Raw genomic sequence first — 56,406 nt, forward strand, 5'->3', positions numbered from 1 at the left:
ACTCTCCTTCTTGTTCACATAGAGTTTTGAGGGACAATGTTTGGAGGGGTGGGGATGTGGCTTGTACATCCTGATCATGTTATTTTATTTCCCCCCTAAGTTTTACCTTAAAACCTTTGATTTTTCAATTTATACAATCACAACTAAATAACAATACTTAACTGGGTTTTTAAGCAGAAAATGTGGTACTTATTTTAAGAATTTAAGGAAAGATTTAAGAAAATTGAGTTCAAAATAGGATTCTTAACCCTCTGGGGACTAATCCCTTTTTCACACAACAATAGGGGTCAGTTTTTGAACAAAAAATATATTTGTCAAAGCCTTTGCTTGACAGACATGTGTAATTGTTAAATAAAATGTGTAAAGAACAATGAAAAATTTAACGTTTTTCTTAGGAATGCTTAGAATTTTCTAAGCAATGCTTTCTCCTCGTCACTCTCCAGTAATTGTTCCAGAGCTTGTTCCACCGTAAATCTTTACTGCTTGCCATCATAAAAGTGCTAAAACAATAAATAATGTTATAATTGTATGTATATAAATATATATATTATAATTGTTCTGTCTCTCTCTCATATTTCTCTGATAATCCGCTCCGTAAGCCTCCGTTCGCTCTCTCTCCTTCTCTCTATTCAACGCTGTTTGCGTCATATCCCTAACTATATAGTACCACCCCTTGCAAGGCTACAGAGTCCTCTGATTTGCTAGATACGTCATGGTAACCTTCCTCTGATTGGATAAGAAAAATATTTCGCCATCGGCAATTTTTCCATTGGTTGTTGATTGCTGAATCTGCCAAACAACATCGATTGCATTGGCCCTTTACATAGTAGTATTGCGCAACAAGGAAGTGTGTATATTTACAAGCCGGGTAAGTTATCACTGTTTTCAGCGGAATCTGAGGAAGACGGTAAAAAAGACCGCACCTCTCTATCATTAATAGTTTTTAAGATATTTACACATTTGTAAAAGTACGCCATTTTGGGCGGTACCGCCCAATCCGTCCCCAGAGGGTTAAATGTGTATGAGAAATTTGGTTACTTCTTCAAATCATTTTATATATACAGGTGATTCTTCAAACTGTTTCATCTACTTCAAAACATTTATCAAGTCCTGGAATAAAGTTGGCCTTGATCAACTTGGTGTGGATTTTTGGTATGTTGTGTGATGGTTATGACGACGTGTGACGGTAATGACATGAGTAATAATATGAATTTTGAATAAGTTTTGGACGTACAAACACAACTAGTTAACTAGTAATCAATTAACTTTGAACTTATACAAATGTACTGTCAGGTGTGTTTGTGCTTTCAGTTCATTTGTGTTTTGGTTTTTCCCGTCTGCCTGCCGTCTGTGTTCCTAGTTAGTCTCCGCTGTTATTAATTTAGCACACACCTGTTCCCTGTTCTGTTAATTAGACTCCCTTGTGTAATTAAGCCTTGAGTTCTCACAGTTCTTTGTTCAAAGTTGTTGTCATTTATGTTGTATGTGTATTCTCTTGTGTTCCTGAATTTGTGTCTCAAGCGATCTTTAATAAAGACTTATTCTAGTATTTTCCTATCCGTGCGTACTGCTTACCACACCAGCCGTTACAGAACACCGAACCTCAAGCAAAGAATATAACATCATTAGCTGTACCATAAGAACATCATGGACTTACCTGCAGTCAGTTAGCTCTGCCTGAAGCAGGAACAACGATCCCTCAAGGACCACACGAGAGACTATTTAGATCTGGTGTGCCTTACAGGCACAAGTAACTAAGGCACGCCTGCCCAACGATGGTCCCCGAGGGACATTCACAGCATTTGTGGAGTGGGTGCTGGTGAGCTGCTCAGCTGAAGAGGGCATCACAAATCCCACTCCAGACCCAGAGCACAGCCAGTCTTCAGCCTTGGCCACTATGGACCAAATATTTGGCCCTACCTCTGCTGGCTCCCTTCAGTTCCTCTGCATCTCCTCTGTTTACTCCACTCTGCTGTGTGGATCCACCCCAGGTCTGGTCACCAGCGCGGCCTTGGCAAGCAGATCCCCTGTCTCCACCTCGAGCCCTTCACTCAATCGGTTGCGCCTCAGTCCTCTGGCACCCTGGCTCCACCTTGGCCCCTTGTCACCACGGCTCCGTCTTGGCCTCAAGAACCTCTGGTGTCGTCTCTCAGCTGAAGAGGGCATCACCAGCCCCAGTCCTGACCCAGAGTGCTGCCAGACTTCAGCCTTGTCCTATATGGACCAAAAGCCTGAGCCCACCGCAGACTGGGAGACCGAGCCTACCATGAAGACAGCTCCGGAGCTAAAAAAAACTGAGGCCCTCTTCATCCTGAAGCCCGAGCCCCACAGAAAGTCAGACCAGGTGGGAAAACCGGCAAGAACGTCCTGCGAGGAGGGTGTTTTAGTGGAGTAGCTTCAAGTCTCCTGTATCTCTGATGGTTTCACCCAGCCTCCCTCTCCAGCCTTCTCTACCCAAGACAGCCAGTTATTTGTCCCTACCTCCGCTGGCTCCCTTCAGTTCCTCTGCATCTCCTCTGTTTACTCCACTCTGCTGTGCGGATCCAGTCAGATCTGGTCACCAGCGCGGCCTTGGCAAGCAGATCCCCTGTCTCCACCTCAAGCCCTTCACTCAATCGGTTGCACCTCAGTCCTCTGGCACCATGGCTCCACCTTGGCCCCTTGTCACCACGGCTCCGTCTTGGCCTCAAGGACCTCTGGTGTCGTCTCTCAGCTGAAAAGGTCATCACCAGCCCCACTCCTGACCCAGAGTGCTGCCAGACTTCAGCCTTGTCCTATATGGACCAAAAGCCTGAGCCCACTGCAGACTGGGAGACCGAGCCTCCCATGAAGACAGCTCCGGAGCTGAAAACTGAGGCCCTCTTCACCCTGAAGCCCGAGCCCCACAGAAAGTCAGACCAGGTGGGTAAACCGGCAAGAACGTCCTGCGAGGAGGGTGTTTTAGTGGAGTAGCTTCAAGTCTCCTGTAACTCTGATGGTTTCACCCAGCCTCCCTCTCCAGCCTCCTCTACCCAAGACAGCCAGTTATTTGGCCCTACCTCCGCTGGCTCCCTTCAGTTCCTCTGCATCTCCTCTGTTTACTCCACTCTGCTGTGCGGATCCAGTCAGATCTGGTCACCAGCGCGGCCTTGGCAAGCAGATCCCCTGTCTCCACCTCGAGCCCTTCACTCAATCGGTTGCGCCTCAGTCCTCTGGCACCCTGGCTCCACCTTGGCCCCTTGTCACCACGGCTCCGTCTTGGCCTCAAGGACCTCTGGTGTTGTCTCTCAGCTGAAGAGGTCATCACCAGCCCCACTCCTGACCCAGAGTGCTGCCAGACTTCAGCCTTGTCCTATATGGACCAAAAGCCTGAGCCCACCGCAGACTGGGAGACCGAGCCTCCCATGAAGACAGCTCCGGAGCTTAAAACTGAGGCCCTCTTCATCCTGAAGCCCGAGCCCCACAGAAAGTCAGACCAGGTGGGTAAACCGGCAAGAACGTCCGGCGAGGAGGGTGTTTTAGTGGAGTAGCTTCAAGTCTCCTGTATCTCTGATGGTTTCACCCAGCCTCCCTCTCCAGCCTCCTCTACCCAAGACAGCCAGTTATTTGGCCCTACCTCCGCTGGCTCCCTTCAGTTCCTCTGCATCTCCTCTGTTTACTCCACTCTGCTGTGCGGATCCAGTCAGATCTGGTCACCAGTGCGGCCTTGGCAAGCAGATCCCCTGTCTCCACCTCGAGCCCTTCACTCAATCGGTTGCGCCTCAGTCCTCTGGCACCCTGGCTCCTCTTTGGCCCCTTGTCACCACGGCTCCGTCTTGGCCTCAAGGACCTCTGGTGACATCTCTCAGCTGAAGAGGTCATCACCAGCCCCACTCCTGACCCAGAGTGCTGCCAGACTTCAGCCTTGTCCTATATGGACCAAAAGCCTGAGCCCACCGCAGACTGGGAGACCGAGCCTCCCATGAAGACAGCTCCGGAGCTGAAAACTGAGGCCCTCTTCATCCTGAAGCCCGAGCCCCACAGAAAGTCAGACCAGGTGGGTAAACCGCCAAAAACGTCCTGCGAGGAGGGTATTTTAGTGGAGTAGCTTCAAGTCTCCTGTATCTCTGATGGTTTCACCCAGCCTCCCTCTCCAGCCTCCTCTACCCAAGACAGCCAGTTATTTGTCCCTACCTCCGCTGGCTCCCTTCAGTTCCTCTGCATCTCCTTTGTTTACTCCACTCTGCTGTGCGGATCCAGTCAGATTTGGTCACCAGCGTGGCCTTGGCAAGCAGATCCCCTGTCTCCACCTCGAGCCCTTCACTCCATCGGTTGCATCTCAGTCCTCTGGCACCCTGGCTCCACCTTGGTCCCTCGTCACCACGGCTCCGCCCTGGCCTCAAGGACCTCCGGTGTCGTCCAATCTCATCGTCTCCACCTGGGTCTCCATCTCTCCCGTCTCCGCCTCTGTCGGACGGTCGCCAGGTTTCACTCAGATGGTCTGTGAAAGCTCCACAATATGGATCATCGGTCTGTTCTCCACTGTGGTGTTTTTCTCTGCATGCAACTGTTCCCTGTTCTGTTAGCCTCCCTTGTGTATCCAAGCCTTGAGTTCTCACAGTTCCTTGTTCAGTGTTGGTTGCATTTATGTTGATGTGGTATGCGTATTCTCATGCGTTCCTAGATTTGTATCTCCAGCAATCTAAATTAAAAACTTATTCTAGTATTTTCCTGTTAGTGCGTACTGCTAACCACACCAGCTGTAACAATACGCTAAAATGTATGCATTTAATGTAAGCAACATTCAGATAAAAAAAATAATAATAACAATACGTAAAATGTAAAAACTATTTCTCATTGTCATGCATGGAAGAGATATGATTGCCTGTTACTTCTCATTTACAACCAAATATAATAATAACCAAATATATATATTTTGTGGGAAACTAAATAATATAAAACAATAATGGTTTATATACATTCTGAATGTATTGAGAAGTAACAGGTACAGTAACATTCTAAATAGAATTGAGAAGTTTTAAAAGTGCAATGTTAAGGAAAGCGCAAAATTATTATTATTTTTTATCAGATTTTAACCCTTTCTTATAAATGTATTATACAGGGAAGTTAAAAGGTCTGAAAAGAGGAGAGCACACACTAAAGTGTCAGGGTTCACAGAGGAAACAGACTGGATGGTAAGTTATTGTCGTTTATTTGTGCAGAGGAATACTCAGTCGGAGATAACAGGTGAGAATCAAATGATATGGAAACATAGAACAGGCTTAGCTGAAATGGTAATGTCCTTTTCTCTCTTGCAGGTGGTTTAGAAGCAGTCACACTGGAGATGGATGAGACGGAAGGATCGGGAATCTGGTAAGTAGCAGGTGAGTGGAAGGAGAGTCTGTGAGTCATGTAACGACGAGACCAGACAAGTGACTGCAGTGAAGGTGAGTGCTTTATAGTGCATGTGGGTGATGGGACACAGGTGACGGTGATCAGTAATCAGGTGATTGTGAACGGGGGAGTGTCCGACTGGGTGATTGGGAATGAGGGGGCGGTGATGGCGATCGTGACGTGGATGGAATCCTGACATAAAGCAACTTAAAATGACAAACAATAATTAAAACTAGAATGATGTTTTTTTTTCTTTAAAATGACTTGATACTTTAAAAAAAATAAGCATTTATTGGAGGATACTGATTTACACACACTGCTTATTTTGCCACAGTAAATAATTTGCCAAGTAAAATAAGATGAATGCATTTGTATCCAATAGCATTTGAACATCTGATCAAATATTGCAATCGCTTATAGCCTGCAGCACACATGCTAACATCTTCACCAGGTGGAAGTTCTGCTATATTATTTGCACTGAGCAGACACACTCAGCCTTGTGCTGAAATGTCCTCCCAGAGATTTATTGACCCAGAGGCCCTGTTCAGCACTAGAGGAACCCGGTAGGCAAGCCAAAGGAGGAGGTGGACACTTACAGTGCGATGAGGAGCACGAGGAACACAGCTGGTTCTGCTCATGAGCAAAGAATTTCCTAATATGTCTCATTTTTATCAAGCAGGCTCATCCATTAGGATGAAATATTACTATGCATCACTTCATGCTGAAAATATGGGTAACAGCTCATAATGGAGAGGCACAGCTAGAAGGTTAAAGATACATGTTAGTGAGTAACGAAGTAGCTGCCACTGTTCAGTTGTAAACAAAGCACAGATCAGCCTGGAAACATCTGGATAAAATCTAATGAATCACTGACACATAAAAAAAAAAAAAAAAAAGTTTAGGCACTCTTGTATAGGTGTAATGCCTTGTTTACAGTAATAGTGATTTTACTATAGGTGTTCCTTCAGCTAGATTATATATGATATTTTGGATTCTGCTCTGTTGGTCTCCATTACGGACTGATCTGTGTGCTGTTTGGATGACAAAAAAAAGTATGTGAATTTACACACTTCACATAATTACACGTACATCCTACTTTCTGTTTTGTATTTTGTATTGATGGTATCATCTAACTCTGTTTTGTTCTATGTTCTGCTTTAATAAAAAAAAAGAAAAAAATTATGACAAAAAAAATGAAACAGGTATTTTTTAGGATGGTCTGCTTCAGAGGTTTAGCAGCGGTGATCAATGTCAAATTTGAGATGGCCAATCAAATAAAAGACGGGCTTTACTGTTCACAAAAGCCAATAAGCAGGATTTTCAGCACGATGCTTCAGTTTTAACAGTGAGTCTTGTAAGTAGCTAAACATTTAATACTTGACAACTGTTTTATGTCAGAATTTTCCTTGGTATCTTTTCACAAATTAAATGTGTTGCCAATAAAAAAAGATGCTATTTTCTTTTACCAAGTAATAATTTTTTGCACCTGCTGATGGACACGCCCATATTGTTGCTCATGTTACCAGAAATTAGCAACTCTGAATGAAAATAGGTGTTCGACTTCATGCGGTGCTGCACAGACTGATTCCCAGACAGCAACACAGTGTCGGCTCAGATCCGGTCCACATCTGGTACATGTGAATTCAATGCGTTCCAGATGTGGGACGGATCTGGGCTGACACAATGTTGCTGTCCGGTTTAGCATCTGATTTGAAGCAGTGCATGCCGGATAGAAAATTTGTCCGACTTAGCTCATTCTGTGCAGTTTCTCCAGAGCGGCTGTTTCACGATTGGCCGGATTCACTGAAGACAAAGGCTAATGCTCAAAACTCTCTGTTTTTAGAACAGTAATAACAGTTTTCAGTTATATTGTATTGTGTCATGTTTATCAAAATAAAACTGACATAGACCCAACTTTGGTATTTAATTAGTATAGGCTATTGTTGAACTTTATTCTTGTCAAGTCATGTCATCTTCATTTATATAGCGCTTTTAACAATGTAGATTGTTCCAAAGCTGCTTTACAGTGATAATAGGACATCAAAGCAACAGAGATTGTTTTGGCTTTATGACAGCTCTAGAATAAAGTTATTCTCCAGCTAAAGTTTTAATTGATTCACTTCCGTCGCAACGATTAACTTAGGGGCAGCTAACACGACACCGTTTTAATAGAAAACTCTTAAGTTCACTCTACGTAAACTTTAAAACAGCGTCAGTGTGAACACCCCTTAACTCATTCGGAGGAAGCTGAGGTTTATGTTACTGGGGTTCTCTGTACAAGGTGGTGTGATGTCCATTCAAGCAGAAAAGACCCCCCAGTTAAGCTATTAACATACTGTGACCTCTGACCTCCCACCTCTGACCTGATAAAATGGAGTCTTAATGGAGGCCAGACGCCAGCGCAGGGCGACGGTTGTGGCCCACGGGAAGGACGAGTGTCTTTCGATTTCAAGCACCCACTGAAGAGGCCCAATGAAGAGGAGGAGGACAAGAGAGGAAGTTTATACAGCCGACTTCGGAGGGCCGCAGGAGCGTATCTATTTATAAAACTAGCATTGCCTTGCTAAAATTAATAAATACGCACAATTGAAGGCATCCTGTTATTTTGTGGCTAGGACTGAGGAAGTTATTTTGTGGTACACTGATAATTTTGGTTAGAACACCAGGCTATAAATACTGTCAGCACCGCTCCCTCCCAAACTCCAAATGAAAATCCGGTGTTTAGGAAAACAACTGCAGGGGGAGAAAAGGAAAAAAAGATGGAGGTGGAACATTTTTGAAGCAGGAGATTTGAAGGAAGACTCTTGTGTCTGAGCACAGCTTACAGAGCGTCCACAACCCCGGAGTCATTGTCACAGCTGATTGAAAAGGCAATTTTGGAAAACCAATATGGTCACAATGTAAATACTGTCAGTGAAATAGTTTCCAACATACAAGAACACAGTATCCAAAGCAGCAACAGGAAATAGGTCAGTTCACAGTGAACATGAAACTGCTACAGAATGTCACAAAATTCCATCAAATGAGACTATTTTTCATGTTTATTATACATACTTCTGGTCTTCTAATCGGTTTGTGACATGCTTGAATTTTGAATGTAATGTGTTGTGCTATTTTTGATAAACAAAGTCTTAGCTTTCACATTATGCCATTCTCTCATGAAATACAATAAACTTTAATTCAGTGTCTTTATTACACGTTACATTATAATACCAGTAAATTATGCATACTTACAAACAACTTACCCAAAACCAACCCCTAATCCTGGCCCTATAGAAGTACATGTTGTTAATTAATATTACTCAGTACGTAATGGTACACTGTAACAAGGACACGTTAAAATGACGAGTAACCAAACATTTTGAACTCAAATTGATAAAAATTACAGAGTGAAGTGATAATCTCTTCCTCTTTACTAGTTATAGCACAAAAAATATCATTTTCAATCACAGGAATTTAAAGGGTACCTATTATACCCCTTTTCACAAGATGTAAAATAAGTCGTCTCTGATGTCCCCAGAGTGTGTATGTGAAGATTTAGCTCAAAATACCCAACAGATCATTTTTACAGCATGTTTAAATGGTCACTTTCTGGGCTGAGAAACACACTCCGTTTTAGTGTGTATCCCTTTAAATGCAAATGAGCTGCTGCTGCCAGCCCAGGGGGCAGAGCCTCACGAGCTCCTGCTCAGTGTCAGGACAATCTCATCTCACGGAATGATAAATGGATAATATCAAAACATAAACTCTCAGTCGCGGTGTTCATTTCGACCCGGAGTCGGACAATAATGCCCACAGAGCCAGAGAATATATGCTGTATGAAGATAGAACAGGTATAGATTAGTTCAATTACGGTTCTAACTTATTTTTCATCTTGCTTTTATCCACTATTAATACAAGCCTGCTGTAGCAGACAGTGTCCGAATGATGGCCAAAAATTTACTGATGAGTTTAATGAAGTTTATTGTACATCACAAAAAAGATGAAGTGTTAGTACAGATCCATCCTCGAGTTACAACGAGAGTAAATGACGACTGCTATGTTCATTCTTACATCTTATAACAAAACACCTCAATCGCTTCAGAAGACATTCTTGTCTACAGCTGCTCTGGCGTCGAAACAATGGCGGACTGTGTACAGCTCACTCAGGGTGAGTCTACGCTAAAACTGCAGTGTCAGTCAACAGTCGTGGGAGGGGCTTGTCCAAAAGTACGTCACATTGCCCCGAATCTGAGAACAGCTTGTTCTGAGACAGTGCTTATGATTTATGGGGATTTAAAAAAAAAGCACTGGGTGGATTTTGATCATTATAGGGTGTACACACACACTGCCAACACACATTTATATACAAACACCATGTAAAAGTGAATTTTGCATAATAGGTGCCCTTTAAGGAAATCATTTGTTAATATATGCATATATTATGCATATACAGTACGTTAGTATTTTCACACACACAATATAATTTTAACCCAGTTATTTATATCATTTGCTGTAGTGTGTCAGTAGGAAATATTAGTTTACATTTCCAAATATTCCTTTTGCCATTAATTGTAATAATCCAGTGAGATTTTTGCATGCACAAGGAGCCAGTGCTCCACACTGAGATCTGATCTCACCATCATCTAGGATTACATAAAGAAACAGTAAAAACTGAGACAGACCAAATCCAGAAGAATTGCAGCAACGTCTCCAAGACGCTTGAAGAAACCTACATACCTGCAAAGTTACAGTACTGTGAAGAGTTTTAGGCACTTGTGTAAAAATGCTGTAATGTGAGAATGCTTTCAAAGATAATGTCATAAATTGATTTTATTGATCAATTAACTTCTATTCACTAAATCAAATCAATATTTGGTGTGAGTGACCACCATTTGCGTTTAAACTTGCACATAGTTTTTCAGGTAGATTTGGAGGTAAGTTTCTTTTCTTGGAGGTAAGTCACCATTTACATGAATATAGTGTATATTGTATCAGCCTGTTCTCACGTAAATGCGTCTCTATAGCACGCATTGTGTATTATCGTGCGATTTATACGCGGAAATGAGTTTTTACGTGCATATGATACGCAGTTTTCGCGTGCATTTGATACGCAGTTCATTTGCGTGTAATACACACGCACCCCACACCACTACTAAACCTACCCTAACCCACTCATGCGTATCCTATGCACGTAAAAACTAATTTTCGCGTATAAATTACACGATAAACACACTGCGTGCTATAGACACGCATTTAGTGTGATCGGGTTGATTGTATACACAGAACATATGGGAACAGTTCAAATTATAAAACATAATTATTATGTCATTAGAAAGCAGAGACTTCTCTTATTATTCAGTGCATAAAACTTACAAATGAGTGAGACTCAACCAAGCAACTGACCAAATGTTTTGGGGGGAAAAAACGAAATGTTTTGGGAGGCTTTGGGCAGCTTTGTCTGAGAGGCCATGCGATGTCAGCCTGCTTTGTTCTGACAGCAGGAGTGCAGGAGTGGCTGTTGAAAGGAGCTCTTTTTTTTCGGCGGGTTTGTTTGTTATTTGATGTAGCTCAGTCTACAGTCTTGTCAGTTGACCATAACTCAAGCGAACATTGCTGGGGCACTCCAGTCAATTATGTAGAGGCAGCAGACAGGGTAGTTAGTGTTGGATAGGTGGGAGAAACTTGGGGTCAAGCCCCAATCAACACTCCCCCCTACTGCTCTGTCAAGTGCCATTTTCTACTGACGCCAATGCCATAAAACTCCACCGAGGTTTAGGACACACAAAATGGCTTTTATGACTTAACAGAAATTGTTTTACAATAACCACTAACAAAACACTCAGCACTTAACATGATGAGATTCCCAGCTTCTGAGATGATCGGGCGCCAAATATAGATGAATATCAAAGGACGTTTTGGTAACTACTTTAATAACATTGAATGCATATTCATGTGCACAGAGTTCTTACCTAAAAAAAAGTCAAAGTAACCTTAACTTCCATGCCAGCCACCACTGTGTTATTCACTAAAATGTCAACATTAACATTAGGGCATAAACAGCTTCCTTTGGTTCCGGTGGTCTCTTCCATGTTGTCCCAGTGTCCTGGCCCCCAACAGAGAAGGCAGGCAACAGGGGCCACCGTGACCCCAGCCTGTTGCCGCGGGATATGAGCTGGAGCCAGCTTGGCTTGTATAAGGCTTGTTTATGGCCTCTGAGAGGCAGGATGTGCCGCCAGGGATTCCTGTTGGACCTGTCTCGTAGTTAATTTTACAGCCACTTTTTATTTACTGATAGTTACACTTGGGCCCTTGTCATTCATAAGGAAACATGCAGAGTTCGAGCTTACAACTGACACCCCCGACCACTCCGCTCCCACTGTCGTTCCTGTACTCCTTCAAATCCTCTTCCTCTGAAAAAAAAAAGCGGGGTTCACGATGCCAATGCAGCAAAATCGTTGCTTTCAATCAGCGTGCCGAGCCCAGGCAGTTATCCCTGTTCATCGGAGCAGATTGTTTATTCCTGTCGTAATATGTTTAAATCTGTGGAGGATGTTTTGATTTGCCAACAGGTCTGTTTTTCATTGGAGGTTCACTGGAGATCAGCTAACCACAACCCATCGCCCTGTAGATGGGAGGAAGCGACTGAACAGAGTCTGAGAAGTGTCCTTATTAACTGCCGCTGACAGACACAATGAAGACTATACTCCAGTTGTTTCACGTCCAACGTTTTTAATGAAGGATCCGGAAGCTGAGTAATGATTTAGATAATTGGTCTAATGGCAACATTTGAAATTGATCAAATTAAGAATTGGCTACAAAATAGCAAGTGTTTAACGTCCAGGCTATTTTCTTGAATCACTTCTTTTGAACAAACTTACTTTTCACCCCATCGCTCAAATTCCTGGGTCATTCCAAATGCTCGTACAGCTCACTCATCAATCCTCAGCTCTTCATATATATATATATATATATATTTTTTTACTTCATCGGAATGGTACAAAACTTGGTAAAGGTTTTGGCACTGGCTATGTGAACACACAAAAAAAATCATGGATATGATTCGAAAAGGTTAAATGGTCCAGAAAAAAAATAGTCACACTTGTGCTCCTCGCGGTCAAAAATTACCGCATTGGAAATGAATGGGAGACGAATTTCATCTAGTGAAATCTTTTGGTACTGTGGCCAAACAATTATTATTTTTTTTAAATATCATTCTCAAATTTGGAACACAGCTTGTTTAGGTTTATGGCTTTGATTTTCTTGCAGTTTTAGAGTAAAACGTGTTTTTGAACATTTCTGAAGATTTCATATAAAAATTTTAATAAAGATTTAACTTGAATAAATTGATTATAAATACTGCGTAAATATAATTTAGGACCCTAAAATTCCCTAAAAATACAAAATGTCAAATTAAAAACATTATCAAACTAAAATATAGTATATTGCTTTCATTGAAATAATAATAAAAAATCTGTCATTTTTGAAGAGCATCTTGTTTAGAAATTTTAGAGGATATTTTCACAATATAAGCTCCTGTGACAGCCACCATTAAGTTATTATATATCAACAAAGGCAGCAATTATAATGCATATCGACACTGACAGCTGTTTATTAAACGGATAAGTAAGAGGCGGTTCTTTGTTTATTTAGTTGTTGACTTGTAATAAAATTGCTCTTTTTAATAATAAATGCACTAACAGGTAAAAACACACACACATCATATGAACAATGTGGACTAAGCAAATGTATGAAATTAATACAAATCACTAATTATTGTGGAATTGTTTTTTATGCATTTTAAGCAACTTAAGTTGCATGTGTGAAGCTCATTTGTCTGATGCAAGCAAGCTCTTTCTCCAAAGTGGAAAAGCAGTTTCACGTGATGCTCTCATCTAGCCCAGGATTCACTGCTCCAGGAGCATGAACCGAACGGCCCTCATGTGACAGATAAGGGCAGGCAGGGTAAACAGAAGCTAAGATAACATGCTGATAGAGTGTTCCTGTACTTCCGGTGCTGCATATTTGCCATCTGATCAAGTGGGCAATGAGTTGTGTGAGTGTGTGGGAGTGTGGGGAAAGAAGACTAGCAGACTTGTGTCCATCTGTGCAAGGCTACTCACCTGATAAAGCACAGCACAAACACTGTCAGATTCCACGGTTGTGAGCCATAGGGAACCGAACTGAGAAAATACCAATCCAGTTCATGAATTCAGAAAATTCCTCTTTCTGTCATTCCAATTTCAAATTTCAATTCAAAATCTTGAGGCATGTGGCCAATTCAATTTCTATTGCTACTTATGATTTGATAGAGTGACACATTCTAAATCCTGAATTTAGAATTTAGATTTGTTGGTGTCTACCCTGTCAGATGCACACCAACAAAAGTCAAACTGGGGCATTCCCTTCCCTCTACCCCTTAACGCGTGTTCTGGACAGTAATGTTTCCACATCCAGCTTGGTCATCAATCACACTGAGAGCAACAGTGTGAACTGATCTCAGATCTGCTATTTCACCATCAAAGCTGTAATTATGTGCCTCAGGTTAAACTACGGACTACGATCCTGACACTCCACCTGAATAAGCAGCAATAAACATGACAGCAACCGGATGTGGGCCTCTAGGGCATGGATGAGGGGAAAGATGCAACGATGGTGAGAAAGAACAAGGAAGGGGGATGACCGCAAATAGTGGCCACATTCAAATTCAAAGGCCAAATTATTGTAGCAAAGGGACGAGGAGTGACCATACTCTCAAATCTGAGTTCAGTACATTTCCTTAAACCTTAAGCAGGACAAAGAAGAAGATAACTGCAAACAATGTTGGGAACAGCATTTTAGCATGCAACAAAGGCCCTATCCCAAATTACACACTTAATGTGCATTTGCATAACAATAATGCAGGGTGTCCTATTTGTCGTTTTAGGTTTTAGAAGGGTGCTATGCTCTCTTTTTCAGCAGACTTTACCCGACAGTCAAAGCAGCATTGTCATGAAAGTATGGACTCGGAGGAACATTGTAAGGACTCAGGGTTCCAGTTGGGACAGGGCCTAATGAAATTTCTTCAGTACGACAGTATGTATCTATATTTTCTGTATGCATGCAATACCCAGAAGATCATGCCAAAATCTGCACTGGAATACGGTATATATCACACTGTAATGCACTCAATCTGACAATCCATTCCAATTGTGACATTTTTCATATTTCTTTCTTGACTTATTACATAATCAAACTGCCCAAAGTAAAGATGCTTTTATTTAAAATGCAAAACAACATTTATTTTGGGGATGACAACTGCTAAATAAAATGTACAATGCAATTAGGTCATATAATGTGACATCAATGTAGTTTACTACTATTTAAAACGTTTATAATGTGTACCAGTTCACATTGCATTTTCAAAAAATAGGCACTGTACTGTATAAACTACACAACATGCAGTGAGCAGTAGGCGGTGGGCTAGGGTCAAGCAAGACATGTTCCTGGATCAACATGTTTAACATTCCTGTCTGAAAAGTGTAGTCCTAACCCTGTCCCAATACCCCTAAACCAAACCCTACCCATAACTTATCCTAAAATCAGAGGGAAATGATAGGTGAATAACACTGATGTAAAAGCACCTGAAGCCTAAACTTGACATGACCTGTAAACCTATCCCTTAAATCTGATTGGTTGATTTGAATGTTGTTCCAGGACCAATAAGGATGTTGACCCAGGAACATGTTGTACTTAGTGAAATCACATTCACTGGTGTGGTCAGTATTCTATTCTGACAAAACAAGCAAATCTACTGCAGTTCGCATGGCAGTATAAATACTCATATATGTTTGAAATCATATGGACTATTGTATAGTATCATCAGAGATGAATAAATGTGCACGAATATGTTTGGATTTTTGTTGGCAATTTTTAGACAGTTTCTTTTAAATAGCATATTGCGAGCATTGCTTTCAGGTAAAGGGGGGCTAGGGCTTAGTTTGGCCTTTAGAGCTACCAGCACCTCCATCACCAAGGTTCTCCACTTCTCTTCATCCTATCCAGCCTCAGCGGAGTGTGACAGTCAAAGCGTGAAGATGGAGTTCAAAACAACAAGAGTCAAGAAACTAGAGAGGACGCCTTTGTGTCCCACAGCTCTGAGCTGCTCCTGGGAGTTCTCAAAGACTTGTTTACCTGTGGAAAGGAGATTTTAAAGATTTTGGATGTCTTTGACGAAAATGTCGCATTAAAAAATAAGAATGCCAGTAGCGCAAAATTGAGCTGTCTGTAGTGTTTTATTGTAACAAAAATAAAATAAAAAGCACTTTCTCTGGTAACATATTTACTGAGCATATTTATTGTATGGCCATATGTAAAGACTTTTTTCTTTTCTTGTGTTCTTCTGTACTTCGGCAGTGTGTTCGCGATAGAGCCTTGAGGTCCTGCTGGAAGCACAGCTGAGTCGAATGGCAGGGTGGCGGATCAGTGTGGGAAATTGGGAATGTGCGGTATGCCAGATTAGAGGAAATCTGCTGGTCGTTCTGATGAGCACTGTTAGAGCTCTGCTTGGAGAGGAACAAGGAACACTGCATGAGCGACTTTCAAAATGCTTGAAAATGTATTTTGAAGTGGGTAACACAAAAAATTTGCCCTACTTAACCTGGTGTGCAGGTTACCACCATCCATTGTATGATTACTACTCTTTGTGTTGTTTGAATGGCCTGTTGTCCTTAGTACTCAACAAACTAATTCAAAAGCCCTTCTTTTATGTACAGTATTGCTGTTAAAATCCACCTCAGAAAGTTAATCATCACTATTCTGTCTTCATGCTGCCTACAGACTCATGGCACAGTGCACATGTAAGGCCGCTCCACACAAATAACACAAAGTCAACAGGAACTTCCAACAACACAGATGAGGCTGAAGGGGTTAAATGCCTCATTCATTCTTGCTCAAGGGAAAGAGAGAGAGAAGAAAAGGAGGGGTGGAGGGGAGGGAAAAAGACAAAGAAGCAGGCACAGCCCAGCCACCTGCCACATTCCCCGACAAGAATCAAGCCAGCGGAAGGAGCCATTTCTGCAGGAAGCCACGGCGGCTCAGGAGAGCCTCTTAAACCCATTACGGTGGCGAGAGCCAGCACGCTTGACTAGAGGATTTCAAAGCAGGAAGGAGCCTCAGCCGTGCCCACTCACTCCAAAGAGAGAGAGAGAGACTCTTAGAGAGGGCTGAACTGATTAAAGAACGAGTATAACCACCAGCATCAGACTTACACCTGACTCCACCGAGACTAAGTTCCACCAAACAAGTCAGCCAATCTTCTATGGTACTGGCCATATATCCGTCTTTCCGTGTTTTCACTGTTATCCAGTAGGGGGCGCTATCACGCATCTTCTGAAAGAATACTGAATCTCCTGATCAAAACACAGGCGAAAAAGAAGCAGAAACATGCGATAGCATATGTGAGCAGATGCATATGTAAAATAACAGGATCATCAACATTAAACAGCATATAAATCTAAATTTCCTAATGTTACTGAATGAAATGTCGACCCAGGACGAGCTATAGGACTGTGCAAGCTTTGGGGGTGTTGATGGACTCGATCTACTCCATCTATGTTTTGATCATCGCTCTGAATCCGATCCAGATGTAGTCTACCAAAACATGATTTTCTCAGCTTTTTGCTCAAAACGTTGCTTTTTTTTATGAAACTTACCCACATTCAAGTGTTGATAAAAAAAGGAATGCATGAAGCTAGAATAAAATGTTTTTGTTTTTCTTGTTTAAGAGCAAAGAGTCTGTTCTTTCTTTTGACATATTACATGTTGAGATATTCATACAACAAAATATTCTGGGAGCCATGAAACTTTTGTGAAAATGATTTTTTTTTTTTAATGCCGGTGGTGTCCAGCAACTTTTTAAAAAAAAGCTTGTGGGAAAATAAGTAATTTTAATTTTAATTTTGGGTTTAAAGTATTTTTTAAATAACTGCAAATTACCGTAATAGTGTGGTTCCCTTCGAGTGATAAACAAGATTGCCTACTGTATGTTATCTCAGTCTTTTTGCCAAACCCACTCAAATTAGGTGTTGGTCATCTCTCGGCAGATCACCAACTGCTAGGATTGTGAATCCTGCTAGTGCGTCTTCAATGAAAGGGAATCAGGGAATTCAATCAGTGAACCCCCAATGCTCACGCCCCAACAAAGGTGTCCTTTCAGGGATGTTACAAACATTGAGTCTTGCACTTGTCTTAATAGACTCTAAGCAGGAGTCATTCCATGAGAAGGTGGAAGGGAGAAAGAGAAGGAAAGAGAGAGACTCTCTTTTTTGGCAAGTGGCTAAAATGGAAGAGAAAAAAAAAACACAGGCAGAATGCTAGAATGAGCACTGCAACTGTAAATGGAATTGGAAGGAGTCCAACTCATGCATTTTTCAGTCTATTACTACAGCTGTTACACCCTGTTAACACTGTCAAGTTCAGGAGTCAACGTGTACATCCAACATGCTGGAGTAATAGTTCTTGTCTTATATCCCTACTAAAAATCTTAGCGTCAGAACAATTCCATGAATAATGAGGCTCAGTATGATGTTGCAATGGCAACTACTGACTATTGCCCACGCACTCCAAAGTGTCAAACACGCCAATCTACATGCTAGTATATCAGGAGCCCACTAGCCGTGCCTGCTAAAAATAGGACAACATAGCTAACACAAAGTCCTCCACCCTCTTTCATGTTTTCTGGACGTTGCCTTGTCACTGGCCTTTATTTACAATCATTACAGCCCATTTTAACTTGAGCTTAAAAGCTTAAGAGCATTACCTCTCCCATTCACAAACCCTCTTCCAAAATTAAGCATAAGAAGAAAGGCCTGCAGGTGTGAATGGTGTAATCATCCTTCATTTATGCCGAGGTCACTTTGAATTTGGTGCATCCATAAGCCTTAAGGGCACACCGCTCGACTTTAAGACCTTTAAGAAGGTCAAAGGAACAAAGACTATCCACGTCACATAGACTCCCTATCCCAAAACGCAGACTTCCAGAGCTGATGATATTTTAGCAAACTAGCTAACTACAATTACCACTACCTCTTTTTCCTTGCATCCCCCCTTTCTCTCCTCCTCCACTCCCCTGTTCTCCTACTCCGCCTCTAGCACCTGCGTCCCTCCAGAGGGGGAGGTTAAGAGAGGAAGCCCTGCAGGCGTCATACAGATGGTTCCCAAATTACACCTTCATTACCCCCCCCCCCCCCCCCACACACACACATACACCTCCTAACCCCATCTTCACTGCTCTCTCCACCCCTTCCGTTTGTCAGTACACCCCCCACAGCACCTCCTCCACCCCCAGCCGGCACACCTCACCGTGAGGAAAAGAGCCGTGTCTGCCCAGCAATTTACCCTTCCAGCAAAGAAGGGAATGTGGCCACCAGGTCAAGTGTTGAGTATTAGTAACGCATTTCAATCACTTTTGTCATTATGAATGTACCTCTAAAGCTGAGGAAATCTTATTTACAGTACCATTGCAGTACAATAATGATGCTGCCCTATTGGTTGACTTCTAAAGCAGCATCACAGGTATCCTTCGTGGAGAATTTAGAACACTCTAAAAACAACTTACAAGACTCCATTTCAATTAAGATGCCGCCAAAGAAAGTAACTTCCTATGGAGTCAGTAGGCAGCGAAGCAGCTTGACGAATTCAAGTTTCTTCCATGTGTTAACCCTTTATGGTACGGAGTTGCCATATTGCAAGAATTGATTTCAACTCATGTCCTTGTTATTCAGAAAAAAAATACAATATATTGCACTATTGGGATTAAAAGGTCAGGCCTCAGTAGCCAATGATGTGCTGTTTTTTCAAGTCAAATGACATTTGAATGTTCCTCCAAAACTCTCTAGAAGACCCATGTTGAAGTGCTCCAGAAATTTCTCTATTGACTTCATTTCTAAACATCTCTTCTCAACAGAGATTTTTATGCGGCATCTTTGGAAAGTGAATTAGATATTTTTATTCACAAATCAACTTTGTCTAGCATAGTCTTATTGTAAATTGAGAAAATATCAATGTTTCCATATGGCAACGCTGCACCACAGTGGAATTACAGTAATGCATTTCCCCATTGGTATTTTTTTTTTATAGATAGTAGCATCAGCAGTAATATGATTGATATTACTGTGATAATATGATTGTGAATTTTAGTGCATGTTCCAAGCTACCATATACAGTATTTACTTACGTTTTAAAAATACTTTTTAAAAAGACTTGTTATTTTGTTTTTGGAAAGTTTCTGGATGCCAAACAATAAAAAGCGGTTGAATTTGAATCCATATTATGCATATATGGTACAAAAGTGCCTATTTTTTCGTCCGTTTGTAAGCAATATTATAATACTTTTAAGAACCATTTTGAAGGTTAAATGATAGGGATCTACTTATTTTTGGTTTGCATGAGTTCCAAGTATATAAATATGTCAATTTCTAAAAGAAGCAAATTCACGTAATAAAAAATATTTGAAAAATATGCATAATGCACAATGGTATAGTTAGATTAAGTGTATTTAAAATGTTTATTTTGTCAGCAGTTAAAGAGTACACCAGCATATGTGACCTCATAACTGATAGATATGCAGAAAAAAAATTATTTCTTGTGTTTTTAAATAGCAATAATACATTTTTTGTGATATTGTGATTTTTAGATTAAAGTTAAGAATATACGATTATATGACTATAAGGTCAGGCTGTAATAGCCTTTTCACTGAGGCGGCACACTCCGCTATCACCTTAGTTTAATGTGCTGCTGTCATAATAACAAGCATGAATGACTACTTCCTACAATGCATTTTGACAGTTTAACCTAACAGAGTTACCATATCCATTTACAGACTTAACCCATTAGGCAGTTATCGGGATCCTTGTGTAATGGTTCATATAACAGGGTTATGTCCCCTACTGAGAATACTGTGCCCTTTGCCTTGAGCTGTCCTGCCAGATTAAGTTAACTACCAAATCCTACCAACAACTCTTTTATAAAAGTCTTACAAACTTCGCCACTGTTAAAGAGGAATGCAGAAACCCAAAAGATTCCCAGGGTCGGTCCCTTTGGCCGCTGAGAGGATGATACAGTCTCTGGTCAGGATGTCATTACAATGGAATGCATTCTGCAAGACCAAAAACAAGATCTATAGGTTCCACATGCGATTGCAGCTGGCGGCCAGTTTGCCGCAGAAGAGAGAGAATGCTAATGCTAAGTAAACAGCCCTCTGTGTTTCCCCGCTTGCTGTTTAGCAATTCCTGTGCTGGAATTGATATACTGATATTTAGATGTGTTCTGATATAAAGTTGCTCAATTCATCTTACATGTTTACGGATCGAGTAGAGGGCAGAGCAATCATTTTAATTTTGTGCAAACAGACGTCATCATTACCGTCAATCCAAGTAAAACGTACTTATCATTAATTAATTTGCTCTGAACACAAGCCTTGATTACTATATCTAGAAAGCATGTCATTTTTTTATGCTGACATTTGTCCAAGTTTTATCTAATCTACTAAGACTGTGATGCTTAAAAAAACTGCTTTGTTTACCCAAGCAGTCCAATCTATCTATCTATCTATCTATCTATCTATCTATCTATCTATCTATCTATCTATCTATCTATCTATCTATCTATCTATCTATCTATCTATCTATCTATCTGTCTATCTGTCTATCTATCTATCTGTTTGTCCATCCATCCATCCATCATCCATCCGTCCGTCATCCATCCATCCATCCATCCATCCATCCATCTATCCATCCATTCATCCGTCATCCATCCATCCATCCATCCATCCATCCATCCATCCATCCATCCATCCGTCATCCATCCATACATACATCCATACATACATCCATCCATACAAATGTTGGATCAGTGAGATTTTTTATGTTTTTAAAAGAAGTCTCTTCTGCTCACCAAGGCTGCATTTATTTGATTAAAACAACAACAAAAAAACAGTAATATTGTGAAATATTATTACAATTTAAACAGTTGTTTTCTATGTGAATATATAGTAAAGTGTCATTTATTCCTGTGATCAAAGCTGAATTTTTAGCATCATTAATCCAGTCTTCGGTGTCACATGATTATTCAGAATTTTGTTTGATGCTCAAGAAACATTTCTCACTATTATCAATGTTGAAAATAGTTATTTAAATTTGTATTTCAGGATTCTTTGATGAATAATAGAAAGTTCAAAAGAACAGCATTTATCTGATTTATCTGAAGCTTTTGTAACATTAAACACTACCGTTTAAAAGTTTGGGGTCAGTAAGAATTTTTTTTTTTAAATCAATACTTTTATTCATCAAGGATGAATTAAATTGATCAAAAGTTACAGTAAAGACATTTATAATGTAACAAATTTTCTATTCCAAATAAATGCTTTTCTTTTGAACTTTCTATTCATCAAAGAATCCTGAAAAAAAAATTGTACACAACTGTTTTCAACATTGACAGTAATAATGAATGTTTTTTGAGCATCACATCCACATATTAGAATGATTTCTGAATAATCATGTGACACTGAACACTGGAGTAATGATGCCGAAAATTCAACTTTTGATCACAGGAAATAAATTACATTTTAAAATATATCAAAATAGAAAACAGTCATTTTAAATTTTCGTAATATTTAACAATATTACTGTTTTTTTTTGTTTGTTTTTTTTATCAAATAAATGCAGCCTTGGTGAGCAGAAGAGACTTCTTTTAAAAACATTAAAAATCTTACAGATCCAACATTTTTGACTGGTAGTGTATATGTACTGTATGTGTATATATATATATTGCATCCTGTCTTGTAAAGAAATGGCCTGAATTGTATTTTCTGTGTGATATATTCTGGATGATGCATTGAAGACTCCTGCCTGGCCAGTGTGGAGGCAGGGAGACCCGACTAGAGATGGTTTAGTCAGGCAAGAATAAGTGATTCCATGGAGATCCCGCTCCTGGCAGAGAGGAACAGCAGCGGGGGAGTGTATGACTCACTGTCCATCCCGAGAAGATTCCACACAACAGCAAACAGTGATGCGGACACGATGAGTTGAGGGATATTAGTGTGGCTTTAAAAGCCCACTCAATAGCAGGACACCATTGCTGAGCACCAAACCTGTACTAAATACAACTGCTTCCTAAAAAACCTAGCTTTTTAAATTGTAAAATTGTAGTCCACTAATAATTATGACAATAAATTGTGACATAAATATTTGTAGTCACCTTCAGCTCATGCAGGTTCCTTGCATGAGCTTTGTTTGCTGGGCTCTGCTGTTTCTGAAGATCTAATAACTGAGCAGAAAGAGGCCTCTTCTCCCACCATGAACTCACCCTGATGACAAAAACACATTCTGTTTGGGAGGACAGTCAGAAAACACACACACCAGAGTGTTTCTGGACTGCACGAGAGGCAGCAATGGCATTCTAGCTTTACTCATTAGAGATTCCAGCTCAGCGTCTATTCTTTCTTCGTTTTCTTTCAACCACCTCTCGATTTCTTCATCTCAGTGGAATGGTATTCTGAAGCATTTGGTTGGATCATTCTAGGCCATAAGTCGTGCAGGCGGCTAATTATAGGCCACACTGTAGACCTGAGGGCCGGATGTGACAGTGTGTGTGTGTGTGTGTGTGTGTGTGAGAGTGAGAGAGAGAGAAAGAGAGAAATCATGCATGCGAGTATGTTGAACTGGGTTTGCAGCAGGGGATCCAACCTTAGCTCCTCCCACAGAGCACTGCAGCAGTGACTCATTCAGGATCAAGCAGAGACGGACAGGGTCTGAACACGCAAACGCATTTCTCCAGCCCAGCACACACACAACACACTCACATACACGCAGCTTCAGCTCCCCTGTATGTACTCAAATACACACAGTGTGAAATCATTCACAAAAATACTGACATAAAGGACGATAGAATGGAATAGAATAGAATGGAATGGAAATGAACAGATCAGAATAGAATAGAAACAAGCCAAACAGAATAGAGCAGAATAGAAATAGAGTAGGAGCAGAAAAGAATACAAGCATAATTGAATAAATCTCAGTTGAACATAATAGAGAATAGAACAGATTACTAATTTAACAGAACAGTAGCAGAATAGAATTGAATCAGAATAGCGTGGGAGCATAGCAAAAGAGTTTGAATGGAATAGAATCAATCTGTGTAGAACCTAATAGAATAGGAGCATAAGAGCAGATGAGTATGAGCAGAACCGAACAGATTAGAATATAAACAGAATACAACAGTAGAATACAAGAAGAAAAAGAATATAATTGAACAAAAACAGTAGAATTTAATAAGAACAGCAAAGAATAGAGTAGGAACAGAAAAGAATAGGAGCAGAATATAATAAATCTGAGATGAACATTATAGAGTAAATTAATAAAATAGAACAGATTACTAATATAAAAAACAGTAGCTGAATAGAATGGAAGCAGAATAGCATGGGAGCAGAGCAAAATAGAGTTTGCATGGAATAGAATCAATCTGTGTAGAACCTAATAGAATAGGAGCATAAGAGCAGAGCAGTATGAGAAGAACAGAACAGATTAGAATATAAACAGAATACAACAGAAGTAGAATACAAGAGAAATAGTACAGAAAAAGAATATAATCGAATAGAAACAGTATAATTTAATAAGAGCAGTACAGAATAAAGCTGAGTAGTATAGAATAGAAGCAGAATATGATAGGAGCCTAAAGAACATGTATGAGCAGAATAGAATAAATCGAATACAACAGGAGCAGGGCGTCTGCACACAATAGAAATAGAACAAGAATAGAACAGAATAGAAATGGATAGGAAGGAATAGAGTACAATGGAATAAAAACAGTACAGAATAGAGCTGATCAGAACAGAATAAGAGCCGGTCAGAATAGAACTGAGCAGAAAGTACAGTAGGAACCGAACTGAATAGAGTAAAACAGAACAGGAGCAAAGCAGAATAGGACTTCAGCAGCAAACTAAGGAGGAAAGCTTTTTAAATTGCATCTGACATCACAAATTTACAAGGTTTGTTCCTCATTACGCTGGAGACACGGTTCAGTTACGCTTCCATGTACAGTCCACTTAATATTTGTGTTATGGTGTCTGTAATTATAATACAATAATTATGAAACAATAGCTATTACATTCTCACTGTCTGTGATGAAGGACCATGCAGTAGTTAATAATGTATATCCAGCAGCACACACGCAGAGTAAAGCGAACACTCACTGTCACCTTCATGCATTCTGCCTACATGTGTGACAAAGAGCGAGATCAGCATGCAAACTCATTTAAGCTCTATTCAGAGCGGCTGCCAAGGAAGCCAGCAGTTTTTTCTCCACTTCCTTTTTTTCCCCCTCAATGAACAAGTGACGTGCTTCTGCCTCACTCCACCCAAACCCCCTCCCCACAGGGAACAGAGTGGCTCATTCATACGAGCACCCAGCCAATCGGCTGCCAGGAGGAAGCGGGGGTGGTCTGTGACGAATAGGTCACCTGTATTACATCACTGGGCTTCAGGAGCAGCGACCAGCGAGCGAGAAAATCAGAATGAAGAGCGAGCCCTCCCCACTCGCTCTTTCTCTCAATGTCTCCAGCATGAGTCAGAGGCAGTCTGATTCCCTTGATGCACTGCGGAAGGGTAGCATGACGTCTCCTCGCTCTTTCTCTGTGTGTGTGTGTGTGTGTTTGGGGGGTGTGTGATTGAATGAGTCCTCTGCAGCCAATCGCAGCATCCCTGCATCCCAGCATTCAGTATCTCTCCTCATTCATAAAAATATCAAATGTGGATGTAGATAGCTGGATAATAAGGCAGGCCTGCATTCCAGCATCTCAAAGACCCTGTAGGACACTTGCATCACTGCATGATTCGATGCCTCATAGAAGTGATTCCCATCTGGGGTATACTTTTTTAAAACATAATGTTTGTTAATGGGATAGCTCCCCAAAATATTAGAATGTCGTCATCCCTTACTCACCCTCATGTCGATTGCAAGCCTGTATAGACTTAAATGCATTCTTCTGTGGAACACAAAATAAAATATTTTTAAAAATGTCAATGCGATTAAAATCACTGGGATCCAATTTTGTTTTGGACTCCAGTGACTTTCATTGTTTGGACAAAACGGTTGAAATATTCTTCAAAATATATTCTCAACAGGAAAAAAAAAAGAAAAGAAGTTTGGGACAACATTAGGGTGAGTAAATTGTAACATGTTTTTAAATAAATGATGCAGTTATTTAACCATAAAAAAAGTGTGTAATGTTCACTTCATGCACTCATCTCTCGCAGCTTTAATTATGTAATGGAGGGGGAAGGGCAATCGTACTCAGACGCTGAATAACTTAACCTTATAAAAAGTCTACACTAGACTAGGGGTTTTCAAAGCTGTCCCGGAGCACCGTCCACGCCATGTCGTAATTGCCGTCACAATTCTGAACTTAAAAAAAGCCTTCACATGCTTATCGAAGTTGTAATTACAACGTGTAAACTCATCGTTTTCTGACTTGTACCACGTGGCCGCTGTACCACCTGACCACTGCAGATTTAAGTTGTGTTCGACTTGAGGCGGCGCTGTGCAGACCGAACGGTGTATGACATCAAAGTACCGCGAGAGCGATTCGAAAGCATACAGAGCTTTATTTACGGTAATTACGACATGGTGTGAACGCAGCATTAGTATGTCTCCCTCGTCTCAACACACCTGATTCAACTCATCAGCTCATTAGTTGAGATTGCAAGACCTGGGCTGTGTCCAAAATCGCCCCCTATACTATAGAATTTGCAAAAATACAGAGATTGTGAATGAACGCCATTCACAAACAGAGGGATGATAGAGAGAGGTGCAGAAAGCAAGTGTGAGCAGAATACATTGGACTCATCACCGCCAGCAGCAGCCGCCGATGAGTCACCAATCTCTTGGCCGTCACTCCTGGTAACTGGTCCGCCCTCGCCACGGTAACCAGTCAGAGTCCTTGTGCCGTTCGATTGACTTTATCAGCGCAGAGGCAGAGACAGAGACACACACACACACCAACAAAACATCTATGTCAAATGTGTGTTTATGGGGTAGGGAGAGGGGGGTGGGGGGATGAGGATAGGGGCGCTGTATGAGTCATAAGTGACTAAATCCCCCGCCCCCACCATTGCTAAGTGCTGAGGCGGTACCATGGTAGTCAAATCAAGTCAGCTTTATTTTTATATGGCGCTTTTTACAATATAGATTGTATCAAAGCAGCTTTACAGTGATAACAGGAAAATAATGCAACAGAGTTTGTTTCTGCTGTACAGCAGATCTAGAAGAAAATAGTGTCATATTCCAGCTTAAGTAAGTTCAGTGATGGTTTATTTCTGTTGTAAAAAAGTTATTAATTCAGTTCATTTATCTTTACAGCCGCTCTGGAGAAAACAGTGATGTCATCGTCCAGCTCAGTTCAGTTCTCATATAATGGTGTCAATGCAGGCAGATCAATAATATTGTTGAATATTAAGTGTCCCCAACTAAGAAAGCCAAAAGCCAAAGGCGACAGTGGCAAAGAACCAAAACTCCATCAGGTGACAGAATGGAGGGGAAAAAAAAACAGGCTCAGTCGGGCAGCAAGTTCTCCTCTGGCCAACGAATGAACAGTGACAGAACCGGGCTAATATAGTCACACTTTCTGGTTCTAGTAAGAACTCTAGCTGCTGCGTTTTGGACCAGATGGAGTTTGTTTATTAAGCGTGCAGGGCAACCACCCAGTAGAGCATTACAATAATCTAGTCTTGAGGTCATGAATGCATGAACTAACTTTTCCGCATTCGTCATGTCTTAATTTAGATATATTTTTAAGATGGAAGAATGCGGTTTTGCAGATGCTAGAAACATGGATTTCATATGAAAGATTGGTATCAAAGAGCACACCCAGGGTCCTAACCGAGGACGAAGACTTGACAGAGCAGCCATCAAAAGTGTTAGACAGTATTAATGGTTATTACGTACCGTGATTTTCGGAGAGGCTATAGCGAGGTAGCTTTGAAAGCATTAGATCCCACCCTCCCCTCAGAGCATCTCAAAAGCCACGCCTCCTCCAAAACACATGAACGCACACATCAGGGAGCAAACAAAAGCATCACGAGAGACGGTGTTAAAGAACCTGTCTCAAAGCACATATTATTACAATAATAAAGAACATAAACAACTTAAAGAGTACTGGCCTGTACCAGCTGAAAATATGAAAATACATACAGTTGTAATCAAAATTATCCTACCCCCATTAAAAAATCAGGTTTATTGGCAAATTTTACAGACTTTCAGCTGTTTGCAATGACCAAATCAAACAAAAGTAATTGAAATAGCTCAACACAACAAATGTTTCAAGTGGTTTTACCAAATTCAACTGAAAATGTAACTTATAATGACTTCGGCAGTCTCAAAATTATTCAACCCCCTGAATAGAATCCCTCACAACAACACACATCTGCAAAACAGGTGTTGTCTCAAGCACGCCTGATGCAACTAACCAAGGGCTTCATTAGTTGCACCAGGTGTGCTTGAGCAAGAACACATGAAATATCCAAACTGGCTAGGTTTGTTGAGTGTTCACGTTTGACATCATGTTAGAAATATGGCTAAGTCAAAAGAGTGCTCCAAAAGGTTAAGAGAAGATATCATCGCCCCTTCACAAACAAGGTACAGGATACAAAAAGATAGTGAAGGCACTAAATGTTCCTAGAGACACCGTTGGAAGCATAGTTTGCAAGTTCAAAGTTAAAGGAACAGTGGTTACACTACCTGGACGAGGCAGAAAAAGGAAGCTATCAATGGCTGCAACACGATTTCTAAGAAGGCAGGTTCAGAAAAACCCTCAAGTGACTGCAAAGAGACCTGCAGCAAGACTTGGTGGCAACAGACACTGAGGTTTCAGCTTGCACAGTAAGGCGCGTGCTAAACGCATACCAGAACTCCAAGACGTACACCACTACTGACCCAAAAGCACAAGAAAAATGATTTGCTCAAAATCATAAATAAGCCACAGAAGTTTGGGGATTCTGTTCTGAGGAGCGATAAAACAAAACTGGAACTTAACGGCCCTACGGATCAGCGGTATGTCTGGAGGAAGAAGAATGAAGCATATGCTGAAAAGAACACTCTGTCTACAGTTAAGCATGGTGAGGCTCGATGATGCTCTGCGTCTACTTTGCATCCTCTGGCACTGGAAACCTGCAGCGTGTGGAAGGAGAGATGGATTCATTGAAGTATCAGGAAATCTTAAGTGAGGAAGCTGAAGCTTGGGCGTCATTGGACCTTCCAACAGGACAATGATACCAAGAATACCTCAAGTTCCACCAAGGCTTGGTTGCAGAAGTCATCCTGGAAGATTTTACAGTGGCCTCACAGTCACTTGACTTAAATAGAAAATCTCTGGTGGGATTTGAAGGCGGCGGTTACAGCATGCAAACCCAAGAATATTACTGAGCTGGAGGCCATTGCTCAAGAGGAATGGGCTAAGATTCCTCAGAAATGCAGCCAGAAGCTGGTGTCTGGTTATACATCTTGTTTTCAGCAGGTCATAACAGCAAAACAGTGTTCTAAAGATGCTTGCCATGAAGGGGTAGAATCATTTTGAGACTGCAGAAGTCATTAAAAGTTGCATTTTCAGTTGAATTTGGGGAAACCACATAAAAGCATTTGTTGTGTTGAGCTATTTCAGTTACTTTTGTTTGATTTATTCATTGCAAACAGCTGAAAGTCTGTAGATTTTGCCAATAAACCTGATGCAATGGGGGTTGAATAATTTCGATTACAACTGTACATTGACAGACAGATCATATCGTTGCATTCGGAACATTGCATTGCATTTTATGGCCCTACCTTCCATAGACGAGATATATACAATACATATAAATACATTTAGACCACTTCACTTAGTGATTGCTATCAGGATGTGAACAGACTTTCAACCAGCATAACAAAAATGTTTCTGGAGCAAATCACCTACCCTGCCTTTAAGGGTTCACTGAAAGGTTATTTTGGGGCACCCAAAATTGTTCTTATATGGCATCACTGCGAAACACCCCTTTTGGAACCTTTATTTTTTAGAGTGAAAAAAAAAAAGATTGCCATGACTACTTACATTTTTGCAAACACAGTCATCTGTTAGTCCCTGCAAACACCTCCCTCGAAATTCAAATGGGACTCTGGTCACCTTCTTGGAAAAGCTACCCTGGGATATATTTAGGACCCCAGAGCATGAGCGTGTTTGTGTTTGCGGAGATGATTGTCAGTGGTAGGAGAGTGTTAGGTTATTAAATGCTGTGCGCTTCCCCCAGGAAGTCACACCAGGAGGAGGAATGAGAGCTGTTGGCTTCACACCTCAAATGGACGGCACAAACAGGAGACAGCCTGTGCCTGCTCCTCAAACCCACACTCGCACACTCAACTATACTGCATTCATGAGCTATTAGACGGGCATCGGCAAATATCACCGATGCGCAAGCCACAAAAAATATCATTGTATTCAAAACCAGCTGTTTATGTTCTACATTCCACATGATTCATTACTTTAATTTCGCTGACATGATATATTGCCTGTCAATAGTCTCCAGCTGCAACCACAACAGAAATCTGCCCTTGTTGACATGAATACTTTCCCTCTACATCCGACCAAGGAAATCAGGTCAGACTCGTTTTATAGGTTCAGCAACTCGGGCTGAAAACAAACCTTTGGTAACAGATAATTCTTTACAACGTTTGCAAAGGATTTTGCTGTTAGAAAATGGTCAATGACAAATAAGACTGTGCAAAGAAAAACTAAATGAAAACAACTTTTTAAAATCTAGTTTAAAACACAGGTGCCAGATGTTTAGATTTTTTTTTCTCGTTTCATATGGTTTTGAATATCTTTTATACTACTTTTAACAACAGTTTGAAACAGGCTGAAAAGTCAAGCAAAAAAAAAAAAAATTACATTTTACTTAATGTCTACACAATACTTTTTTAATTTTATTATAATTACTGATTCACAAATGCTGGATTATTAAAGGTTATTAAATTCAACCTTTGTGTGTGTTTGCATGTGTGTATATGGTAAGAGTTATTAGTTGTGCATTTAATTGCATAAAAGCTGACTGTAAATGTTAACTCATACTTGGATATACATCCACCCTACGACAAAGATGCACCAAAAACATTACCACTAAACGTTGAACACCAGACACGTTTAATAGCAGTATCTTATTTACAAGCAAATACATGTGCACATCCACTGGAATTTGAAGGGTGACCGCAAAGCTGTATGGAAAACAGAGCACAAAAGAGTAACTTCCTGTGTCATGGACGAGACCCAAGGTGACAAGAGCAGACAAGCCAAAGCAGAATCATGCATGATTAGACAGAGAGAGATCAAACGGGCCCCTATCATGGCCACTGCACAAGGGGGAGAGGCATCCGGCTAAACGTATATTCAAAGGAAAAAAAAATCTGCAATGCCATAGTATAAAAGGAAAAAAAGGTTTGACTGCTTGAATTGCAACACAGATAATATCAGGGTTTTTTTTTTCTTTGCAAAGTTGCAAGTAGTCAAACATGGTGCTCTAAGAGCCCCTTTGTGGACGCCAAATGTTCAGTGTAAAAACAATTTAGCTAAATTGCTGATGCAAGATGCTGTTCATATGCCTTCTGGATCTTAACTTTGGTCTTAATAAGCCATTTCAAACAACTACATAGCCAATAAAACATGTCTAAACCACATCAAAAGTGACAACTTAAAAACAGTAACTTTAATTTCATGTCATGTAGGGAGGCTGAGAGAAAGAGAAACAGTAAAAAGAATAGAAGAAAAGAAAAGCATTGACTGTTTTAGATTCGATTCATTTCACACTGCCATTCACAAAGAGAAAAGCTCTTCATGAATGGTGACCAGCAGTGACTGGTTGCTGTCTTGTCAAACGTGACTGAATGAAAAAAAAAGAAAGAAAGAAAAAAAAGACTGAAATATAAAAGCAAGACTTCCCCCTACTGGTTAACAGGGAGCATAGCACATGCCTTTACTACAAACAATATCTCATACGTTAGACTGAAAATAGAAAATAGCACTCAACATCAACCCACGGATGATTTCAGAACAGGTACAGAGCTGTTAGCATCCACTACTTTACATCTAGGAAACGTAAAAAAAGAGTATCTTGCAATCGGACACACAAACAGGACTTTCAGAAGGGTGGAAAATAAAAGTTCCTCCTCCATCGCTCTGGAATCCCGCAGTCTTTCATTCGGATGGGTAGATTACAGAAGGAAGGTTTTTTTTTGTAAAGATATTTTCCCCGCCGGGTCAATGGCTCAACACAGGCCCATACATGTGGTTTCATTTCCAGCAAGTGACTAGAGTAGATTAAAAACATGTATATATCATTATGTGTTTACTTGACTGGCCAGTCATTATTTTCAACTTATGAAACTTAATAATATATGTATATTTGTGCTGTCAAATCAATTGATTAATCATGATTAATTGCATCTAACATAAAGGTTGTTTACATAATGTGTGTGTGTGTGTGTGTGTGCGTACAGTATATACACATACATATTATAAAAAAAAAAAAAACTTATGTTAGATGCGATTAATAGCAATTTGACAGCAATAATATATATACACAATTATTATTATAATATATGGGGGAAAAGTTAATCAGGAATTCATTAGATCCTGAAAAAGGGTGTTCATAAAAGTATAGGAAAAGGACTTTTAATTTAATATCGCATGCATTTTTTAATATCTCTCACACACACACACACACGGGCATACATTTTGATTTCATGTCTTTAAAATGTAATTACACAATAATAACCAGAATGAACAAATGAAGGTAAATCCTAAGACAATTAAGACAAGTTGCCTTCATAAAACAGGCTGACAAATATTAACCTAGATGAAGAGAATTCTGGTCCGTGGAAGAGTAGAGAAGGAGTCTGACATTTTTCGGATCTTTGCGTAGTTGATAAAGCCTCTGAGGAAGAGCAGGAAGCCTGTAGGTCATGGAAACTCATATCAGCGCATGCGCCTCTCGCTCCTTTCAATTAGCCCAACAACGTACAATTTCTTAACTCAAACTAAGTTTTGGTTATTGAAACACAACTTAAGCCTATTTTACAACCAAAACATTTCGCACAAAGAAAATCAACTGATATCATTCCATGTCAGCAGCAAAAACAACGAAAAAAGTAGAAGTTGTGTTTAGAGCCCTCATACTTACCAAGCACCAGAAACACCCACCACAGCCAGTACTGCCCATCAAAGTAACCAGGGAAATAAGTGGAAAACTGAGAATGCAAAGAGAGAGGAAGAGTGAGAATCAGACGCAAGAATAAAACACCAATCATGTTCAGGCTTGTAATGTCAAGAAAACACATTACAATAAATCACATTCAGTCAGATCCTAATGCGGTGTAATGTGCTTCTGTAATGTTCTCACAAACCCAGCCAAGCCAAAATGGTTAACCAATAGATACACTAAATAAAGCGTGTAAAATCAGCAGCAGTTGTCTAGGTGGTGGCATACCCGTACGATGAGGATCCATTTGATGAGTGACAGACCAAACCCAGATATGGCACCATAACGCCCGGCTGCTGAGGTTGTAAGGCAGAATGATAGAAAGAAGCCAATCCAGTTGAAGAGGAAAGCCACTGAGGAAAAAGAATATATATTCAATTATATCAGATTTGTTTACTTTTCTTTTTTTGTTTATTCTAGGAATATTTCCTGTACCATCATCACATTCCCAGAAAAAAATCAATATGACCCTCATTACCATAATTTCCTTTTTGTTTCTTTATTTGGTTGTCAACATTCATGCCTTAAAGGTATATTTCACTTCCAAATGAAAATTCTGTCATCATTGTTTCAAACCTGTATGAATTTCTTTTCTTCTGCTAAACACAAAAGACGACATTTTGGAGAATGCCAGTAACCAAACAGTTGATGGACCCCATTGACTTCCATAGTATTTTGTTTTCCTACTTTGGAAGTCAATGGGGTCCATATCAACTGTTTGGTTACTGACATTCTTCAAAATATCTTCTTTTGTGTTCAGCAGAAGAAAAGAAATTCATACAGGTTTGAAACATATTGAGGTTGAGTAAATGATGACAGAATTTTTCTTTTACAGTGAACTATTCCTCTTAGGTTTGGAATGTGTGGTGGATTTTTTCTTAAACCTAACTACGCTAGGTTAGCCTTTGCTAACGTGACCAACTTCAGCAAATGTCCGTTAAATGCTTTAATCACGGCCGGGAGATCTCAGAGCAGTTCTCCAGAGCATCTCTCCGAAAAGAAGAATACATCAGGTTTTATAGGATAAAGACATACACATCAAAAATAGGATCAGCATGACTAACATCACCTTCTATCAATATGATTGGTTCATCAATTGGTAAAGCAAACCCCCACCCTTTTCCCCTGTTACTGGCATAAGCAAAAATATCTCGAATCCTCAAAATATATTATAAAAGGTTAAGAGTTCAGTTGACAGAACGTTTGGTACATTGTCTAAAGTTTATCACAGGTTAGACCCAGAAGGGGAAGTAAGATGTATTTTGTTATATTGTTAGAGTTAGTCATAATATTAGACCCAAAGAGGAAGTCAGGTGAAAGTTTATCATAAGGTTAGATAATCTAAAGGTCAGATTTTTAGAGTCAGAAACATGGTTAGTTCTAAAAGATAGTTTACTATCTTATCTATTAAAAATCCATCACAAAAGTCCCACTTGACCATAAAGAGAATAAAAGAACAAAGAGAAAGAGCAAAAACTGTTTCACTTACTGAAAAACGTCAACATGAAAATGCCGTCGTTGCCTATCCGCAGCTGGTCGGCATCCTCAAAGTCATCTCTGGCCACAAAGTCATCGTCCTGGAGGAAAACACAGAGACATAGATGTATATCAACAGAGAAGGAAACAAGACTAAAACAACACACTGGGAAAAATCATGTGATCCTTTCAATGAGAAAACCTAGAATTTCATAATGACAGAAAAGAAACGTGACTGGGTGCAGTGACATCAGAAACAAAAACCACAGACACGCATAAATAAGCTAAAGTGACGCTAAAGCAACACTTTAAGTGCGAACTTGTAGCTTAAAGACATACTTCAAGCGAAATTGAAGAACGATCTGGCGTGACAAAATCAGGCCAAAACGAAGTTCATTTGGAGTTTGTTTCAAGAGCTCAAAACAGCTTTCTGGAAAAGTTCGGTCCGGCTGCTTGTAAACACCTTCGTACTACCATTGGTCCATACCGATTACGTAATAGGTTGGTGTAGCACTGAGGCTCCGCCTTCTCTGACGTGGACATTATTGGTTAGGTCCGTCAAAGTCAGACGTCCACGAGTAAAAACATGGACACACCAGACGAGTGCTGCTTCATAGAAAGTAGAAATTGAAGTTCAAATTTTCAATACAAAGAAACACTTATTTTTTCATGTTTAATACTGTAATGCTGCATGCGTTAAAGAAATATTGTATAAAGTGGTATAAATGAGCCCAATTGCAGAGCTCGAGTAAACACATCCACATTGCTATGATCAGATGCTTTCTTATTTGATGTTTCCTCCGCTGTTATTTTTGTTCTGTTTATTTTATCATCAAGAGAAAAGTGTGCAGCACATATTTACAAATGCCTTCATACGCTACCACAAGCAGCGTCAGTATGATCGCTAACAGGACTTTTTTTTAACCCCTAAGCAAAAAAATGAAAAAGAACTTAATGGTGCTTTCAAACTTGTTCGATTGCTTGATGAAAACCAGAGTTTGATTGCTCACTCGTTCCTCTGCCTCTGGATTCTGTTCACACTGTATTTAATGGGTCAGTGGCACGTTTGCATCAAAGCGCCCCGTTTGCTCCCGATGCGAGGTAATGGGTACGCAGAAGGAGGCAGCAAAATGTGTGGTGTTTGCTCACCTCACTTTTGTACTTTGGTTTTTAAACCTTAGTTTCAAAAATCTAGGGCTGCAACAACTAATAGATGAAATGATTTGATAATGAAAGTAAAAAAACAACAAACTTGATTGTGAAATAATCCCATCTGCGCAATATGCACAGAAAACACCCGCCAGTCACGTCACTTTACAGCAGCAAATAACGCATTTCTATGAACAAAACGCATCAGCAAAAGTAGCAGAGGATGTGGAGTGAGCATGCGTCCCTCATGGGAAACTCCAGATCATGACTGAGATGACAATCTCACCGTACAAAGGTCAGTGTGACGGCTTTTTAAGAGCTAAACCGTAAGAAGCACTGAGCTTGTCAAGCAAGGCTTCAAAACATTAGCTAACTAATCAAGGCAAAATGTTTTCACAGTTACAGTATGTTTTAATAGTACAATGAATTCTTAAAGTACGTGTAGGATTAATTCGGGATAATGGAGACATTTTCCCCACAAACAGACAGATAGATAGATATATAGACAGAGACAAACAAATAGATAGATACATATAGACAGACAGATAGATAGATAGATAGATAGATAGATAGATAGATAGATAGATAGATAGATAGATAGATAGATATAGACAGACATATAGTCAGACAGATAGATAGAGGCAGATAGATAGATAGATAGATAGACATAGACAGATATATAGATAGACATACAGACATAGAGAGACAGATAGACAGACAGACAGACAGACAGACAGAAATATAGATAGATAGACAGGCAGATAGATATATACAGACATATATAGACAGACAGACAGATATAGACATACAGACAGAAAGATAGATAGACAGACAGATAGATATATACAGATAAATAGACAGATATATAGAGACAGATAGACAGATATATAGATAGATAGATAGACAGACAGATAGATATATACAGACAGATAGACAGACATATATATAGACAGACATACAGATATATAGACAGACAGACAGATATAGACAGACAGACAGACAGAAAGACAGACAGACAGACAGACAGACAGAAAGACAGACAGACAGACAGACAGACAGAAAGACAGACAGACAGACAGACAGACAGAAAGACAGACAGAGAGACAGACAGATAGAGTCAGACAGACAGACGGACAGACAGATAGATATATAGACAGATTTGTTCAGGCAAAAACAACTGAATGTCATATATACAAGTTTTTGAAGGTTATTGTGCCAAATTACTAAATATTTTAGCAGAATTAAATTCAAATAGTAAAATCCTTCCAGAAATAAATGTTTAATATACTTTAAATAAATCATCGTGTCTAAAATCACACTCTCCAGGGGCAACATTTCATGGCCTGAAAAGCACCAAAACAGTGCTGTTCTCAAACATGCAAAGTCTGCTGTTATTACTGTTGTTCTTCTGCATAGCAAATTATATATTACATTCCAAAAATACATATACAGGTGAAACTTGAAAAATGTGAATATCGTGCAAAAGTTCATTTATTTCAGTAATTCAACCTAAAAGGTGAAACTAATATATTATATAGACTCATTACATGCAAAGTGAGATATTTCAAGCCTTTATTTGTTATAATTTTGATGATTATGGCTTACAGCTTATGAAAACCCCAAATTCAAAATTAAAATATTGTGAAAAGGTTTTCATAAGCTGTAAGCCAAAATCATCAAAATTATAACAAATAAAGGCTTGAAATATCTCACTTTGCATGTAATGTAAAATATTTTGTATTGTACTTTTGTACGATATTCTAATTTTCGAGTTTCACCTGTATATGCCTCTCTCTAGTCAAGACATGCAGCGAGGTTCAAGCCCTGGGGTCCTCCATGGACGTCACCTGCACCATCACACTTTACAATCTCACACACTCTGTTACTGTACCTCCAGCGCACAGCGAGTTACATCATCGAGTGTGTCCAGACGTTCCCTGTGCTGTACGCAAGCAGTGTGTGGCAGAGAAACAGAGCAGTGAACAGGGGAAACCACAGAACATTAAAACAGTATTTCCTGTGGTGATGTTGTTAAAGGGATAGTTCACTTTGAAATTCATTTTTGGGATGTTTTAGCTTACCTCAAGGGCATCCAAGATGTAGGTGTCTTTGTTTCCGCAGTAGTTTCAATTTTGGTATTTTTAGGTCAAACCGTTCTTGTCTGTCAGTCATATAATGCAGGTCTATGGTAACTTCCTCAAAGAGCATGCACAGAGAAGTCCAAATTAAACACGATTTAATGACTCGTAAATGTAAGTACACATTGATGGCCTAAGACACGAAACGAGCGGTTTGTGTGAGAAAACGAACAGTATTTATATCGTTTTTACCTCTTGTAAACACAGCCACGTCCAAGTGATCTGAGGGCGCGGGCGCTTCGGTCTGCGCAAGCGCCGGAAGTGATCTCTCGCGCGTGTACGTCACTCATTGTTTACACAGAGATTCGTCTTCGTAAAATCGTCTTCCATTGCGATTTTCAATATGTTTAGATCTTCACAGTGAAAGGTAACACTTCCGAAATCTCTTGTGTAAACAATGAGTGACGTATACGCGCGAGAGATCACTTCCGGCGCTTGCGCAGACCGAAGCGCCCGCGCCCTCAGATCACTTGGACGTGGCTGTGTTTACAAGAGGTAAAAACGATATAAATACTGTTCGTTTTCTCACACAAACCGCTCGTTTCGTGTCTTAGGCCATCAATGTGTACTTACATTTACGAGCAGTGTTGGGGAAGTTACTTTTAAAAAGTAGTGTTTTCTCGTTACTCATTACTTCTTAAAAAAGTAATCCGTTACTTTACTTAGTTACCCCCTTTGGAAAGTAACTTATGTTACTCGTTACTTTTACGTTACTTTTATGTTGCTTGACTTTGGGCAGAACCCAATATCTGTTCCTAAATGTGTAGGCCTACATACAATTCTAATATGAACTCTACTTATTGAAAAACTAGAAAAAAAAGAGAGATTTTGAGATAGAAAAAAATATATATTTATTTAAATAACATTTGAAAAACCTGTATAAACTGAACACCAAAGAACAATATTAACTATTGAGCGGTGGTTCATGAAAAATGTCACAAAGAACCGGCAAAAGAAATGATTATGAATATCAAATATAGCAAGGAGACATTTCAATTGTTTATTAATAAACAGTGTCGGCTGCAAAGATAAAGTTGACGATGCTGACTCGCGATCTTCACAGTAGTGAACGCGCCAGAGAGAAATGCACATTTCATATGGATTACATAAGCAGAGAGTAGTCTGTTTTCTCTCGTTTTGAATAGTTTTGTTTTAAAGTACACATTTCAAGCTTTCTATATATTTCTCAGATCTTTGAGGCAAGTAGCTTGCGCTAAGTTTCGGTTCATTTATGAGACGAGCTCAGTCCACGCGCCGGCACGGAGCTCCTGAGAAGTCCTGATTATATTGCCTGCTATATTTACTGCTTATTTATTAAAGACAATTGGTTGATGAAACATTGATTAAAATTAAGATACAATTAATACAAAACGAAATTCACTTTAAAGAAAGGCTTTCTACAAAAACAAACTTAATGAAGTGGTCAAAATCATGTCTGCCCACTCCATTTGTCTCCCGATTGCGCATCTTAAGCTCTTACTCATGCTTTTCACTTTTCATATAATCAACATTGATGAAATTAAAAAATAAATTATTTTATTTAAACATAAATATGAAACTAAATCGTTTTCTTTAATGACTAGGCTACAACACGTAGGTCTATACAGAGAAATTTAATATCGGAGCGGGATTTGAGCGAACGCCGTCTTACTGTAAGCATGTGGGGGTAGAGGTACGATTTTCGAGCAATCAATCACCGAATATTATTTTGCTTGATATGCCAATCCTTAATATTTGGTGTTTTAAATGCCTGTTTGAGGTCTCTGTGAAAGATTTAAAGCAGTCTTTCAGTGCCGCTTTCCGAGCGGTCAAGTCCGAAGAACTGTTACGTCCATAACATTGTTTCTTTCCTCATAAATGCGAACACGAAAAATTCAATAAAATTAATATTTTATGTTCTGTGGAGAGCCAACCCTTCTTCATCCGGTGGGAGTATTACTTTTGGTTTGCGCAGTGTAATTCACAGAATTGATTGCTCTGCTACCAGCCTCTGTCACGTACCATGTGGAGCTTGTGACTATTGCAAGCGCGCAGCTGAGGAGACAGTGTTGCTGTCAAATCTGTCCATGGGAAAAGTAAGGTTGTGCGGAATTGAAAAAGGAACTACGTTTCGTTACCAAATTTTCAGTAGTAACGCGTTACACTACTTTTTACCCGAAAAAGTAGTTACGTTACTGTAACGCGTTACACACAACACTGTTTACGAGTCATTAGTGTTGTCAAAATATTCGGTACTTCGGTACCAAGTCGGTACTAAAAAAATGTAAACGTCACGGTACCAAGTCCCGGTGGTACCGAGTACCCAGTCAAACCCGGTTCTGGATGCGCATGCATGCACGAAGGGCGTGAAGTTGCGTCCGCTTCATGAAAGCGCAGAGACATGGCGACCGGCGGCGCTGCTGATGTGGTGTCTGTGTATATTAAACTGCAAAACGACTATTTAAATATGAACCCTTCATGTTCTGCTTGTCTCTGTGTGAATGAACGGCGCAGACGCGCGGTTTCATTAAACGTTACCTCACACACACACACACACACACACACACACACACACACACACACACACACACACACACACACACACACACACACACACACACACACACACACACACACTGAAGCACGATCGAGTGACGCTCGCGCTGTTTTCAGTCTCTGCTGGCTCACGATATGATGACATGATTCATCCATTCATCTCCGAGAGTCACTTCATGAGCATTTTACCGTTTCATTTGAGAAAAACTATCGTCATATCATGCACGCACAGAAACTCAAAGGTCTTCACGGCAACCCGTCAAAATAAAAGTTTGGTTTAACTTAAAGAAATTGACAGAAATAATTATATTAGGCTACTGTACAATAGATTTAACTACGTCTCCATTAATTAAAGATACTACTACTAATAATAATGTGTGCATAGAAGGTTGCTTATTTTTCACTTGACTTTTTTTTATAAGCAATATTTCTCAATATCATCAATATTTTCGTTTAAACAGCATGTAGCCTTCAATCCTTTCATAAATTTACCATCATAAATAATAAAGTCCTTGAATTTAATATATATATTTTTCAAATAGTTAAATAAATTATTTTAAAAAAATAGTTCAAACTGATTTTGCTGTGGTACCGAAATTGGTACCGAGAACCGTAACATTTTAATGGTATCGGTACCGACTACTGGAATTTTGGTACCGTGACATCCCTACGAGTCATTCAATCAGGTTTAATTTGGACTTCTCTGTGCATGCTCTTTGAGGTGGTGACCATAGACCTGCATTATATGACTGACAGACAAGAACGGTTTGACCTAAAAATACCAAAATTGAAACTACTGCGGAAAGAAAGACACCTACATCTTGGATGCCCTTGATGTAAGCTAAAACATACCACAAATTAATTTCAAAGTGAACTATCCTTTTAAGGAGGTTGGTTGGATTCATGAGTGAGATTTGTGGTACTTACTCGACCTGACACCAGTGGGACGGTAACCTCTGCTTTGGATCTCTCAGCCTCGTCGTACGACGGAAGTGAGGTGGCTACGTTGTAAGATGGGGGCTTGGGAAATGCTGCATCGTCTTTGTAATCAAAATATGCTGAGCAGAGGGAAAGAATATGAATAGTGATTACTTACACATATGCTACTGCATAATGTGATGAAAAAGCATGCTGAAAGTTTATAGGGCTCCTTTAATTAGGGCACTGATTTCCACAATGCAGATCAAATGAAGGGCTGTACACTTAATCAAATCACGATACGGACTAGTGTCGGTGGATATTAAACTTCAAAAAGACTGCTAATAAAAAATCTCCATGTTCCGCATGTCTCTGTGTGAATGAACAGCGCAGTTTCTTTTACCACACACTCAAGCAAGTGTGACGCTTCTGGTGTTTTCAGCATCTGTCATCTCACTACACACGAGCTTCATCTCCAGAGCTGCTCGGAGACGTCACTTTACAAGCAGTTCACCATTACATTTGATAAAACTATCTTAAGATATACACAGAAACTCAAAGGTCTTCACTAAAAAAAGAAAAAGAAAATTGGTTTAACATGAAGAAATATTACTTGTGCAGTAGAATGTACTTCTCAATGTACCAACAATAATAATTATAATTTAAACAATAAACCTGTTTATGCCAAAAAATAAAAATGAATGGATGACTTTAATTTGATTGTTTTATGCATTCAGTTGATTTTTACTGTTATAGATAATAAATTTGTAGGGATGTCCTGAGCCCATCTCAAGAATCAGTATTGGGCGATTTTTTTAACTGATGATCGGTATCGGCTATAGAGACAGAGCACATTTAGGCCACGCCCACACAGGGGGGCAATCCAACCCGCTCCATTGACTTTGTATTGCGTGAAGCTGCCTCCTTGTCATTTCTTGCTTCTAACAAAATACAGAACAATAACTAAAAGCTGGGTGTACAGGAAACAAGCTAAAAAAAAAACAAAAAAACAGAACTACATTTCTATAAGCTACCAAACCGTAAAAGCCAGCCTTTAAGGAAACAAAAGTGGATACAGGCAATAAGACGTTTGAGCTTCTGCGTTTTGCATATTTGATGCATACTTTTGTAAGTTATCACTCAAAGGTCATTTATTTACTTTTATTTATTATTCAGAGTTGACTGACTGGCATTCTAACACTGAGCTTCGTGCTCTCTAACCTTAACTTCACCCACCCCCTTTTTGTTGCAGTTATTCTGCTCATTTAGCATATTGTACATATAAAATACAAGAAGTTTGTATTGTATTCAGTAGTCTCATATTCATAATTGTGAACCTACAGTCTGTTTACAATATCTACCATTGTAATAGATGACGTTTATATCTACCAACGTCTTCATACTGATAGGCCTATAAATATAATTACTGTATATTGGAATTACATGCTCTTTTTCTTTTTTACATTTGAGCCCTCTGCACATCCCTGTAAGCTATGCATTGGATTTATTTGAATTTTATTTGAATAACTTTAATGTACTTGAAGTGTGCACCAAGCAAGATATACTGAGGAATATCGGCATCAGCATATCGGCACTCGGATCAGGGGCATAAAAAACTTGATTGGGACATCCTTATAAATTTGTCATAAATCATAAACCAGAAAAAATACAGAAAAATGTTAACAATCCAGAATTTGTGAAAAAATATTCATAGGGCACATCCTTTTTGCTGATTAAATGTTAACAAGTCTCAGCCTCAGACGTCACGTGACGCCCATGGACCGTTGGCTGAACGTCCAATGCATAGGACGCACAAAATGTGAAACACTTCAGGAGTTTTGAAGTTATCATCTAATTCAAGGGTTTTCAAAGTCAAAGTCAGTGGCCCTCCATTTTGACACAACGTACACAATGTCGCTTCTAGTCCCCCCAATTTTTTACTAATTTCAATAGCGATCAGTTTAATCAACCATTAAAACGAAATCCAGAAAAATGTAAAAAGAAAACACGCATTTTGGGAAAAAAGAAAACACGCATTTGGGACAGATTTCATAGAGCCCTATAAAAGTTGCATACCTGCATTGTCAGCTGCAATACTGCTGTAAGGGGGCGGAGCATCACTGGCCAGCTGAGGCCCCTCCTCCGGATCCTCCTCATTGGGCAGCTGGAGACACAAGAGACAGTTCATTGGCTGCATCTAATCCTAAACTTTGCCTGCCCGGATTCATTGTGATATGGTTGCACTGTAAACACGATCCTGGTGTAAAGGCAGATGAAAATATGAGATCATTGTTTTTGGTTCATGTCAAGCCTAAATGAATGGGTTCTGTATACTATTCTGTAGTACTTCCTGAAACTGTAAAATACCATGACAAATGTAACCCGAAGCTGAAACTCCCATGACGTTCCATAAACTTAACACTCACATGTGTTCCAAGAAAGAGTTCACCTTCAGCCTTTCATAAATAAAGTAAAGGTTGGGCCACCAAACCGCATTTCATTAATGATGACCCGAAACATTCATTATATAAAACATTCAAGGAATCTGGACAATGCAAAACTTTATTTATTTTCATTCACCAAGTAATAAAAAACACGTCAGAATAAAATTACACCATTTTTGTAGAAACAGTAAGAACAATATTAACCCTAAAAAGCCTACTGTATGACATTTGATACATGAATTTTAAATTACCAACATGATCAAAACTGCAGAAAAACCTGTTGAACAAAATCTATCACATTGCCTTCTGTCATTTGATTGGTAGTTTAACTTTTTAGTAAGTAAAAGGCCTTTCAGCATTATTCTAAAAATGGTTCAGGACAGGTTGTGGTTCACATGTCTTTTTGCTGTGACATTTGAATGTTTTTTTATAAAGTAATGTAGGAATAACTTTAATATTGTTAGTAATATTTCAAGATGGACATTTAAGAAACTTGGGTTTACTTGATCTTCCATACATTGGCCTGGTTTCACAGACAGGGCTTTTGATAATAAAAGTATTAAGTATTTAAATATCTTTAATGGGATATTTCATCTAAAACTGAAAATGTTGTCATTACTTAAACTCAAATTTTTCCAAACCTGTATGAGTCTCTTTCTTCCATTGAACACAAAAGAAGAGATTTTGAAGAATATTGGAAACCACACAGTCGACGGCACCCATTGACTTCCGTAGTTGGAAAAAACAAAACAACTATGGAAGTTAATGGGTGCCGTGAACTGTCTGTTCACCAATATTCTTCAAAATATCTTCTTTTGTGTTCAACAAAAGAAAGAAACTCATACAGTTTTGGAAGAACATGAGGGTGAGAAATGACAAATACATTTTTTTGGGGGTGAACTATCACTTTAATACATTATGTGGGAGATATAGAGTGACAACTGAAGTTTGGTATGTAGTCTGCTATACTGCTACAAATCTCATTGATTTACATTGCAATCTTTTTTTTTTTAGAGCTTTAGATGTTATATCAAGATATTTTGTATAAAGGTTCAATAATGTGTTCCATTTCAGTTTATTATAAAATTATGTTAACTATTTCCAGGCTTTAGCTTTATGGTTAAGGCCTGGTTTCACAGACAAGGCTTAGATTAAGCAAGAACTACACCTGAGTTCAATTAGGAAATTTAATTAACTTTTAATAAATTTAATAAACATGCCTTAGAAAAAAGAAAGAAAAAAAAACACTTTACTGGCATGCATTTTGAGACAAAATGTCACTGGCATATTTTAAGATATGCCAGTGGAAGACAAGTTGCTTTCAGTTAAAACAGCTCATGCATTTTATGCCTCGTCTATGAAACCAGGGATAAATGTGCTAAGGTATTATAATAGTTACATTGTTTTCAGGACATGTACCATAGTAACATATCATGGTAATACAGTGTTTTGCGGTCATGTCTCATGGGAATGCCATGGTTTATGAGACATGTTAAATGTCCTGAATCATGTTTTTACCATGATGCACTTAGTTTTTGAAGAAGTTTGGACAAAGTATGAATATGATAATCATACTATAGTATCAAAGTAACGTTACCAAGGTATTACATCAGATACCAGGACTGCACCATAGTACCACATAAAGGCCATTAATAACCTTGACAAAATATGCCATTGAGTAGTTTGTTTGTTTCAAAATAAAACAAAATATTATCAAACATGTCTGCTGTAGTGGAATATTATATTACATTGGTCTTTACAAGTTAACAGTAATCTAACCAGGTATTTCGTCAACTTGTCAAGGCTGGTTCCTACTACATAAATATCAGCCAATTTGCAGTAACGTTAACCCTCCCTGCATTCATTTTATTTGCTTGCATGGTAAATGAGATACGAGGATTATGTTGCATGAATGAAAACTTTGACGTAAGCAAGAAACTATAGTATTACCAACTGTTTTAAAATAACAAACTGGTTAAACACAATATGTTCACAAATGCAGTCTATGTGTTGTCATGCCACAATCATTTAAATGGTCGTGTTATTCATTTCTAAATACTGCGGCCTGCATCCTGTCAGAGCCTCGGTGTTTCACGAACATACTTTCCGACGTGGACGCGCTTGCCGCTGGTCTGCTTTAAAAATAAGGACTCACTCACTCACCTGCTGATATCTCCCACTTGGCTCAGCCATCCTCAGCGAGCTTGAGAAGATAACGAAAATTCCCGTAAAGACACAATTCAAGCAACAAACTGTCTAAATTAATTTTTTAACAAGTTTATGGCAAAGCCAGAAGCCACAGCCCTCATCAGATCAGATTTGCCTTAGAGCTTCCTGTGATCTCAGTCAGACGGTTGTGATCTTTAGCGCCATCACAGGACAAAACGAGAACAAAACACCCCAAATTATTAATAATACTCCATCGAGCTGACTCTAGCCTACTGACACTATCGAATGAGAATAAAAAAAAAAGAAGACCTGGGCCAGTTGTATAAAACATAGCATTATGTTAAGACAATTTCGTTTTCTACTAACGTAGTTAGCTATGACCAACTTAAAACTTAATTAAGGGGTACTATTTAGTACAAAATTAGCCCTATGTCCAATCTACATTTTATATAACTGACTTAAAACAGTTATGAACAGTCTTAAAGGAAAAAAAAAATGAGACGACTAACTTTTAAGACTCTTCGCAGTTTATTGTCTTCTGTAGAGCTGCTTTATTGTGTTGGCTTGAGAAAGCCAATATTCCGATCTACTATTTAAGATTATCATTCTGAGACTACGATTTTTCAATGAATCCTAGAGTTTTACATTCACCAAACTCAGGCCAGAACTTTTGTTCTGACTAGGACGTGTGCTAGCATGTATATTGTTTTACCTTAGGCTATCTCTTTATATGGCAGAAAATGTAAGAACCATAAGCAGATCTGAATTCAGCAAGTGCACTATATTCACTCGCTAATTATTCTCTATCAATTTAAACACGATCCTATACTGACATCTAGTGGTCCGAAATGTTCAGTTTAACAAAAATTACATTTTTCATTTTTGATATAGGCTATCAACAATTGAATTCTTGATATAAAAAATGAACATTGTTACTAGTAGCAATTCAATTGTTGATATCAAGAATAGACATTTCAACTATAGTGACAATTGAATTCTTGATATCAAAAATAAAGGTTTTTACTTGTAAGAATTGTATTTCTGATATGTGAAATTGGAATTTCAACTAGTAAGAAATCAATTCTTGATATCAACATTTGATTTTGAATGGCAGCCTATGGTGACATTTCACTAGTGAAAGCAAACTTACAGATATCAAGAATTAGTTTTTACTAGTTGAAATTCAATTGTGGATATCAAGAATTAGCATTGTTACTAGTGGAAATGTAATTTCTGATATCAAAAATTGCCATTGCTATAGTAGAAATCGAATTCCTGATGTCAATAACTATCATTTTAACTAGTAAAAATTGAATTGTTGATATTAAGAATTAGTATCCTGGAAATGAATAAAAGTTCAAACGGCTTGCCGCCGATAAGTGTGAAAATTTACAAAGACAAATTTAGCAACATGCTAACACTTTTTCCTCGCTCCCCGCACGGCCCTGGGACCTGTCCACTGTCCAATATCACCTGTAGCCCAAGACTGGTTGCCCACTGAAGCTAAGCAGGAATTCATTGAAATATATATTTATTATATCTATTATATATATGGCTATTTGTAGATGTAAGGAAGACAAATTGACATTAAGAGCTATACAACTGAATATATCAGAACAGTTTATTATGCATTTCTTCCAATATACACAGATGAGGGATCAAGAAATCCAGAGATAGGTCGTACTGGATCAGCATTAACAGATTAACAGATGGGACTTCAGTGTATACCGTTGTATACAGTGGCACTTAGTTGTGGAAGAAGTGATGCCAAATAAAGTTGTGATATGTTCAGATTCAATGGCATCACTTATCTATAAGCCTACAAACATACCAAACAGTTAGATATGATATCTATATAGAAATATTGAATATTTTGTATAGATTAAGGCAAGCTGGGACAATAATTACATTTGTTTGGGTACCAGCACATCTGATATACCAGGTAATGAAAGATCTGATCAAATGGCTAAAGAGTCACTTAAACTGAACATCCACTATTACAGTCGCATTAGGCAGTATGGAAAGAAAAAGTATCATTAAAGAAGCTTGCAACCAGAAATGGCAAATAAATTGGAATGAATGTAAAACAGGAAGACATCTTTATAATAAGACCGTAAGACAAAGTATATTGACACAAAATTGAAATAGAGATGATCAGGTTATTTTAACAAGACTAAGGATGGGACATACACAACTTAATTCTACACTTCATATTATAGGGAAACATGGTACTGGATTATGCGAAATATACCAAGAAACAGTTGAGCATGTGTTGTTATTTTGAACAGGAAAGCAATGAGTTAATAAGAGAGCTACAGGAAATGGGAAGCAAAAAATTTACAATCGATAACATATTAAACACAAAACAAGGATCCGGGGAAATTATAAGGTCAGTTTTAAAATTCATTAAGCATAGTGGTCTTAGGAATAGAAGATAGACATCGTTTAACATACATATAAATCACTTCACACTCCAGCACATGTGGTGGCGGTATGCGACCCGCCAATAAATCCATAGAAGAAGAAGATGAAAGGAAGTGACGTCTTCGGTCCTCAGACGTTTCCGGTTAATAGCGCGCACAATCGAAACAGCGACAGAATCAGGTGGCGCTTTATTTACTTAATAATTTACTTATTCGTGCGAAGAAAACATGTCCAAATTAAAATTAGGACCATGTTGTTCGGTGGTTGGATGTTCTCTCAGGGCCGGAACTAACTTGCTTTCGGAAATCAAAGCGTTTAGATTTCCGAGAAACCAAAAGAAACGTGAGGCCTGGATTGCGGCAGTGAAGAGAGAAGGCTGGATACCAACGAGCAACTCTAGGATATGTAGCAAACATTTCATCTCTGGTAAGTAAACGATATGTTTGTCACGGAGTTAAGTGTGGAGTAGTTAAGAGTGATGAATCATTGTTTGAGTTAGCTGTGTGGCTCCGTCATTGTTTTCAAATGTATATATAGGGTAGCATGTAAATAGCTAATGTTAGTGTTTTGATACGTTTGCAGTGAAAAAGCCAGGTTTTTATTCCCGTTTCATTTCTAAATCCTGTAATTAGTTGTCTAGCTATCTATTCAGCTGACATATGCAGTGTATAACACTTTATAATGTTTTATTGTGTAACATTAGCTACCTTAACTGCATTATTTCACAAAAGATAACGATAAACAACATTGTTGCATCACTTTTTAAGCTTGTTTAATGTTAATTCCAACATGCATTAAACAATAACTGTATTGTTAAGTTAAATATTAACTACATTTACTTTGAATCATTTAGCAGATGCTTTAATCCAAAGCCACTTACAAATGAAGAGAGCAATAAAATCAGTCAAATCAACTTAATGAATAAATATTAAAGTAATATTCTTTTATTAAAAATATTTTAAAAAAAGCATTTTAAAGTTAACACAATTTTGCCATAAACTGGAATTGTTAAACCACAAGCAAGCTGTTTATTATGAACTTGTGAACAATTCTAAATGCATTAATTAGAATGAATAAAAGCTGTACAATGTTAATTGTTTGTCTATGATACCTAAAATATGTGGCCCTTTTGTAAAGTGTTACAGTGCAGTACGCACTGGTCATACTGATAGCTAGCTAGCTAGTTTATTGCTAGATTACATTAGAGGTCGACCGATAGTGGATTTTACCGATATCTAGGTTTGACCGTACATGCCGATAACCGATAATTCAACCGATATTTTTTTTAATGGATACTGGATTAAAAACAAACATCATACTCACAATAAAACAGTGCTGAACTGTAATGTGCTCAATTAAATAAATAAATATGAATATATTAAAACTTTATACAGAAAATAATTTAAACATTAAAATATTACAGGTTTCGTTAGCTATAACCTAGAAACATACGTACATTTCATAGGTAACACTTTGCAAGTCCCATTTGTAAACAAGGATGTATTAACTAGCTTTCATGAACTATATGCATAATGCAATACCTTTTTACTGCATGTATTAATATGAGCAATACAATTGTACCTTTATCATTCATGTTAGTTCATTCATAGTACATTAACTAAGGTAATAAAAGATAAAATAAGAATTAAAACGCCATCTCAAATGCATTAGTAAATGTTGAAATTAACAAACTACCGTAACAATGAATAATTCTTCTACAACTTGTATTAACCTTATTTAATGCTAAAAATGGAATGTTATTTTTTTTTTTTATTGAAATTTTTCTTATCACAATAAACAATAAAAACGTCTGACAAAGAAGAAAAATATGACATCCTCAAAATGTACAATATAACTTTATTTTATTGTAAACTAAGAGTCACACCTCCTGCAAATCATCTGAAAAGACATTTTCTATACTGTTCACATGACAAGGGAGAACAAACTAGATTGAAAGAACTCAAAACAATAAAAATAAACAAAAACAAAACAATAACATAAACAAACCAAAAAGAGGGACTCAGCTCATCTGAAGTGTTATTAAACGATTATACAGTTTTTTAGCCTGGGCATTCTCAACCTTTATAAGACAGTTTTGAAACAGCAAAAGTTCATTTTTAAATGCAGACCATGTGGGGGAGGACTTGGCGAATCGACATTTATGTATATAATATTTTGTAGCTATAATTAGATTATTGACCAAAATTCATCATTTTTATTTTGTAGAATTACACCCATCTGAATATTTTGATATGAAAAGAAATCTATGTTTATAGATCTGGAGGACAACATGCTGTGAAGAGATTTCCATAAATTCTGAGCCATTTGACATTCATAAAACAGGTGTTCAGTTGTTTCAACATTAATGTTGCAGATATGACAATTGTCTACCTCAAACTTGAATCTTTTCTTTACAAACTCATTAGAGGGATATATATTATTTATTGTTTTAAAATGTACTTCCTTAAATTTAGGAGGAATTGGATATCTTAAGAATTTTGTTCTAATCGAAGATATTTCATATTTGTTATAACCAAGAAAGAAGAGAGTGCTCCTTGTTCTACCCGGGTACAAAAAGTTAACCAGAGTTTGCTTAAGAAATTTATTATTACATTTTGTATCTACCAGGTCCACATAATCGATTTTAATTTTGTGTAGTCTTGGTGATGCAATGTTCATAATATTATTCTTTATTGCTTGTATAAGGACCTTTGGAATGTTCTGTGTTACTTTGTTGTAATCCACAACTGAGCAGTTAATATTATATTTAGAATTAAATTCCTTCAGTTCAAGAATATTACCATTTTCATCCAATATATGAACAATTGACCATATTTGCTTTTCCCACCAGTCTTTCAGAAACATAGATTTCCTTCTACACAAAATAACTCTGTTGTTCCATAATGGAACATTGTGGGGACTGAAATTATGTTTGAACATCAGTTTCCACTGTAACAACACCTGTTGATGAAAAGTTGAAAGTTTTATAGGCAATTTAGATATTTCAAAGTCACATGTTATTAAAAATGTAATACCTCCCACTTTATCAAAGATATATGCCGGTAAGGAGAACCATATCTCTTCACCGTTCCTCAAAAAAGATTGGAGCCATTTAACTTTCAATATTCCATTCATAATTTCAAAGTCGATTGCCTTTATGCCACCTTCCTCATAATTTTTCAACAGATCTCCTTTTCTAATGTAGTGATGTTTATTTTTCCAAATAAAATTAAAATTGATTCTATTAATTTCTATAATTAACTTTGGAGAAATAGCTAGAGAGTAGGATGGATATATCAGTCTGGAAATAGATTCAATCTTAGTCAACATTGTTCTTCCAAATAATGTTAAATCTCTTTGTAGCCAAAATGTTTTTCCACATTTATCAATATTATCTTGGATATTCTTTTTCAATATTATCTTGGATATGATTTGGAAATCCAAATACCTAGATATCTAATGTCATTTTTGACTGGTATATTATATAGTGAGGATTCAGAGCAGTTATGAATGCTCATCAGTTCACATTTACTCAGATTCAGATATAGACCCGATGCTAGTGAAAATCGCTCTATTACTTTTACAGCTACTGGTATTTGTTCCTTATTTTGTAAAAACAGAGTTGTATCGTCAGCGAGCTGACTTATAAGTAACTTGTGGTTGTTTATCTCTAAACCTTTAATATTTGAATTTTTAACCGCAATTGCTAGTAGTTCAGTCACGGCAATGAATAAAAGAGGAGAAATACTACAGCCCTGTCTTATTCCTCGTTCAACCTTAAATCTAGGACATGTACCTTCTGAGAGGGAAACACAGCTATTAATATCCGAATGCAACATAATGATCATATCAAGAAACATATTTCCAAAGCCAAAGTGTCTCAGTGTGTTAACAATAAATAAGTGTTCCACTGAATCGAATGCTTTCTGGAAATCCAAAAAAAAGATAAAACCATCTTCCTTAATTAAATAATTATAATCAATAAGATCCAGGACCAGGCGGATGTTATTATGGATGGATCTTCCTTTAAGAAAACCAGATTGTGTTGGGCTGATTAATTTAGATATACCCGTCTTTAATCTTGCTGCCAAAACTGTTGTTAGAATCTTGTAGTCTGTATTCAACAGTGTAATAGGTCTTAGATTGCTTAATATTTTTTTTATCTTTTCCAGGTTTTGGAATCAATTTTATTATTCCTTGTTTCATAGTTTGCATCAGTTCTTTTTGATTAATACATTCCTTTATAGCCTGAAACAATAGGTGTTTTAAGTCTTCCCAAAAGTGTTTATAAAAGTAAGAAGTAATACCATCTGGACCTGGCGAACGATCAGATGCCATTTTTTTTATAGCATAATCAAATTCTACAATTCTTAGTTCCTCATCACAAACTTCTTTAAAATTTTCATCAATAACAGGAATCAAGTTGTTAATTTTATCAAAAAAAGATGAGGCATCTTGTTCTGAGTAGGAAGATTTATAAAGATTCCTATAAAAATTGAAAACTTCTTTTTCAATGCGTTTGGGTTCTGTACATTCTTCTCCATCAACTATAAGACTACAAATCGAATTATATTCTTGTCTGCGTTTTTCTAATTTGCAAAAGTATGCAGTATTCTTTTCTCCTTCTTCAATCCACCGGGCCCTGGATCTAATATATGCACCTTTAGCTTTATCTATATACATTCTATCCAATTTGGATTGCAAATTACTTATTTTTTCTTTGTCCACTTCACTCCAATCTGATTTACTATAAAGTGTCATGAGTTCTTTAACCACTGTTACTTCTTGAGCTCTCTTTTCTTTATTCACTTTTTTACCAAACGTTATTGAATGCTTTCTAATAGCCTACTAAATACATGTGTCTAGTGTATTGTCATTTTTTATATCAAAAATATTTTTTTTAATGGAATGACAAAACTCTGAATTTTTTAGTAATTGAGAGTTAAATTTCCAATAATCTTTTGGTTTGTTATTTTGATTACTGTTTCGAATTTTCAGGTTAATAATCAATGATCACTTAAAGGACCGCAAGCAATTTCTGTTTCTGTGACATGATCTGATATTGAGTTTGATATCAACCAATAATCAATTCGAGATTTGTTTTGACCATTAGGTTTATGCCAGGTAAACTGTTTCACTCCACTATGTAAACTTCTCCAGATGTCTATCAATTGGTTATTATTAGCAAAAGCTTCCAAAATTGTGTTTCTATGTTCACTCAATAACTTGGAAGGCCATCTATCCATCCACTCATCAGGAGATAAATTGAAATCCCCTCCAACAATAATATGATCTGTGGGGAATTTTGCTTTTAGTTCTATGATAACTTCTGATATTTGATGTAACAGATTTCTATTTTTGGTATCGTTGTTATATCCATATAGAATAACAAGATTAGCATCAATTTCCAAAACACAGGCTACCCAGTGTCCCTCCATGTCTGCTTTTCCACCCAGAATCTTACCAGGGCATCTGTTGAAACATATGGCAACTCCAGCCGACCGATTTGTCCCATGATGACTGAAGAGAATTTTATCTCCCTATTCTTGTGACCAAAACTTAACATCAGATATATCAGAGTGAGTCTCTTGAAAAAAGGTGCAATGTGCTTGTTGCCCTTTGCAAAACAAAAAGACAGCTTTTCGCTCAACTGAGCCTTTAAGTCCCCTTGTATTAAAGGAAATAAAAGAAAGGTCAGTATTTAACTGAAATACAGAACACATGAACAAATGAACTTTTTGTGAAGAGAGAAAAAAAAGAAGAAAAAAAGTAGGGAGGTGGAGTAAAAACGTTGAGGTAGAAGTCCCATCACCCGACCTGATCCACTATGTATTTATTTTAAGCACTAGTTTCATCCCCTAACTTAAGTGTCCTCCATAATACGCTTGCCTTCGATGAATCCAAACGGGCCCCTGAAGCCTGCAGCCTTTCCTTCCTTTCTAGCCTGGTCGATTTTGGGCCAGAGAGCCTGTCTGGAACGCCAGTCCTCTTGAGTCAGATCTTCAGTAAAACGAATCCCCTCTTCTTTGCAGATTGGAGAAGTTTTTGTTCGCCTCCAGATGTCATCTCTCACTGCTCGTCGCACAAATAAAATGATTATTTGTCGTTGCCGGTTGTCGATCATTCTTCCCACTCTGTGGACAACGTCGACTGCTTCATCTAACTTTACCGCCAGGTCCGGTGCAATCCTGCGAAGAAGCTCCACCACCTCCTCTCTTATGTTTTCATTAGCCTTTTCTTTTTTCCCTTTGATGCGCAAGCACCACCGTCTTTTGTATCTGTCATTATTCAGTACTCGACCCCTCATGTCTTCATTTTCTTTAGACAGTGTCTCCACTTTATTTTCCAGGTGTTTTATTTTCGTTTTACACTCTTTTAGCTCTTCTGCGTTGAACTGCACCGATTTAGCAATAGAAGCTAGCATGGAGCTGTGCTGTTGCAACTGCGTGCTAAATTCTTCCATGCGGTCGAATTTTGACCGAGAGAATTGATAGCATTCAGTATGGTTTCGGTGTTTGTTTCTTCTTGAGACAAACCTTTCGTTTTCTTCTCCAGGTGTGTTTTTCCGGGGGTTTCCGCTGGAGTTGTCGGCCCTCGTTTGTTCTTGCTAGCGTTAGACATATCTGCATAGTCGTGTACACTCATCATCCCACAGCTTTCAAATGGGAGACTTTTTTGCTCCGGAGGCTTTCCGCTGTTATGTTTCTTCATTTTTGTGCTGAGAACGCACTCGGTTACTAACGTAACCTCGGTTCTCTCTAGAGAGGGAACGAGTACTGCGTAATAGCTTACGCTAGGGGAAAAACTCTTTTCCACGAGATATTGAAGCCAAAAATTATCCTTAATTTTTTAATGTAAAACGCTTTGCAGCAGCAAGCAGACATAGGCGAAACAGCTCGCGCGCCTATTGGTTGCTCTTGCGGCAAATGCAGCAGCCTATCGAGAGAGACTCTGCGTGACGTAATGACCAATGGGGGCAATTCGCGCCCATATCGTCACGTCCCGCCAGAAAGGGCGTGGTCTCACCCTATAAATATGCTCGTTAGGCTGGTACAAGCTGGTTTTCATCGCTGAAGCGAACTAGAGCGTATTCCAAGCACGGCAAGATACGCAGTACTCGTTCCCTCTCTAGAGAGAACCGAGGTTACGTTAGTAACCGAGTACGTTCTCTTACGAGAGTATCTCTCGCACTGCGTAATAGCTTACGCTAGGGGAACACAATGCAACACGCCGTGCGTACAGGGATCCAACACCAAAGTCCCAAGGGCCGAAGCCCAGGGCTCATGTAGTGCATAATCACCATAAACTCACATAGAGTGGAGGAAGAGAGGCTGGAAGCGTCATTCCCTATAAAAAAGCACCCAGCGGGGCTATCATATGACAATAAAACGCGCAGCCAGGGTGAAAGCTTTCAGCCTAATCTGGGTGGCCATACGTGTGTCAACACTCATGGGGCTGCAGTAAACTCAGCATCTGGGCCGCACAGCGGGGCAGATAGCACTGAATTTTAGACCGCCAAAAGCTTAGCTTGTAAGGCGGGTACCTCCAGGTTATAGTATTTTATAAATGTAGACGGCGAGGCCCAGCCCGCGGCCGTACAGATATCTTGCAGGGAAACCCCGCTCGACCATGCCCACGAAGAGGCCACGCCTCTCGTGGAGTGCGCTCTGACACCCAAGGGGCACTGTAGGCCCTTTGCAGTGTAAGCGAGCGCAATGGCATCCACTATCCATCTGGATAGGCTCTGTTTTGAGGCGGCAAGTCCCTTGGAACGCCCGCCAAACAAAACGAAAAGCTGCTCCGTCTGTCTGAAAACAGACGAGCGCGACACATAAGCTCTCAATGCCCTGACCGGGCAAAGGAGACTCGCGTCCTCCTCCTCACTGAGAACCGGAAGGGCGGACAGGGAAATTACCTGGGCCCTAAATGGTGTATTGAGGGATTTCGGGACATACCCGTGCTTAGGTTTGAGAATGACCTTCGAGTCATTAAGTCCAAACTCCATACACGACGCGCTTACTGAAAGCGCCTGCAAGTCCCCTATGCGCTTCACTGTAGCGAGAGCCATGAGAAACACTGTTTTGAACGACAGGTGTTTCATGTCCACCAGCTGGATTGGCTCGAACGGGGCGCCTTTCATGGCCTCCAGGACCGTGGAAAGGTCCCACGTCGGGACTGAAGGGGGCCTGGGAGGGTTCAGCCTCCGAGCTCCCCTAAGGAAACGCACGACTAAGTCGTTTTTCCCCAGCGACTGGCCAGACACCGGTTTTGCAAACGTTGCTATGGCCGCCACATATACTTTGAGCGTGGATGGGGTCCTGCCCTTATCCAGTAGCTCTTGAAGGAAGGAAAGCACTTCCGAAACCCCGCATTCCACAGGTGAAAAGCTCTGGGCTTGACACCATGCAGAGAAAACAGACCATTTCGAGGAGTAGAGCCGCCTGGTAGACGGAGCTCTAGCCTGCGCGATCGTGTTTAACACTCCTTCTGGGAGGCTAGCGGGTACCCGTTGAT

General features: G+C 39.0%; 1 protein-coding gene across 2 annotated transcripts; it reads right to left on the reverse strand.

The window, feature by feature from the left end:
• Positions 1–30,512: 30,512 nt before the first annotated feature.
• ndfip1l (Nedd4 family interacting protein 1, like) lies at positions 30,513–45,614 on the reverse strand. 2 transcript variants are annotated; one of them, XM_056239127.1, is made up of 9 exons: positions 45,463–45,614; positions 42,932–43,019; positions 40,865–40,995; positions 37,156–37,206; positions 34,129–34,216; positions 32,868–32,992; positions 32,562–32,628; positions 32,234–32,334; positions 30,513–31,689 (listed from the first exon to the last, which is right to left on the reverse strand). In XM_056239127.1, exons 1-8 carry the CDS (start codon positions 45,490–45,492, stop codon positions 32,234–32,236), a joined length of 681 nt encoding a protein of 226 aa, XP_056095102.1. In that variant the 5' UTR covers positions 45,493–45,614; the 3' UTR covers positions 30,513–31,689. The 2 variants fall into 2 exon arrangements, with proteins under 2 accessions (XP_056095102.1, XP_056095103.1); XM_056239128.1 differs by lacking the exon at positions 37,156–37,206.
• Between the last annotated feature and the right edge of the window lie 10,792 nt (positions 45,615–56,406).

Source organism: Rhinichthys klamathensis, unplaced genomic scaffold (genome assembly GCF_029890125.1).
Source record: "Rhinichthys klamathensis goyatoka isolate OS25496 unplaced genomic scaffold, OSU_Roscu_1.1 h1tg000554l_1, whole genome shotgun sequence".
Taxonomy (NCBI): domain Eukaryota; kingdom Metazoa; phylum Chordata; class Actinopteri; order Cypriniformes; family Leuciscidae; genus Rhinichthys; species Rhinichthys klamathensis.

Coding starts and splice junctions, on each gene's coding strand:
- ndfip1l (XM_056239127.1), bottom strand. CDS start 45,492: ATGGCTGAGCCAAGTGGGAGATATCAGCAG. Junction 40,996..42,931: donor TATTGCAGCTGACAATGCAG/GTATGCAACTTT, acceptor CCCTCTGCTCAG/CATATTTTGATTACAAAGAC. Junction 32,993..34,128: donor TTTCATGTTGACGTTTTTCA/GTAAGTGAAACA, acceptor CTTTTTCCTCAG/TGGCTTTCCTCTTCAACTGG.